Source organism: Salvelinus alpinus, chromosome 30, assembly GCF_045679555.1.
Source record: "Salvelinus alpinus chromosome 30, SLU_Salpinus.1, whole genome shotgun sequence".
Taxonomy (NCBI): domain Eukaryota; kingdom Metazoa; phylum Chordata; class Actinopteri; order Salmoniformes; family Salmonidae; genus Salvelinus; species Salvelinus alpinus.
Window position 1 is genome coordinate 18,369,464 of NC_092115.1, and position 72,089 is coordinate 18,441,552.

Sequence of the window (72,089 nt, forward strand, 5' to 3'; positions counted from 1 at the left end):
TAACATACAGTACCGTCTCCTCTCCCCTCCAATAATAACATACAGCACCGTCTCCTCTCCCCTCCAATAATAACATACAGTACCGTCTCCTCTCATCTCCAATAATAACATACAGTACCGTCTCCTCTCCCCTCCAATAATAACATACAGTACCGTCTCCTCTCCCCGCCAATAATAACATACAGTACTGTCTCCTCTCCCCTCCAATAATAACATACAGTACCGTCTCCTCTCCTCTCCAATAATAACATACAGTACCGTCTCCTCTCCAATAATAACATACAGTACAGTCTCCCCTCCCCTCCAATAATAACATACAGTACCGTCTCCTCTCCAATAATAACATACACTACTGTCTCCTCTCCCCTCCAATAATAACATACAGTACCGTCTCCCCTCCCCTCCAATAATAACATACAGTACCGTCTCCTCTCCCCTCCAATAATAACATACAGTACCGTCTCCTCTCCCCTCCAATAATAACATACAGTACCGTCTCCTCTCCAATAATAACATACAGTACCGTCTCCTCTCCCCTCCAATAATAACATACAGCACCGTCTCCTCTCCAATAATAACATACAGTACGGTCTCCTCTCCAATACTGACAGAGTACCGTCTCCCCTCCCCTCCAATAATAACATACAGTACCGTCTCCTCTCCCCTCCAATAATAACATACAGCACCGTCTCCTCTCACCTCCACTAATAACATACAGTACCGTCTCCTCTCCCCTCCAATAATAACATACAGCACCGTCTCCTCTCCCCTCCAATAATAACATACAGCACCGTCTCCTCTCCCCTCCAATAATAACATACAGTACCGTCTCCTCTCCCCTCCAATAATAACATACAGCACCGTCTCCTCTCACCTCCAATAATAACATACAGTACCGTCTCCTCTCACCTCCAATAATAACATACAGCACCGTCTCCTCTCCCCTCCAATAATAACATACAGCACCGTCTCCTCTCCCCTCCAATAATAACATACAGTACCGTCTCCTCTCCCCTCCAATAATAACATACAGTACCGTCTCCTCTCCCCTCCAATAATAACATACAGCACCGTCTCCTCTCCCCTCCAATAATAACATACAGCACCGTCTCCTCTCCAATAATAACATACAGTACAGTCTCCTCTCCTCTCCAATAATAACATACAGTACCGTCTCCTCTCCCCTCCAATAATAACATACAGCACCGTCTCCTCTCCCCTCCAATAATAACATACAGTACAGTCTCCTCTCCTCTCCAATAATAACATACAGCACCGTCTCCTCTCCCCTCCAATAATAACATACAGCACCGTCTCCTCTCCTCTCCAATAATAACATACAGCACTGTCTCCTCTCCTCTCCAATAATAACATACAGCACCGTCTCCTCTCACCTCCAATAATAACATACAGCACGGTCTCCTCTCCCCTCCAATAATAACATACAGTACCGTCTCCTCTCCAATACTGGCATACAGTACTGTCTCCTCTCCAATACTGGCATACACTACTGTCTCCTCTCACCTCCAATAATAACATACAGTACAGTCTCCCCTCCCCTCCAATAATAACATACAGTACGGTCTCCTCTCCCCTCCAATAATAACATACAGTACCGTCTCCTCTCCCCTCCAATAATAACATACAGTACGGTCTCCTCTCCCCTCCAATAATAACATACAGTACCGTCTCCTCTCCCCTCCAATAATAACATACAGTACCGTCTCCTCTCCCCTCCAATAATAACATACAGTACCGTCTCTTCTCACCTCCAATAATAACATACAGTACTGTCTCCTCTCACCTCCAATAATAACATACACTACTGTCTCCTCTCCCCTCCAATAATAACATACAGTACCGTCTCCTCTCCAATAATAACATACAGTACCGTCTCCTCTCACCTCCAATAATAACATACAGTACTGTCTCCTCTCCCCTCCAATAATAACATACAGTACCGTCTCCTCTCCCCTCCAATAATAACATACAGTACCGTCTCCTCTCCCCTCCAATAATAACATACAGTACCGTCTCCTCTCCCCTCCAATAATAACATACAGTACCGTCTCCTCTCCCCTCCAATAATAACATACAGCACCGTCTCCTCTCCCCTCCAATAATAACATACAGTACCGTCTCCTCTCCCCTCCAATAATAACATACAGTACCGTCTCCTCTCACCTCCAATAATAACATACAGCACCGTCTCCTCTCCCCTCCAATAATAACATACAGTACCGTCTCCTCTCACCTCCAATAATAACATACAGTACTGTCTCCTCTCACCTCCAATAATAACATACACTACCGTCTCCTCTCCCCTCCAATAATAACATACAGTACCGTCTCCTCTCCCCTCCAATAATAACATACAGTACCGTCTCCTCTCCCCTCCAATAATAACATACAGTACCGTCTCCTCTCCCCTCCAATAATAACATACAGTACCGTCTCCTCTCACCTCCAATAATAACATACAGTACCGTCTCCTCTCCCCTCCAATAATAACATACAGTACCGTCTCCTCTCCCCTCCAATAATAACATACAGTACCGTCTCCTCTCCCCTCCAATAATAACATACAGTACCGTCTCCTCTCCCCTCCAATAATAACATACAGTACCGTCTCCTCTCCCCTCCAATAATAACATACAGTACCGTCTCCTCTCACCTCCAATAATAACATACAGTACGGTCTCCTCTCACCTCCAATAATAACATACAGTACCGTCTCCTCTCCCCTCCAATAATAACATACAGTACCGTCTCCTCTCCCCTCCAATAATAACATACAGTACTGTCTCCTCTCACCTCCAATAATAACATACAGTACCGTCTCCTCTCCCCTCCAATAATAACATACAGTACCGTCTCCTCTCCCCTCCAATAATAACATACAGTACCGTCTCCTCTCCCCTCCAATAATAACATACAGTACCGTCTCCTCTCCCCTCCAATAATAACATACAGTACCGTCTCCTCTCCCCTCCAATAATAACATACAGTACCGTCTCCTCTCACCTCCAATACTGACAGCTACTCTCTCTCCTGCTACTCTGTGTACCACAACACCTGTTACAGAAATGTGAAATTCCAAACACATCCACAGTATGCAAACGCATGTAGAATCAGGCATGAATGCAGGAGCATAGATCAGGCACGCACATACCATCCCTGAACACACTCCCACCCCCATCCATGTAAACTCAATGGCAGGAAGGGGGGCAGTGGACTCCTGGTGTGTCTGGCAGGTGGCTCCAGCAGCCCAGGACAGCCTGCCCCCCTGGGGTGCCTCGTTCCTGGGTATCCTCCACGCTCCGCCAGCCTTCTCTGATCCACCCCTGGGGGAATCCCCTCCCCGGCTAGCTCCCATATTCCCACTGCCTCCTCCTTTTGACTTTGTGATGACTGTGATGGTTAACTCCAGAGAAGGCATGTCCAACTGTAGCCTGACATTTTCCTCTTAAATACATTTCTCCTCCCTTTGACTTTCCTCACTCGCTGTCTCCCCTGTCACTCTGCAGAATAATACCACTGTAATCCAAAAGTTCCTCATTTCCTCATTGGTTAAGTTACAACTTGCCCATCACATTGAAATAAGTAATTTACTCAAATAACTATGAGACATCAGACAGAAAAGAAACGTAACGTAACACCAAGCACAAGATTCAGTCAGGACGCAGCCATCACAGAAGGGTGTATAGTCAACAGCTTGTGCTGTAACCATATCCATAGAACAGTGTTATTGTGACCAGCTGCTTAGTAACCGATGACAGTGTCTGTAGGTGAGAGACCTGAGGGGCTGACGGTTGTCTGTGTGTTACTGTTAACACATTGTGGCATCCCATCCAGAGTCCTGTCCTCTTGTATGAATCTACATTTCACTCGATTAATCCCTCTCACTGTCAATTAGCTTCTCCACAAGCCAAGCAAACACGCATGGTTACTAATGACTGAACAGGCATACACACACACATACACGCACAGTTACTAATAACTGTACTCGCACACTAACAAAAGTTACCTCCCTTACAATCCAAATGTCACTCAACAAAACCAAGACATGCAAACGCCAGCATCAGTCCAACATGTACTGTAGGCCTACCCTCTCTACCTAACAGACAATCAAACTGTTAGTATGGATATGGCCTACCCTCTCTACCTAACACAGACAACCAAACTGTTAGTATGGATATGGCCTACCCTCTCTACCTAACACAGACAACCAAACTGTTAGTATGGATATGGCCTACCCTCTCTACCTAACACAGACAACCAAACTGTTAGTATGGATATGGCCTACCCTCTCTACCTAACACAGACAACCAAACTGTTAGTATGGATATGGCCTACCCTCTCTACCTAACACAGACAACCAAACTGTTAGTATGGATATGGCCTACCCTCTCTACCTAACACAGACAACCAAACTGTTAGTATGGATATGGCCTACCCTCTCTACCTAACACAGACAACCAAACTGTTAGTATGGATATGGCCTACCCTCTCTACCTAACACAGACAACCAAACTGTTAGTATGGATATGGCCTACCCTCTCTACCTAACACAGACAACCAAACTGTTAGTATGGATATGGCCTACCCTCTCTACCCAACAAAGACAACCAAACTGTTAGGTAGAAAGGGTAGGCCATATCCATACTAACACAGACAACCAAACTTAGTATGGATATGGCCTACCCTCTCTACCTAACTCAGACAACCAAACTGTTAGTATGGATATGGCCTACCCTCTCTACCTAACACAAACAAGCAGTCCTCCAAACCACACCAAAAAAGCCCCAGCATACAGAACAGGGGTCGGCAACAAAACCGTCCCGCGAGTGGCCCCCCAAAAAAACTTTGCTATCTTAAAATGACCATGAAATCAGCTAAAAATGAGTTTAATTTAGGAAATCTGTTAAATAATAAAAAATTAAAAAAGAGAACGGTATGTGATCATGTCTCAATGTAATCAAGGTAAGAATTTAGTGTTATTTTCAAATACAATCTCTTTTTGGTTGTGGTCAATTTGCAGTGTACAAATTATTATAATTAGGTTCCGGCCCACGACCATGCGATCTGACAAATCAGCCAGCGGCTGAATCTAGTTTCCTGCCCCCGCCATAGACAAACAAACCCATCTAAGAACCCATTACAGTTCATTCTAATCTACACCGCTCAATAAAACCTTATGAAAGGGAGATCCTCTTCTTTCTGGGTTTACCTACACACAGACCTTCAATCCACCTCGCTAAATTTCTCCAGAATCCCTGTGAAATCCAGCAAACAAGACGGCTAATAGCGCGTAAAGAGTGTTAATGAAGTCAACACTGAGCTTGACACTCCCACTTAGTAGCTGAATGTCAGTGGGAGTTGTCACTTCAAAGACCCAGAATCTGGAGTCCAGATTGATTAACCGATTTAGAATGTCTTAGATTCTACGGATTTATAATTTCTTAAATTCTACTGATTTAGAATGTCTTAAAGTAGACAAAGACAAAGCTAAGTTAAGCTGGCCTGTCTGGGAGAGAGAATATGTTGAAGAACATGCATGATGGGTTTCGGGGGCTTATACAGTGGCGCATTTATTTTTGCCTGTGGATGTGCGAGTCCGTGGGAATAACCTTCATTTTCTCAACAAATTAACTAATTTCACTTCCATAGATAGAGATTTGAGCGAACATGCATGTGCATACAGAATGCACAACACGGATGATAGTCTACACAAACACAGCATCTCTCACACAATTAACTTGTGTTTACCTTACAGTAAGATAAAGTACCTACTAGTCACTCTCCAAAGGGAAGTTAATCAAACAGACTGTTGTTTACTCTGAGTCAAGCCTACAGGGAGTCTTCCAGCATGTACACTTGCTGAAGGAACAATCACAGCAGTCCAGAACAACAAAAGCATCCAACTACAAAACAAACAACCCAGCAATAGATTTAAGACTGTTGTTGAGAATCATAAGAGAGAAGTGTTGAACTATGGGTAAGTTCAGTCATACACACTGCTCATTTATGTATTAAATGCCACCCCATACAGAACGCTACTTCCCCCCCCCCCCCCAAAAAAAAGAGGAATAGTCATTTGAGGACACTACTATTTTCAATGTATTTACTTATGTAATTTCACATGGACCATGCGTATTAACATAACATTTCCAGTTACACGTCAGTGTAAAAGTTCTGAAGATATCGTAGTTATTCAGTTCATGCATATTCCCTGTGAGGATGAACTGTCAGTCATCTGTAACTCCCTGATACTGGTCCCTTGTTATGCATGTCAATGAGCAAAGAGGGGACAGAGGCACTAGGAGACAAACAGACAACAGAAAACATCCTCAGTGAGGTCCTTCCAAACACGCCTCTCAGAGAAACAAGTCAAGTGTACAGTGTAATGGGAAAAATCTCAATTATGCAAATTGCTCTAGCAATAGCTCACATCCATTTTTCTGAATAGTGGTAATGTATACTGAACAAAAATAAAAAATGTAAAGTGTTGGTCCCATGTTTTATGAGCTGAAATAAAAGATCCTAGAAATGTTCCATATGCACAACCAGCTTATTTCTCTCACATTGTGAGCACAAACTTGATTACATCCCTGTAAACTTAAACGTAAAACGTTAGTGAGCATTTCTCCTTTGCCAAGATAATCCATCCACCTGACAGGTGTGGCATGTTGAGAAGCTGATTAAACAGCGTGATCATTACACAGATGCACCTTGTGCTGGGGACAATAAAAGGCCACTCTAAAATGTGCAGTTGTGTCACACAATGCCACAGATGTTTCAAGTTGAGGGAGTGTGCAGTTGGCATGCTGACTGCAAGAATGTTCACCAGAGCTGTTGCCAGAGAATTAATATTAAATTATCTCCCATGTCGTTTTAGAGAATTTGGAAGTCTGTCCAAACGGTCTCACAACCACGCGCAACCACGCCAGCCCCGGGGCTTCATATCCAGCTTCTTCACCTGCATGTCACACCCTGATCTGTTTCACCTGTCTTGTGTTCGTCTCCACCCATCACCAGGTGTCACCCATTATCTCCTATGTATTTATACCTGTGTTTTCTGTTTGTCTGTTGCCAGTTCGTCTTGTCCTGGCAAGTCCTACAAGCGTGTTCCTTGTGCTCTTCTTAGTCTTCCCAATTCTGACCTTTCCCGACCACCGGCCTGTACCTGCCTGACTCTGACTACGACCCTTTGCCTGCCTTGACTACTCTTTTGCCTGCCCCTTGTACTATAATAAACAGACTCGTACTATCCGCCTCCTGTGTCTGAATCTGGGTCTTGGCTTGAGTCCTGATACTGTGGGATGGTCTGAGATGAGCCACCCAGACAGCTGATGAAACTGTGGCTTTGCACAGCCGAATAATTTATGTACAAACTGTCAGAAACTGTCTCAGGGAAGCTCATCTGCATGCTTGTCATCCTCACCAGAGTCTTTACCTGACTGCAGGTAACCGACTTCAGTGGGCAAATGCTCACCTTCGAGGGCTACTGTCACGCTGGAGAAGCGTGCTCTTCACGGATGAATCCCGGTTTCAACTGTACCGGGCAGATGGCAGGCAGTGTGTATGGCATCGTGTGGGCGAGCGGTTTGCTGATGTCAACGTTGTGAACAGAGTGCCCCATGGTGGGGTTAGTTATTGGGCAGGCATAAGCTACTGACAATGAACACAATTGCATTTTATCGATGACAATTTGAATGCACAGACATACCGTGAAGAGATCCTGAGGCCCATTGTCGTGCTGTTCATCCGCCGTCATCACATGTTTCAGCATGGAAATGCACAGCCCCAATTCCTTAAAACTGAAAATGTCCCAGTTCTTCCATGGCCTGCATACTCAGACATGTCACCCATTGAGCATGTTTGGGATGCTTTGGATCGACATGTATGACAGCGTGTTCCAGTTCCTGCCAATATCCAGCAACTGGCTGCGTTTCAAACTCAAAGTAGACAGCCCTCGGCCCTAAATCCTCAGCCCTTTGGGGAATCCCCGCAGTCATGTCGTCGGTCCAAATTATTAGCCAAGCAAGGGAAGTTTGCAACGTAAGCCCCTCAGCCCTTGTTTTTAATGGAGTTTGCGAGTGTAAAATTATGTTCACTTTGGGCCTGAAACGCCCCATCATTTAATTTGCGATGACTGTACATCCGCTAAGAAAAGTCAGGCAAAACCTCAACGTCAATATGGAGTCAACATACCAGTGTAAGTAAAAAACTAATGTAAATAAGTTAGAAATTGTGCTACTAATGCACAAACACGTCTCAAAAGTAATGATGTTTTTGTTTGGTTAGCTTTTGGAAATTGTAGAAATAAAACAAATGTTCCTTCTTTAGAAGTAGCTAGGCAGGCTAACGTTAGTTAGCTAATGAATTTGCTAGCTATCATACAGTAGGCGTATATTATTAATGATATAGTTAATATAAGTAGACATGCAATCATAATTAACTGTAGCGCATATAAAGCACCCACAAGCTACTGGTGGCTGAACACACAATCATCGCTGGATGAACGAGTTATGAATTTCCAGGCAAGGGCAGTCCATTTAAAAATCATTCCTTCCTCCCTTGCCCTGCAAGTGTATACTCGTCAGACGTCATCAGAAGTGTCCACTTAATTTGAGGGCTGAGGGGATAGGATGTGTCTTTTAAGTGTTTGGAACGCAGCCATTGAAGATGAGTGGGACAACATTCCACAGGCTACAAATAAACAGCCTGATCAACTCAATTGCGAAGGAGACGTGTCATGCCGCATGAAGCAAATGGTGGTCACACCAGATACTGACAGGTGTTCTGATACACGCCCTACCTTTTTTTTAATGTATCTGTGACCAACAGATGCATATCTGCATTCCCAGTCATGTGAAATCCATAGATTAGGGCCTAATTTATTTATTTCAAATTACTGATTTCCTTATATGAACTGTAATTCAGTAAAATCGTTGATTGTTGCATGTTCCATTTATATTTTTGTTCAGTGTACAGTAAATAGGGGCCAGAATATATGCCTGTTTTCACAGACTACATGTCGGTGGAAGTGTTTGAGGGCTATTGGTGTGGTGTTGTCAATGATGTGTGTGTGTTGATGTGTATTTGCTGGCAAGGCCTTATCTGTCCTCAGACAGTGATTTGTCTGAGGACAGAGATAATCCCGGCCTGTCACCCAGAGATAATCCTGCCTGTCCTGCTCCCTCCGTCTGAACACACATCACCTGGGAGAAGGTGTCTTACACATACATGCATCATGTTCTCACTCTTTCTCTCAGAAACCATCCCTCCCCAACTCATCTTGTCTTAAAAACGATGTTCCAAAGACAATCCCTCACATCGACACATATCCTACACCAGGGATGGGCAACTGGTGGCGCCTCCCATTCGTAGGCCAGCAGATCAGTTTCCAAAAACACTCTTGCCAGAGTTGGTAAAGCTGTCAAGGCAAAGGGTGGCTACTTTGAAGAATCTCAAATATATTTTGGTTACTACTTAATTCCATGTGTTATTTCATAGTTTTGATATCTTCACTATTATTCTACAATGTAGAAAAGAATACAAATAAAGAAAAACCCTTTAAATGAGTAGGTGTGTTTTGGGAGCCTTCCCCAGAGCTGTGTCTCAACACAATCCTGTCTCGACGCTCTACAAACAATTCCTTTGACCTCATGGCTTGGTTTTTGCTCTGACATCCACTGTCAACCGTGGGACCTTATATAGACAGGTGTGTGCCTTTCCAAATCATGTCCAAATAATTGAATTTACCACAGGTGGACTACAATCAAGTTGTAGAAACATCAAGGATGATCAACGGAAACAGGATTCACCTGAGCTCAATTTCGAGTCCCATAGCAAAGGATCTGAATACTTATTTACATAAGGTATGTTTATTTTTAATAAATTTGCTAACATTTCTAAAAACCTGTTTTCGCTTTGTCATTATGGGGCATTGTTTGTAGATTGATGAGTAAAAAAAAATTGGATCAATTTTAGAATAAGGTTGTAACGTAACAAATGTGGAAAAAGCTATCTGAATATTTTCCGAAAGCACTGTATGTCTTATGTTGTACACTTCTTTTCATAATTTTTTTATTTAATGAGAGATGTATTTTATAATTTGTTTGGCTATAACACTTGTTCTTTTTGGGGGTTGTGTGAATGTCAGGATAATTTAATGGCACGTTTCATGCTGGACATGCCATTGCCAGTCAGGATTTCTAGTCTCCACCGAGTGTTGTAAACACCCCATGGTTCCTCTTCTCCAACAGTCGGTGGAGAAACAAGTTTGAGTGTTCAGAGATAAAACAAATTCATCCGACTGGCATGGAAGTGCCTAGAGTCTTCAGAGGTGTAAGGATAATTAGGAGTCTGAAACTAGGGAATTTGGTGCAGTGATACTGCTTTTGTTTCTAGCAAGAAAAGGAATGGCCTCCCACTGTGATAAGTAGCTATCACCAGTCTGTGATTAGTAGCTATCGGCAGTGAGAATCTCAGTGTGTTTCATGCTTTAGTTTTTATCTGGGGGCTCTGTAAATCCTTTAAGTTTAGGGAGTGAGGATGAAAGGTAAAGATTTTCTCTATTTTTACAGAGAAAAAACAGCTTGCAGCTCATTATTAATCTGATGATAACAATTGTTATCACAACCAATTACTGTATACCATACATGTCATACTGATCTGCCGTCATAGAATCATTACCGTACAGTCAATAACATACCAAAGAAACAGAACTCTGAAGTATTGTCTACTATAATCATGTAGGATCAGTGCCATTCAGCATCCTTGGAACATCTCTACCTAACCAGAACCCTTACCTGACCCTAGCCATTACCATTTTAAATGTCAACTTTAATGGGGTAGGGATGTCTCAAGGATCTTTCCAGACTGACAACTCACAAGGTAAAGACATAAATAAATGTGTAACCACAAATGAAAACTGTAATTTGACAGTTGCAAGAAAAGAGAGCACTAATAGACAATGCAAACAAACCAACCTGTTGTACAGTTATATTCACAAGGACAAGCGATTCATGTCCTGTCTTTGTTCCATAAACCATTTTCCATTTGTGTGTGTTGCCTGACTTCTCACGATGACTTCCACCCATTTGAGGGTAACCAGGTGTAAAATACAGTAGAGATAGATCATCCTTTACTACACAGACATTTAAAAAAATCTATTATTGATGTCACCTCATAAAAATTTCAATTCCTAAAACACTGAATAATTCAAGACTTTTATTCTCTAGCCTCACCTAAAATATGTTCATTCACATCTGTGATTTTACCATTTGGTGAGAAGTTTACAAGCATAATGAGGAGATGTTACTGACTGCCACACATGAATAACCAAGAGTAGGGTTGCAAAATTATTTCCCAAAATTCACAGGTTTTCCAGAATAAAAAATATTTCAAAGTGGTAGGCATGTTGTGTAAGTCAAATGATACAAACCCCCCCAATTTTTTTATTTTTTATTTTAGGTTGTAAGGCAACAAAATGCCAAGGGGGGGGTGAATTATTTCGCAAGCCACTGTTAGGAGTTGGGAAGACAGCACAAACAGATCTGTGAACATGGCTAGTTGAAGCACACAGAATTTGGCCAGCTTGTCCTGGGTCAATAGCCTCACAGCCTTTTGGATTTAATGTTTGCGGTTCTCTAAAAAAAAACATCTGGAATGATGCAAAGCCAGAACAAACTGCAGGCAATGGACTAAATCCCTGTGGCTATTACAGTAACAACTATACTACAACACAGGACTCAAGCAGTTGATATGGTCTGCAAAAGTGTGTATTTGGTTGGTCTGTATTGGTTGGTTTCTAATGTCTTAAGCATATTATCTCTTGCAATATGCAGTGTCCTCTCACTGGAATTGAGCCTTTATTCTCAAACAAATGTTTCTGGTCATTCATTTCCTCACGGATCATCATTATCTTCATTTCAATGTGGACACACACACACACACACACACACACACACACACACACACACACACACACACACACACACACACACACACACACACACACACACACACACACACACACACACACACACACACACACACACACACACACACACACACAAAGCAAGCTTTAAACAGTGAGAAGACAGAAATGAAAAACAGGAATAGAGACAGGGAAGCAGCAGCATGCAGAGAAAATATGTTCTTCAGAAGAAAGAAATCTTTCAGAAGAGATAGGAGCCTTTGAAAATCATGAGGAACCACACAGCTACCGTATACAGCAACCATTAGGAGGACTGTCAGCGGTTTCCCTCCCGCACACACCGTTGCCAGGGAAGAAACGAACAGATTAAAACCACATCTCTGGATCAGAACGACGCAGCAGAGACACCACGGGGGAGCTGCTTCATTATTCATAAGCCTTTGTAAACAGGGGAGAGAAACTTCTCCAAGTACAAAGACACACTGGCCTACTCTCTTCCTCGCTACACTGCACCACATCCAGCCTTACACTGTAGTCACCTAGGAAATGACACCCAAGCCAGTGATGTCGGTTCTTTGGAGTTTTTAGTGTCACCAACCGGATACTGAACCCTGGTCATCAGTGCGAATCGAGACTGTGTTAGTCCATTGAACTAAAGCCTTGAAACTGGGATGCTTCAGGTCTCAGGCTAAATCTGTCACGGTTCATGAATCCACTGCCTCACTCTCTCTTTTCTCTCTCTCTTTCTATCTCTCTCTCTCTCTCTCTCTCTCTCTCTCTCCCGTGTTTGTGTGGGTGTGGTTCCCAATCTTGGCCTGATTGTCTGCTCCAGCTGGAATTAATTATCTTCCCCTTTATATGTTCTGTAACCTGTGTTTCTTGTTGTCAGATCGTTGTTTCTTCCCTGAGGTTGTGTCGTGTGTCAGTGCTCATTCTCTCGCCGCCCTTGTGTGGATTATCTGCTGTGCTCCTTCCTACCCAGCCGGACACACTCCCTTGGATTTCTCAGCACGCTATCATCAGAGGATGCGCCCTAGTCCCTGGGTTGGATTCCGTCTGAGTATATTCTGTCTGTCCTGTTGATGCTGTAAACTGTTTCATTAAACCATCGTTGCTTGCATCTTGCATCCGCCTCTGTATTGTGACAAAATCTGCATGGGCAAGAGGAAGTGCCAGGCTTTGGAAATGGAACCCTGATGAAATCACTGTCAGCAAACAGCTTGACTTTGACTCAAGGACCACAGAAAGAGTACCAGTGCTTTACACTCCATGTAAATGTGTGAAACTGATCTGAGGCCCGTAACACACCCCAGAATAGAGCTGGGACGATAAACCGCAAATTATCGATACCGACCAAACCGACCATTTATCAAGGACATTTTACTGATAACATTCCTCTAGTAAAGGCTACTTATCGTTAAGTTAGAAATAGAATAAGTCTGCTAATATGGACTAACGGGACAATGATAGTCACAACATTGAAAGTAGTAGTAGTAGTTTTAGGGGTAATATTTAAAAAATAACTGGTGCACATTAATGTTACACTTATCTTTGAATTTACCGTTATCGTGATAATTCAGCCAATATATAGTGATATAGATTTGTGTCTATATTGCCCAGCTCTACCCCAGAACACATTCACACACCTCACCGTCACATCTGCACTGCTTCAATGCCTTCAACAATGGATTGTTCAAGTGAGAGAAAACCATTTCCCCACTCTGCTAAGGAATGAGGCATTCGGGCCAGTGAACATAATACTGGTTTATACTGGTCTGGTGCACAGCCAACTCTGTCACAAATGGCAGACTATACACATGCACACCAGAGGCTGGTGGGAGGAGCTATAGGAGGACACTCTCATTGTAATGGCTGGAATGGAATGGTATTAAACATATCAAACATACCAAAACCACATATTTGATTCCGTTGCATTCATTCATTCCATTCCAGCCATTACAATAAGACCATCCTCCTACAGCACCTCCCACCAGTCTCCTCTGATGCACACCTGACAATAGTTCAGATTATTTTGACTGAGCAGAATGATACTGCATTCCAAAAACAGTGCAGGTTGCTGTACCCAGCGGGCACTCCAATACCAATCGACTGTGTCACAGAGAGCCTGGTATTCAGTAGAGCAGAGGGAAATATCCTGTAATTATGAACAACACAGCAACAATAGCCAGTAGACTACAGTGTTTCGTGGTGGCTTAATGTCCTTGAAAACCAGAAGTAGACTAGGAATGTTTTTTGTGAAACGCATCAGAAAATAGAGAAGGTAATTTTAATGTTGACAATAATAGAAAATCTTTCTTGCATCATCTTCAAATTCTCTGCGCACTTAAATGGGTATAGACTGCCTGTGTGTTTTGTGCTCAAGGTTTAGTGCGCAAAGGGCAACACTAAAATAATTTGGATCGTCTAGTTATTAACTCAAATACAGTCATTGGCCTATAAAAGTAGCCCAAAAAATTATGAATAGTGTTAAATGCAGAGGGTTCCGTTACAGTTCACTGTCAGATGAGGTTGCAGTACAGTTGCCATCCTGCATATATACGGCGCCGAGATTTGCCCTGTGCGCGAGCGGCACACGACGTTTTAGCAACAAAGTTGCATCCCCGGCAATATGCAGGCGAGCGGCTCGTGCCATTGGTTAACCTCCACGGCTTCGATTCGGACAGCGGACCAAAATAGCAAAGCTAAGTTAATGCGGAGTTGAAGATTTCACGCAGGGTTGTTATGTCATAGCTAGCATTCATCATGTCCCATAGACCAACATTTCCTAATCAATGTATTTGGATGGCTTGTGGAATGCTCAAGGAGTCTCGAGAACGCGCTAGAATTAGTGGTCAAATTAACACCAAAATACCCTGATACAAAAATAGACTTAAAATCCCTTTTCCCTGTTGCTTTGACAATATTTTAAAAACTATTTCCCCTTATGCCATAGAAATATCATGTGCCAGCCCGGTAGGATATCTGAGTGTACAATTTCTTACCTATGCTATTGCTACTACATTCGCTGTTAATGTGCCATATTTATTTAATAACAGACCCCATCAATGTGACACACTTTACTTCAATGAGCCTAGGTTAGGCTACTCACCGTAATAAAGGGAAGAGACGTCCGTTTTTCTTGCCATTTCACTGTGGACGGTAGAATTGTCTGGTGTGTAGTGGTGCGATGGCATGGATGTTGGGAGTCAATGAACACTCCCGTATTTTGGCTCCAAGTTTATAGGAAAGGTCCTCTCACCTGTGTGAAGCTAGCCACAATAAGGATTAGCCACAATTGTGGAATTTGTGGTTCGCCTTCAAAATAAAGGTCCCTCATTGAAAGCGATTCAAACGGGTACCATATGCCATATTTTGACAATATAATGAATGCTAAACAAGGTCGGAATGTTATATAATTTCCACAAAATAAAATAATTGGGTCATTCCTTCCAAATGATGCCTTTTCTGTCGCCAGGAAATATCACTACTTATTTAGTGTAAAATAGTGTAAATTGTGGATTCCAAAAGGATTTCAATATAAGGTAAGGTGTCCTTTTACCTTAAAACCACTAAATATGAATATCGAAATGGAATTTTATGCATTTTGAACAAGTATTTTATTTCAGTTGATGTAGGAGTTTTTGCCATGTCCCCAGATGTTATTTGTCAAGTTCCACAAGAAATAGAAGCCATAAAATATTTAAAATACAGCCTTACCTATGGATCTTGGGTCCATGAAACGGGGTATCAGCCTACTCAGTTACTCCAACAGATTATAATTCTGAAGCTCTTATACAAATAACGTCGTAGCTCTTTGTGGGACTTTGTGGGACTGTGAAACCACATATCGTGATCTTTTGTGTCTCATTTCACAGTGGTTTCAGAGTCCTACAATAAGAGCTAGGATGCTAACATTTGTGAAAGCTCTTCACAGCTGTGTTCTGTTGGTGTCACTGAGTAGGCTGATGCCCCATTTCATGGACCCAAGATCCATAGGTAAGGCATGCAATATTAATGTTCAATACGTACAATATGCTCGAATAACCTGCACATTTGACTCGGTACCGGTACCCCCTGTATATAGCCTCGTTATTAACATTTGTTAATTTAGTAAATTTTTTCTTAACACTGCACTGTAAGTAAGCATTTCACGGTAAGGTCTACTACACCTGTTGTATTCGGCGCAGGTGACAAATACAATTTGATTTGAATACTGAGGTGATTTCCCACAGTTAAAGTTCGCTAATATGAGCTACAACGCTAATATTTGTGTAAACACTTCACGGTTGTGTTCTGTCAGTGTCACTGAGTAGGCTCATGCCCCGTTTCATGGACCCAAGATCCATAGGTAAGGCATTACAGTGCATACAGTATGCCCCCAATGCAATACTAAAGTATAATACATCCACAGTGTGATTTCAACAGATTTTTGCTTTTTTGTGTTTTGTTGAATTGATACACTCACCAGCCAGTGTATCACCCAAGTCACATACATTTTTCTCTGCTACCGCATGGCAAGCGGTACCGGAGTGCCAAGTCTAGGACCAAAAGGCTCCTTAACAGCTTCTCTCCCCAAGCCATAACTGCTGAACAATTAATCAAATGGCCACCAGACTATTTACATTGACCCCCCCCACTCCATTTGTTTTGTACACTGCTGCTACTCGCTGTTTACTATCTGTGCAGTCACTTCACCCCTACCTACATGTACATGGTCAACCAACCTGTACCCCCGTACATTGATTCGGTACCGGTACCCCCTGTATATAGCCTCGTTATTGTTATTTTATTGTGTTACTTTTGATTATTTTTTACTTTAATTTATTTGGTAAATATTTTCTTAACTCTTCTTGAACTGCACTGTTGGTTAAGGGCTTGTAAGTAAGCATTTCACTGTAAGGTCTACACTTGTTGTATTCCGCGCATGTGACAAAAAGTTTGATTTGATTAGGTACACCACCCCGTTCACGAAAATGGATTGCTCCCTACAAGACAGTGAGTCACGTGGCCGTGGCTTGCTATATAACACAGGCAGACAGGCATCAAGGCATTCAGTTACTGTTCGATTGAACATTTGAATGAGTAAAACAAGTGACCTAAGTGACTTTGAGCGTGGTATGATCAATGGTGACAGGTGTGCCGGATCCAGTATCTCAGAAATGCCCACCCTCTTGGGCTTTTCACGCACATTGTCTAAGGTTTACAGAGAATAGTGTGATAAATGAAAAACATCCAGTCAGCGGCAGTCCTGTGGGCAAAAACAGCTTGTTGATGAGAGAGGTCAAAGGAGAATGGCAAGAATCGTGCAAGCAAACAGGAGGGCCACAGACAGACAAATAACGGCGCAGTACAACAGTAGTGTGCAGAACGGCATCTCGGAACTCACAACTTGAGCCTTGTCAAGGATGGGCTATTGCAGCAGACGACCACACCGGGTTGCACTCCTATCAACTAAAAACAAGAAGAAGCGGCTCCAGGGGGCACGCGATCACCATCACTGGACAATTGAGGAGTGGAAAAACTTTGCCTGGAACATGACAGCGAGTTCAGTTTACTAGAGTGGCCTGGTCAGTCCCCAGACCTCAACCCAATTGAGCAGCTTTGGATGAGATGGAATGGGTTGTTCGCAGCATGAATGTACCACCTTCCAATCTGCAGCAACTGCGTGATGCCATCGCATCAGCATGAACCAACATCCCTTTTGGACATCCCTCCCCCTGCTACTAATTTCCCTATTTAGCCCATATCCCAATGCCCCAGGGCAGTGATTGGGGACATTGCCCTGTGTAGGGTGCCGTCTTTTGGATGGGACGTTAAACGAGTGTCCTGACTCTCTGGTGTCACTAAAGATCCCATGGCACTTATCGTAAGAGTAGGGGTGTTAACCCCGGTGTCCTGGCTAAATTCCAATCTGGCACTCATACTATCAGTCACCTAATCATCCTCAGCTTACAATTGGCTCATTCATCCCCCCTCTCCCCTGTAACTATTCCCCAGGTCGTTGCTGTAAATGAGAATGTGTTCCCAATCAACTTACCTGGTAAAATAAGGATTAAATAAAGAATATGAATCTCTGAATCTGGAACATTTCCAACACCTGTAGAATGCCCTGAAAAATGCAGGCTTTTCTGGAGGCAGGTCTGGCCCGATACTAGATGGGTTTACCTAACAACATTAAGACATTGTTCAGCATTATGTTGTCTCAAATGTGGCATTATTCCACTATTTGTATCCATTTGAATCACTTTCAATGGGGGACCTCTATTTTGAAGGCTAACTGCAAATTCCACTATTGTGGCTAATCCTTAATGTGGTTATTTTCACACAGGTCCTCCTCACCTCTCCCTCCTTTCTCCCTAAGGATGCATGCACATACATAGCTCAGAGAGCCAATTTATGCCTTGCACCTCTCAAATTTTGTAACAATGCGGAGAGCTCAGTATAGCTCTGCATTGACATAATTGGTTGATGGTAGGTGAGGGCGGGAGGTCCTGTATAAAACACAAACTCACTTCCTTGACAACAGCTCTGCGCTGCTCAGCGAAGGTTAAGAAGTATGAATGCCCTGACCTCAGAGGCCACATCACCATAAAGGCGCTGCACGGTCAATCTGTGTCGGCCGTGCAGCATTTATGGTGATATGGCCTCTGCAGAAGTCAGGGCATTCATACTTCTTGCACTTCACTAAGCAGTGCAAAACTGTTGTGAGGGAAGTTCTCAAGGAAGTGACTCTGTTCATACAGGACCTCCCACCCTCACCTTGTCAATCAATCATGTCAATGTGGAGCTATACTGAGCCCGCCACATTGTTACAAAATTTGAGAGGTGCACCACGATGCGGTATGGAGCTATTCCCTCCGCAAGGCAATCAAACAAGCTAAGCGTCAGTATAGAGACAAAGTAGAGTCGCAATTCACCGGCTCAGACACGAGAGGTATGTGGGCAGGGTCTACAGTCAATCACGGACTACAAAAGAAAAAGCCCCGTCGCGGACCACGATGTCTTGCTCCCAGACAGACTAAACAACTTCTTTGCTCGCTTTGAGGACAATACAGTGCCACTGACACGGCCCGCTACCAAAACCTGCGGGCTCTCCTTCACTGCAGCCAACGTGAGTAAAACATTTAAACGTGTTAACCCTCGCAAGGCTGCAGGCCCAGACGGCATCCCCAGCCGCGTCCTCAGAGCATGCGCAGACAGCTGGCTGGTGTGTTTACGGACATATTCAATCAATCCTTATCCCAGTCTGCTGTTCCCACATGCTTCAAGAGGGCCACCATTGTTCCTGTTCCCAAGAAAGCGAAGGTAACTGAGCTAAATGACTATCGCCCCGTAGCACTCCCTTCCGTCATCATGGAGTGCTTTGAGAGACTAGTCAAGGACCATATCACCTCCACCCTACCTGACACCCTAGACCCACTCCAATTTGCTTACCGCCCCAATAGGTCCACAGACGACGCAATCGCAATCACACTGCCCTAACCCATCTGGACAAGAGGAATACCTATGTAAGAATGCTGTTCATCGACTACAGCTCAGCATTTAACACCATAGTACCCTCCAAACTCATCATTAAGACCCTGGGTCTCGACCCCGCCCTGAGCAACTGGGTCCTGGACTACCTGACGGGCCACCCCCAGGTGGTGAGGGTAGGTAAAAATATCTCCACTCCGCTGATCCTCAACACTGGGGCCCCACAAGGGTGCGTTCTCAGCCCTCTCCTCTACTCCCTGTTCATCCACGACTGCGTGGCCATGCACGCCTCCAACTCAATCATCAAGTTTGCAGACGACGCTACAGTGGTAGGCTTGATTACCAACAACGACGAGACAGCCTACAGGGAGGAGGTGAGGGCCCTCGGAGTGTGGTGTCAGGAAAATAACCTCACACTCAATGTCAACAAAACAAAGGAGATGATCGTGGACTTCAGGAAACAGCAGAGGGAGCAGCCCCGTATCCACATCAACAACTGCTTTGCCCAAGGCTCTCCAGAGGGTAGTGAGGTCTGCACAACGCATCACCGGGGGCAAAGCTTCTATCTCAAGGCCATCAGACTGTTAAACAGCCATCACTAACATTGAGTGGCTGCTGCCAACATACTGACTCATCTCTAGCCACTTCAATAATGAAAAATGTATGTAATAAATGTATCACTAGCCACTTTAAACAATGCCACTTTATATAAATGTTTACATATCCTACATTACTCATCTCATATGTTTATACTGTACTCTATACCATCTACTGCATCTTGCCTATGCCGTTCGGCCATCACTCATTCATATATTTCTATGTACATATTCTTATTAATTTCTTTACACTTGTGTGTATAAGGTAGTTGTTGTGAAATTGTTAGGTTAGATTTCTTGTTAGATATTACTGCATGGTCAGAACTTGAAGCACAAGCATTTCGCTACACTCGCATTAACATCTGCTAACCATGTGTATGTGACAAATAACATTTGAGCTCATTTTGGCCTCGGCATCCCTCTGGAGGCTCCGCAATTGCGTCACACCATCCATACGGCGCCTCTGACCACATACGCAGATCAAGCATAAATTGGCTTTAAATGCTGCACGGCCAACGCAGACGTTGGATTGACCATGCACTGCCTTTCAGCATGCACTGTTTAGAGCATGTAACGTCATCAAGAGAGCCAAGGAAGGGATGTATGGTTATTGCGCACTTTAAGAGAATAACCTTAATCACTTATGATTTGCATTGTGAAATGTCTGTTCTGGAATACAGTATTCCCACATAAATGAATGCTTTAAACTATCAATGTCTATGCAATAGAATTTTGTGCAAGAGAAAAAAAAATTGGTACCAGACTAGAATTTTTGTTGCACTGTATTTCAGGCTGCTAGGCTTCTGAAGGTTCCAAGAACGGTCTATCCCCTCTGTATGACACCAGTGACCTCTAGTGAACAAAATGTAGTATTGCAATGTCCCAAATAATCTCACCTACACTACATACAAGACTATGCAAACCTACACCAAGGTCAGCATCAGTTGAACATTATTTCACATCAGTTATGATTAAACAAGATCAGTAAGTCAACTGTACTTCACATCTAGATAACAATATTGCAATTCTCTCCAGACAGGACTAGAAAGGGTTTTAAGTTCTCCACAAGATGGCGCTATGATCACACAATCACCAAGTAACCACATTTAGTACCTTGTCAGGGACCATTCCAGAACCGCCTGAGCAAAAAAAAGAAAAAAAGAAAGCCAGACAGAAGACTTTGATTTCAAACTTTTTACTATTAATAAATGTCTCATGACATTTGGCTTTCAACACAAACATGTAAAAATGGATAATGTTCAGATACCAACAGTTACACACATAACATAATGCTAAAAGAGCGATAATTAATATGTAACATGACACATGGTTGAAATAAAATGATTAGCTCATATTGTCATCTCTTCAGTGTCAAAGGAAAACATCTTCCTTTAACCAATAAACAGCTCAGTTGTTCAAATATAAAGGGTAGGTTCAGAGGACAAATACTGTATATGCAAACTATTTGATACATTTCCAACTAAACAGAATTGCATTTATCCTAACCTTCCGATCCTATGCCTAGCACTTCTGTACAGAGCCATTGAATGCATGTGCATTATTACTTCATTGATGATCCTATTGACAGTAGAGTAAACCGTCATCTGGCTGCTGTAGACTTAGCCAACTTCACAAAACTAGTTCAGTACACACAGGTAATGATGCTTTACATGACAGTTTCCTGAGCTTCTCTACTAGGCCATTTCTAATGTGTATTGTGCATGTGTGCGCATGAGGTAATCTAAAACTCTGATGACAACATTGCAGTATACTGTACCTCCATACTACTCTACTGTGAAGTTGACTTCAATTCAACATCTGTGGTTCTGGTTACCACTGTGGGTGAAACTGGTTTGACCTCAAAACAATGGACCTTATAAAACAAATGAACATTTAAAAAAATTAAAAAGTGCGTCAACAATAATAAAAACCTTCCAATTTTCCTTTAGGCCAAAAAGAGGACGTATTCCACTGAACGTTACAAGAGTGAAATAGCTACCAAATTTAGCAATACTTACGTGTCAGTGTAGTGAGCTAACACCATATGTTTATGCTACAAAAATACCATGTTACATATCATCTTTTTTTTTTAAGGTAATACATTAATTATTTGATTACCAATACAGCCTACACATATCATTTGTCTGCAGAGTTAAACTAGTACATAGGCTTTTCTTCAATAACTAAAATGAATTATAAACAAGAATAAAACATGTAAAAAGAGAAACAAATACAGAAACATGACAGGCACTATTAATCTCCTTTGAGGCACTAATATTACAGAGTATGTTGTCTCTTTTTTTCTCTCTCTTCTCTACTCCACCTTCTTGACGCGTCCTTTGAAAGCATCCATAAAGTTGAACGCTCCCAGATACATCCCCAGCAGAATCCCAAGCTTGACGGGCATAATACTGTGGTGATAAAAACAGTCAATTAGGCTACATATTATCAATGATCACTGCAATGCGCAATTTATAGCTTATTAGAACAACAAACATCGTCTAGAAGAGAAAATGAGTCCAAATTACTTCATTGGAACTTCATTAGAACCAACTACATTAAGTGATCTATTCTGATAGTTAGGCTAGTAATATATTCTGTTAGTTAGGCTAACTGGTAATCACAGTGGGACTAAATTAAACCCCTTAATTAAAGAAGAAAACACTGATGAAAATCCAATAAATTATTCAGGGTATAATCGATGCTGTTTGAATGTCTTCCGGTCCAGTAACAAATCTTATTTCAGAGGGCATAATAACCTCATAATTGCACTACTTAAGATGTTAATAAGAGAAGCCATTTCACGCTTTAATCATTTCGTCTAATTGGTGGCGAGTGATTACGTCTACTGTATTCGTCATGGCTGTATTGTGTTGTATTCGACATGAAGCTAACGACTCACTCTTTCATTCAGACTCATTCTCAAAGGCCTCAAGGAACTAAAGTAGCCATGGAAATCATTCCAAATCAAGACTTCCCCACCAGACATACTCAGCCTGTTCAAATTTCTAAAAACCCTCTTTCTCAAGGACATTTCCATAACACAAAAAGCCCTGTGTAGATTTAAAATGTTGAGGTTGCAGATCATTTGTAAACTGCAGTCCTAATCAGGTGTAGGTCTGAATAAATCTGTGTTGTATCCAGCTAAATGTAGTCTTGCAGTCCACTCAACCAGGTGCTTCTATAACAGCAACTGCTCATTGGCATCCGTATTTGACATAAATGCATAAGTAAGTGCTTAGCAACAGCCCAAAGGCTGGCAGATGGCGATATCGAGTCATTTCCATCTTACCGTTCAAACGCATTGTATGCAGCCGGTAATAAACTTGTATCCTCCTGGACTGGCTCGTAACTAAAACATTATCCATTCAGGCTGCAAAGGCATCGACTTCCTCCTTAACTAGATTTAATGGCAGGAAGGGCGGAATATATGCATACTTTCTTTATGAAAACACCCTTTTCCACCACCAAGCTAAAGTGGCAAATGCCTAGGAATGCTAGTCTCGGGTGTTACGTATCACGTTCAGCCAATCAGGTTGCAGCAGCGTGGTTTACCCCTGACTGAACTCAGGGTGCAACAGGAAGTAGCATTAGCCACTAGCTTGGTGGTGGAAAATGAGTACGTTCTTTGAAACACCATATCTTCTCAGTTTGTTTCCTCCTTCTCGCCATTAAAATGTAGGAAATCGACACCTTTGCAGCCGGAATAGAACATGTTTTAGGTATGAACCGGTCCACGGTAATACGAGTGTATTGCCAGCTGCATACAATGCGTTTGGATGGTAAGCTGGAACCATCAATTCCAGATCAATAGCGCCATCTGCCGGCCTTTGGGATAGCTTGGTAAGCATTTACGGGTACCTGCCAGCCTTATGGAGATACAAAGGCAGCCTAATTCTCATCTTTTTCTCCACCAATTGGTCATTTGGACAACACCTCAAAACTTTTCAAATAAGATATTTTTCAGAGCTGATCGGATTTGGCTAAAGACCAATTTGTTTAAAAAAAGATCAGAATTCAGCTTACTGTGCAGCCAAATACAAGGTGTTGTGATGTCACGTTGGCAGAGGGAGGACATTGATGACCTTTTGATAGCCTTCAAAAATAAATTGAAAAAGTGATTTTTTTAATGATATGATCGATGCAACATGCCCTGGGGTGTACCCAAGCGTCCCTGACATTACATTACAACAGAAACTGTTTCCCCATTTCTAGGGGCATGTTCAGGAGGGTACAACATAACAAAAAGTTCTGATATTAATGTATGGTGTAGATAAGAAAATATATGATTGTCATACAATGAGAATCATACCAGCTGTGTATCAGGTTGTTTCCCCTCATTAAATACACCCCTGTAACAACTGTGTTAGCCCTGACTAAGTTTGCACTGGGTATGAGTGAGGGCTTGCTGAATGATTGTAGAGTCTAGACTAACAGATGACTTCATCCCGTCTTACAAAAACACGTTTTTTATTATAATACTTGAAGTAGTCACATATCCCGATGGGATTTACAATTATGGCCATATAAAAAGTTGAAGATACACCCAACCACAAAAGTGCATTTCTACATACTGTAACAGGTATTTAATTAATGCACAATGCCTCTTTAACAATGGCATTAGGCCCAAGTGAAACATTCAAACAGCTTTGACAGATCTTCGTAATGCACTAGTCAAAAACAAACAAACTCCCTCATTCTCACTAGTTCCCTAAAATATGTATCTGTATGCAAATTAATCAATGCACATGTACAATCCTTCTACAGGGCTTTGGGTGATGTCTTTGTTTCACAAATAAAGTGACAGAATGTACCTTCAATACTAGTGATAATGCAGTAACACTATGCAGATTGAATTCCCTGATACCTCTGAAAATGTAATGCTGACAATTTACCTCAAGCTGTTGGATAATGTAAATGTTATGCTAACAGAAATCACCTCGGTGCTCTCTCTTAACAGTGTGAAATGTAGACATAACCGTTAAATCTACATTTTGCTATCGGTAGCCAGTGATGCTGATGCACGAATGGCTTCGTATGTTACAGAAAACACAATTCACACCCTGAGGGTGTGTGAGTTTGTTGACCATCGGCATGGTTTAAACGAGGGTCAGAGTGCAAGGGGCTCAAGTGAAGATCAGTGCAGCTTAAGGCTTGTTGTCTCACAGTGCTCTGGGTTCTCGAAGGCACCCAGATACTTCCCCAGGAGAGCTGCCTGCTTCCACCTCAAGGAGCTATAAGGACACGGTGAAGGGAGGTCAGCAACTTTATAAACACTCACATCACCCTTTGTGCATTAACCATCTAAGATTAATAACCATCCATTGTGGATCTGAAGTGACATTTTCAACCAGAACCTGTGATAAATAACCACATTGTGTCACAATGTCTTAAGATACCACATGTACTTGAATGTATGTTAGTGAAAAAAATATAACAAGTTTCTTTGAACTATATCAGAACTGACAGCCTGCCTGATGTAGTGAAGTAACAAGCTTCATAAGTGCTCACAGTTTAGCCTGGCAATGCATTTGTCCATAGACAAAATACTAAAGCTGTTGCTTGGCAACCGAGCTCAAATGCTTGGGTCCACATATACCAACAGTATAAAAACGCTTTGACTTAAAGCTCGGGGTGGTTTGGTTTCTCTACAACTGCTAGTCACTAACCAGATATTTGTCTGTCCATCCTTCCTCGTCAATTACTACAGTATTTACTACAGTAAATAATTCACCATCCTGTCCGAGACTTGAAGACTCACTAACAGGCTAGTTTGGGTCAGGAACAGTAAAAACAAGCTGTAGAAAGTGACATCTAGGGAAGATGTGGACTATGCTAATTGAAAGACTTGAAAGTTAACTTGTCAGGGAGGGAGGCTAGAAAACTAGACCGGGGGCACCCTACCTGGGCATATAATAGTGAAGGAAACCGTTTGTGACCAGGGGTATGACAATACTGTGCATTTTGAGCATGTAACCATTTCTGAGTATTGGAATGGAGTGACTGACAGTGTCATTGTGCGTGTTTGTGCAGCAGATCTCTGTGATTGAGGCAGTGCGACAAATAGCTAAACCCAGCATGCTATCCCATCATGAAGTGTAGAGTGGAAGAACATGAAGGAACTCACTTCTTCAGGCATATGACAAGATACATGGTCTTTGGGAGCAGAAGGTAGGCCTGGTCAGTTAAAATGGCTTCAATGATCTTGTTTGCTACGTAGTCTGGATCCAGGATGGGCAACAAGAGAGGCCACCTGTGGGGGAAACAATTTAGTTTACCTACTAGCACAACTGTAGCCAGTCCATAGTATGTAATGCTTCTTGTGTACATTACACACTTCTATGTTTGTTGTTGGTAGTGATAAATTATACAACGTGTGGGTATAATCCTGGATGCTGATTGGTTAAAACCGCATTGCAGTCGGTATGGCATCTATTCCACAAGTTAAATCTATGACGTTCAAATGCCTATTTACTATGTTCCATCTCACTTCGCAATCCACTGTTTTATCAGCCCAGCCAGGCAATTTATAAACTTGATCTCCACTATAAAAAGCCTCTATACACGATCTACCATTTATTTTATACTAGCATTGATTTTTGAACAACGGAGATTTGTATAAACCTTGCTGTCAGTCTCTACGACATTTGCAACATTGTTTCAATATTGAAATTCGATCTTCAGCTGTCCCATAATAATGAACGTGTCGGGAGGAGACAGACATGCATCTTTTCTCAGCCAGTGTAAATCATGAATCAGCTGGCATAATTTTTATGTATGTATACACAATGAAATGTCAATAGAAACAGCTAAAACAAAATCCAGCGAGTTTGCCGTCTTTCCAGCTTCAATTTAAAGTGATCGTGTTAGCTGTGTTGTTGGCTAGCTCCTCTGAACAAGTGTCCTGACGAGAGAGCAGATTTCCTATGCCAGGTGAAATTGCGCATCATTAGCTCATTGTTATGGATGTATCCAAATAAATGTCACTAGAAAACAGATTAAAACAAACGCAGCTACTTTGCTGTTATTCTGGCTGCACTGTTTGACGTTACTGTAAGTTAGCCGTAATTGGCTAGCTAGCGAGCAAGCAAGGGATAAAAACGTTGCCAGACCGTTCTAAATTTTCCATTGCCATACTAACGACTGGGTCGCGTCCTTAGATACAGAACAAAGACTGAACTGGGTCGCGTCTCCGGCAACCGAACCGATAGAACGAACGACCAGCCGGCTGGGGTAGGAACCCTAGATTTGTGTCAGGACTATATCTTGTGGAAGGATGAAATAGTATGAATAAATTAATCAAAATTACGTTAATGAAAATATGTCAATCATTATTTGAATATGTTGGTAACTCGTAGTATAAAAGTGATAATGCCTTTGAAGCCAGTGTTTGGAAGATATATTGGAACGATTTGCCTAACACCCCTGCCAATATATCCTCCAAACGCCGGCTTCTCTGGCATTATCACTTAATTGTACCATAGGGTTAGCAATTTTGACTAGCAACGTTGAGTATCAGTCCACATACTTGACCTATGTGCGTGACCTTTTATACATAGTGTTGGGACAATAGGCATTAGTAACTCACAAGCACACAGCTCAGAGAGGAAGTGTCCTAGAACTTTTGTAAGTCCTGCCACAACACAATCTATTTTTCCCTGTCAATGCTGAGACAAGGTCATTCAAAAGAACCAAACACAATTTCAAAGGTCTCTCGTAGAGTGTCAAAGAAACAGAACTGGCCCTGGCATTTAAAGGGATTGCATATTAAAGTAGTTTTCTACATGGATGCATACCCTTTTAGCAGGATTCAATCTCAAACTTTTAATGAGAAACTTTATTAAAATATATGCAAAGAGGATAACCCTTTATAAAAGCATTAAATATAATATGACAACTTTAAAGTCAAATTAAATCCTGTATAACACCTTATGGCAGATAACTTACTTAGTATTGCAGCCATCGAACATGCCAGTATTGATGAAGAATGGACACACTATGGTAGTCTTGACTCCATCCTTCCCAGTAGCCAGCAGCTCCAGAGCCACAGACTCAGCAAAGCCAATAGCAGCAAACTTACTGGCACAGTAATCTATCAGGAGAGAGAAACATGTATTTGCAAACAGTTTTAGAGCAGGTTAAACAAAGGTCTCTACAGCAAGATAATGTTTGTCTATACTAAATTGTGAAATTGCATTGGCAATGTCAATGTTAATTAAATGTTGAAATAAATGGTTCAAGGACAGTCTTTCAGTCCATCTACCCCAGTCTGTCTTTGGAACCGTCAACTACAGTACAGTAGTATAATAAGTTACACATTAAACCTCTACCCCATTCAAGGTCGACTGATAACATCTGTATCGATCAGCTCCACGATAGGAATCTGATTGCATAATGTACTGGCCAGAGTTTACAGCATAGACAAAGGTAATGTTCTGCACAATGGCTTCAGGGTGTGTAGCACTGTTGGGAAAAGGACCTGTAAGCATTTCACTGTTAGTCTACACCCGTTCTTTACGAAGCATGTGACAAATAAATGTCCTTAGATTTTCTGTGCAGGCTTTTGTTCTTGCATTGCACCAACACCTAACACCTGATTAAGCCAGTCATCAAACATTGATTAGCCATCAGGTCTTGGTGCTGGACCGGAACAAAAGCCTGCACCTCCTGTCGCTCTCCAGGTCCTGTATTGAGGAATATTGGAGTAAGTCATGCATAGTGGGTGATTTACCTGCTAGCCCATTGACACCAATCAGACCAGCTGAACTGGCAATGCTGACCAGATGACCGTGGTTGTTGGCAGTCATCGCTGGGAGAAAGGCTTTATATGTCTAGAGAGAAATTAGCGGTAGAACTTATACAATGAAATATGAATCAGTACACAGATCTGTGTTCATTTGATGGGTGTGGGTGGAATTGACACTACAAGGGACATAGGCCTACAATGAGGTTAAAGCCATCAAATTTTTATAAACATATTGGCGGATTTAGGATAATGCTTTCACATTTAAAAATGCCCGCGCTGACCGACAAAGACAGCAAGTGAGAGAAACCAGACAGGACAGTGTAGCAGATATGCACTAGTCATTTCATTTGCTCACCCAAAAGTGTGCCATGGTGTTAACTTCAAAGGTTTTCTCAATGAGGGAGTCTGGTGCATCCATGAACTTCCTGCCCGTGACGATGCCTGCGTTGTTTATGAGAATGCTTACATCCCCCACCTCTCTCTTGACCTAAACATAGACATGTGTTAACTTTTACCACACTACTTCAAAAACACACACAACATATTATTGTTTCCTACATCCTGGCGACTCACTTAAGGTAAGGATTATATAACATTGTTGCTGTGTAATTATGGACATGGGTAACAGGTTGGACCTGGGGGGGTATTTTAAGAGGGACTGAACTGGTCGATTTCCCATGTGTTTTTCTGTTGCTCAGATTTCAGTCTTGGGGTTGTGGTTCGATGTGTGTGTTATCGTACCCTGGCAGTTAGTGTTGTTTGTCGCTCTTGAGACACCATCGCAACAACATAGCCAATAGCATACCACTTCCTCAAAATATTCAGAATGAATCAAGAAATCTGTCATTCATTGACATTTTTGCCAAGGACGTTTTAGTCACAATTGGGGTTTGGTGCAGTATTTCTCAAGTTCAAAAATGTGCATGAAAGCTAGTAGTGCACTGTAGACTATCAAGTCTGCTGCTGCACAGGACAGCAAGCTAGCAAACTATCGCAAATAAAGCACAAGCTACACGCCGTTTATCAGTGCCAAAAAACAATGAAGCTAGCTAGTAGTAGCTTGCAGGCACATTGAGCAGGGAAGCCACGTTAATGAAAATCGGCTTATCAAGTCACTGGCGAGTGCGCTAAGGTACTGTTATGTTTTTACAACTTTCTCACTATCTATTATCTGTCTGGCACAATTTCAAAACAGTGGCAGACTCAGTGCTCGACTTGGGCAGGAGGGCATAGAACTCTGTACCGGCACCTCATATTTTCTACTGATTGAGTTCCTGCACCTCTTATAGAATATTAGCTAAAAAGTATAGTGGAGTTCCTGCGACTTAATATAAAACGGTACCGTCACCCATAATGAGTAGCCTACTGACTCCTATTTCCATCCAAGTCAAGCACTGGGCAGACTCAAGTGAACACTATCAAACAGGTGAACAAGTGGCCACTCCACAAAGGGCTTAGGGGACAAGTGATATTTCAACATTACATAAGTTAACAAGTCCGAGGCGCTGTGTATTGTGTCTCACCATCTGTGTTCTGCCGTTCGATTGGATAGTGCGCAATCAGCACATAGATGACAATTCTCCCTGCGCGTTACCATCCCGTGTTAGTGGGCATGATTGAACTCAAAACCCAACCGCATCAGTCCTGACGAACTCCATTACACAAATCTCAGTTTTGGAATATACTGACTTCAACCAAAATGACCAAACTTCCATCCTACTGGACAAAGAGACAAAAATGGTATCCACGAGTTCATCTGACTATGGGGAAGAAGAAGGGCCTCATCGCCAAAATCCCAACGTATCCATTTAAAAAGGTTGTCAGTGTTTCTGATAAGGTTGACAATTACCTTCTAAATGTATTTGTGTGGCTACAATACCATCTTTAGCTCACAACATTTTCTGGTTTGCAGAGAAATGCATTGAAAGAGACAAATGACACTTCTACCGAGGTCTAATAGATCTAACTTCTGATGCATGGATTTGATTGATGTATTCAATGTACTCTCGCTGTTCTCAAATTAACTAATGGCAAGAGCATGCAGCCACTCAAATCAAACTTTATTTGACACATGCGCCAAATACCACAGACTTTACCGTGAAATGCTTACTATACAAGCTCTTAACCAACAGTGCAGTTCAAGAAGAGTTAAGAAAATATTTACCAAGTAGACTAAAACAAAATGTAATAATAAAAAGTAACTCAATGTAAAATTGTCCGGTGGCGATTTTATTAATTGTTCAGCCCACTTTCTTCAGTGTGCGTGTTCACTACACGATCAATTACATTGATCTCTTGCACTAAATGATGGCAGGTTAAACTAAGGATTCTGTGACTTTTCCGCTGGGAGAGGACTGTCGATTGTTTATTATGCATGTATGAGCTATACATTGACACGAGTCCAAAATGGAAGGCTTTAAAAAAATTAAGCCGTTTTCAACCCTCCGGAATCTCTATTTAATATCACTGCCATCCAATCACAGGAGACCATAAGGCTTGCTGAGAATTACCCAACAAAGCAGCAACACTAATTCCGCAAAGTATAGTCTTGATGGAAGACTAGTTGATAAGAATCAGGTGGATTACCTTGTCAGCCACTCTGTAGACGTCGGCCTTGTCACTGCAGTCACACAAGTAGTAGTGGACCTTAGTCGCCCCCTTCTCCTTCACTAGCCTTGACGTCTCCTTGATGCCCTCCTGGTTGATGTCCCACAAGACCAGAGAAACGCCCAGGGGGGCAAACTTCTCAGCCATGAGCCGGCCAATGCCGCTGCCCGCCCCAGTGATGAGGACGATTTCACCGGTGACATTTTTGTTCTTGGGAGGGATGAACAGTCGGACAAACGCCTCCATGTTGTAATAGATCGACATTACAATCACTTGAAGGGTTTCCAGGAGGAAATTCATTTTGCTGATCCCTGGAAAGACAGTTGTCACAATTAAAAGTTAATTTGTTTGCCAACTTCTGTTTGATTTAATTGTTTTATGCAGGCTTATTTGTTTGTCTATTGAATAGATTGCAGACGAGTGTTTTATAGCCCAAACTGCAGTTTAGTGTTCTGCTTTTGTAGTTGTCAAATACATTTCTGTAGCCTATAGGATCAGCATTGTTTGATCTGAAAAGGATAACTTTCAAGTGATAATATAATGCAAGAAATGCAACTAGGCTATTCATGAAATCACACGACAAACTCAAAACACACAAGTTTGATTGTGATGTAAACAAAATGCATGTGCACTGAATTAGGGCTGGGCAATGGACAAAATATATCACGATATTGAAAAAAAAAATTGATGACGGTACTTAATGTTTTTGAAGAATAAAAAGTTATACATTTGCTTTATGAGTAACGCGCGACCCTAGGTTGCTAAGCGATTTCAAAATCAGTCTTCTCCATTCTCATAATTTTATACGGTTCTATTCAACCCAAAATCATTTATACATTTCCTGCACTCATTTGAGATCATTTCCACGTAGGGCTGCACAATATTGTCAAACCATCTAGGCCTCATTTTGAACCAAATGTTGCAATTGCAATTTGACTTGCAATTTAGAGCAAAACACTTGGAGGATAGAATGATAATTCAAATTCTATAGTTGGAATATAATAATGGGCACTTTGAATACAGTGTTTGACATGGCAACGAATGAAAATGCCACGGGGAGGAGTTATTGTGACAGGGCAGACACCAAAAAGTGTTGACAAGTGTTTCCTAGGGGACCCTATAATCTTTGGCTACATTTTGAATGTTCTGAGAACATTCAATATAGCAAAAGATTATAGGGTCTACTTCATGTAGCACAGTTGCACAAACATGCTGATCCAGGTCTACACCAACACTGGTATTATCAGGCTGTATAGCTAATTTGCTCTGATTCAGTACATTTATTAGCTAGCTAGCGATTAGCGGCTTTACAGGATTTAGGCCAAACTTGCTAAGAAAAGACAAACTAGCTGTTGGCAGATGTAAGACAAACTAAGTGTAATTATAGAACGCTAGTGGATTTATATTAAAACGCTAAGTGAAACCAGCATTGTCGTCATCAACATTGTTGCATGCGCTGCATTGACCATGAAGACTGAAAGCAAGAGCCTCGTGGTCCAGGAACAACAAATGTGCTCCTTGAGTGAAACTAAAGAAATGGACATTACACATTTAACAAACCAAATATTAAAATACCGTTATAGAAGGTAAAGTAAAAACCCAAACCGGTCCGTGCATCAATACCGGTATATTATAAAATACGGTATACCGCCCAGCCCTACATGACAGGCCAGAGTGAATACAAAAGTATCAAAATATAAATGTCAGCATTTCAAAATGTATCCAAATTTTACCGACGCAAAAGGTAGGCCTGAGGTTTCCATCAAATTGGCGACAGATTTTAATGCGAATATTCTAAAATCCTCATTAAAAAAAAAATATGCCAGAGGGGTGTCTCCATTAAACTGTGCGTGATGACGTAGTGCACATAATTACTTTTGCGGTTAAAAGTTACATTTTCAACTCTGAACTCTGACAAGGCTTTTGACCATTACATGAAGTTGATGCAAAGAGTCAATACTTGCAGTGTTGACCCTTCTTTTTCAAGACCTCTGCAATCTGCCCTGGAATGCCGTCAGTTAACTTCTGGGCCACATCCTGACTGATGGTAGCCCATTCTTGCATAATCAATGCTTGGAATTTGTGGGTTTTGTTTGTCCGCCCGCCTCTTGAGGATTGACCACAAGTTCTCAATGGGATTAAGGTCTGGGGAGTTTCCTGGCCATGGACCCAAAATATCGATGTTTTGTTCCCCGAGCCACTTAGTTATCACTTTTGCCTTATGCTCCATCATGATGGAAAAGGCATTGTTCGTCACCAAACTGTTCCTGGATGGTTGGGAGAAGTTGCTCTCGGAGGATGTGTTGGTACCATTATTTATTTGTGGCTGTGTTCTAAGGCAAAATTGTGAGTGAACCCACTCCCTTGGCTGAGAAGCAACCCCACAATTGGTCTCAGGATGCTTTACTGTTAGCATGACACAGGACTGATGGTACCGCTCACCTTGTCTTCTCCGAACAAGCTTTTTTCCAGATGCCCCAAACAATCGGAAAGGGGATTCAGAGAAAATGACTTTACCCCAGTCCTCAGTAGTCCAATCCCTGTACCCTTTGCAGAATATCAGTCTGTCCCTGATGTTTTTCCTGGAGAGAAGTGGCTTCTTTGCTGCCCTTCTTGACACCAAGCCATCCTCCAAAAGTCTTTGCCTCACTGTGCATGCAGATGCACTCACACCTGCCTGCTGCCATTCCTGAGCAAGCTCTGTACTGGTGGTGCCCCGATCCCGCAGCTGAATCAACTTTAGGAGACGGTCCTGGCGCTTTTTGGATTTTCTTGGGCGCCCTGAAGCCTTCTTCACAACAATTTAACCGCTCTCCTTGAAGTTCTTGATGATCCGATAAATGTTTGATTTACGTGCAATCTTACTGGCAGCAATATCCTTGCCTGTGAAGCCCTTTTTGTGCAAAGCAATGATGACAGCACGTGTTTCCTTGCAGGTAACCATGGTTGACAGAGGAAGAACAATGATTCCAAGCACCACCCTCCTTTTGAAGCTTCCAGTCTGTTATTCGAACTCAATCAGCATGACAGAGTGATCTCCAGCCTTGTCCTCGTCAACACTCACACCTGTGTTAACGAGAGAATCACTGACATTATGTCAGCTGGTCCTTTTGTGGCAGGGCTGAAATGCAGTGGAAATGTTTTTGGGGGATTCAATTCAATGAATTGCAATTCATCTGATCACTCTTCATAACATTCTGGAGTATATGCAAATTGCCATCATACAAACTGAGGCAGCAGACTGTGAAAATGAATATTTGTGTCATTCTCAAAACTTTTGGCCACGACTGTACAATGCGGGTATAGCCTACATCAGGGATGGGCAACAGGTGGCCTGTGGCCTCCCTTTTTTTAGGCATGCGGATCAAAAAAATATTAAAGAAAATCAGTCGGGCCTCAACCAGGGCTGTGGCGGTCACGAAATTGCATCAGCTGGTGATTGTCAAGCAAATAACTGTCGATCTCACAGTAAATTGGCATTACACATTTAGCATCTCCTGGCTTCCTAAAACCCACTGATGCAAACCTTTAGAGTATCTACATTTTAAAAAGTATAATAAATCCATATAGCCAAATCATAAAGCCTACGCCTTCACAATAAATCCATTATTTATTTTAGACAGATCTGAAGAAACATGATATGAAGAAAATGTAGTCTATTTCAGAAGAACAGAATGGCATACTCTGAGTTGTCCTTATGTTACGTCCTGATCTGGCTATGGCAAATGGCTGTGGGCTACACTAGTTCATTTAGCTGACAAGATTTGCTTAGAATTCCGTGGCATTATTTTATATTATGAAGAATACAATTGAACAAAGCAGAATAAAATAAAGGATATTTTCTCCAAACGATTTGAGGGAGTGCGCACATGCGGCTATTCTGTGTTGAGCAATTAACAAAGAAAGGTATTCCTACACACTTCATAAGTATCTAATTCACAATTTGATAATGCCTAGAATTTCATGGCGGCATTCTCTGTGTGGCCATAATGCACCCTATAAAAAAAACAATTCCTATGGTGGCCAGTGGCCGTTGTGCCCTTGGCCCAGAATGGTGCGTGCTCCGAAGCACCTCTCACTAACATGGCTCTCCATCAAGTGGTCGGGTCTTTCTCACAGGCTACAAGTGAAGACAGACATCGGGGAAGCAACTGCGCGCGTCCGTATCCAATTTTTTAAATTGCACCTTTATTTAACCAGGTAGGCTAGTTGAGAACAAGTTCTCATTTACAACTGCGACCTGGCCAAGATAAAGCAAAGCAGTTTGACACATACAACACAGTTACACATGGAATAAACAAACAGTTAATAATACAGTAGGAAAAAAAGTATACATATACACAGTGTCTGCAAATGAGGTAAGGCAATAAAATAGGCCATAGTGGCGAGGAAATTACGATATAGCAATTAAACACTGGAGTGATAGATGTGCAGAAGATGAATGTGCAAGTTGAGATACTGGTGTGCAAAATAAATAAATACAGTATGGGGATGAGGTAGTTGGATGGGCTATTTACAGATGGGCTATGTACAGGTGCAATGATGTGTGAGCTGCTCTGACAGCTGGTGCTTGAAGTTAATGAGGGCGATATGAGTCCCCAGCTTCAGCGATTTTTGCAGTTCGTTCCAGTCATTGGCAGCAGAGAACTGGAAGGAAAGGCGGCCAAAAGAGGAATTTGCTTTGGGGGTGACCATGAAATATACCTGCTGGAGCGTGTGCTGCTATGGTGACCAGTGAACTGACATAAGGTGGGGCTTTACCTAGCAAAGACTTGTAGATGACCTGGAGCCAGCGGGTTTGGCAACGAGTATGAAGCGAGGGCCAGCCAACGAGAGTGTACAGGTCGCAGTGGTGGGTAGTATATGGGGTTTTGGTGACAAAACGGCTGGCGCTGTGATAGACCGCATCATATTTGTTGAGTAGAGTGTTAGAGGATATTTTGTAAATGGCATCGCCGAAGTCGAGGATCAGTAGGATAGTCAGTTTTACTAGGATAAGTTTGGCAGCATGAGTGAAGAATGCTTTGAGGTGCATATTGAAGATATTGGAAAAACTGTCCACATTTACTTTGTCAGCCAACAAGATAAGTAGGCCTAACAAACAGCAAAAGCACTAGCCTATGCCAATCTACTATGCCCCATAGTACAAAAGTCAACCTATTCTATGCGAGAAATAAATATTCCAAACATAGATCCCAAATTAATACAACTGTCCCAGACTATTTCATCCCACAACCACTAGCATAAAAAAAAGGTTTATTTATAAGTTTGTAGTCTTAACATCTGGCACAATTGCCAGAAAATAGCCTAACATATTTTTTTGAAGTTCTTCCAAGTGTTTCTTGCGCAGAGATTGAGATCCTCTTTTCAACACTCAACCTCTATTGTCGGATTTGTCTATAGTTAATCGACATCCATTGATGGAAAATTATCTGGAGAGTTTAATAAGGGCAATTAATATTTGAACTTGCGACATATTCTTCACCTCACAATTATTTTGATTGAAAACTGAATTTGCTGGTTTTTAGGGGTTTTCACTCTTAATTTTAGCTGGACCTGGCAACCCTGATCATTGTTAACGGTTGGAAAAATGATAGAGAAAGGCAAGGGACAGCAGGAAAGTCCTGTATGGCAAAACTTCGAGAGGTTAAATGAGAAGGAAATACAAACTTTGCGAGGTGGAATTGAGATACAGTAATGCTACTACAGGTGCAATGCTTAACTATCTGAAATTGACGCACCGTGAGACCCAAACTGTTGCAGCAGCATTGTAAATTCACGTGGAATGTTGTTTTTTTTTACACATTTTACCGCATTTATCTTGTTAGTCACTACCTCAGATATCACATTCAAAACTGCAAAATGTATCTCCACCCGAAGGCAAAATTGGTAGAGTAGCAGGAAATGTGTTATGAAATTGCTAAATCTTTTAACAGCCCCATGGCAAAATTGCAAATGCTAGGGCTGGCACTGACTTCATTTTTATTTGTAAAAACAGCAGCCAAGACTCAATCATCATGTCACCAGAATAAGACCCTCTATTTATTGGAAAGGAGCATCAAGATCATTACTGTGCACTTTCACCACCCTGTGAAGTTCATAACTTAATTTATCTGTAGCCTAATAAACTGCATGCTTTCCCGAGTCGTAGTGGGAGGATCACACACATGCATCGTGTGACTCCAAATTCACTTCGATATGATGGTTTAATATATCAAAGATGGTCTATAATATATCAAAGATGGTCTATTATATTGATAAGATAGTCAAGTGACCGCTCTAACAATGGAAATACATGTCCTCAAAGGAAAGCAGGCAAGAACAGGTGGGACCATTCTAGACAATGAGAGGGCAGATACGCGTGTGAAGAGGCCATATAGATAGATGGCTCATCTTTGTAGCCCTCAATGGCAATGTCCATACTAATGAGTCCATCTCTCTATAACAGGCACAACTGATTAAAAGTTGTATTTCCACAGTTGCCGAAATGCCACGTGCGTCCACTTATAGCAGGGAATACCAACCTAACCATTGCGAAACTTCTATTCGATGAAATAAGTCTCACGTAGCAAATGATCAGTTACATTTTTTTTTTAAACCAAATGCGACACTCTGACCTCCATACAAACATTCCTCACTTCGTGGACATATTTTAGTTTGAGTAAAGCCTCTTCCACTCTGAACATCAAAATCTGTGCATAAAGGCGTTTCCGCCGTAATTTCCCAGATAATACATTTAGCGTATTTTGTCGACATTTGTCAAGTTTACCGACAAATTCAATGTTTCCATCAGGCCCGTCGTGACACTAACAGACACGTCCTTGACTCACATTAAAAATTCTGGATGTAAACCTGGTTTCTTAATCAGCTTCAACCTTACATATTTTTGTAACAACTATCGCTTCATTACAACACTGTAAATTCGGGTCTGTTAACGACCTGTGCACTCGCGAATCAAAGCAAAAAAAGACATGAACTGAAACAGGATTTTGTCTCCTTATGTTGAGATATGTCTTCGGTGACGTTACCTGCACCTTCAGCGTGGTTTATTCGTTGCTTTTCCCGTCGTCAAATGCCTGAACAGCGCAACCGACTTTCCTTGAATTGAGCTGGAGCCTGGTTATGTAATGTCACATGACACCCAATCAAAGGCACTGATCAAAGCCAGAAAGGAAGTGAGGCCCAACGGGGGGAAATCTGTCTCCCTCCAGCAGGTGGCGTTTTTTCGTTGTTTTGCCCACCAAGCAAGGAGTATGGAGGTCAATAAAAGTGTTGAATATTATTTATTTAACTAGGCAAGTCAGTTTAATAAGAACAAATTCGTATTTACAATGACGGCCTACCAACAGGCGAAATGCCTCCTGCGGGAACAGGGGCTGGGATTAAAAATATAGGACAAAACACCGATCACGACAAGAGAGACACCACAACACTACATAAAGTGAGACCTAAGACAACAACATAGCATAGTAGCAAAAGTACGCTGATATAAGTAGGGTACGTGACATCACGGCAATTTGAGAGAAAAAAACTTTATATCGGATGAAGCTAGTAGCATCGTATCTCTCCATTGAATACAGGCGGCTGACGTCAACAACCCTCATCGAATATTCAAAAATGATTGGGAGCTAGACAGCTCGCCCATGTTGCTTTGTGGACAAAGACTCCCATTGTTAGGGCACAGAGACTTGTATCTTGTCAGTATATCCATGTTCTTTGTCAAAACTCGAGCTCTGGAACTACACATGGAATTATGGGATTTATTGATGTTTGTCATTCACAAGTGCCTGCAGACTATATTTTACAACATTATTTAGATAGTTTCTCTTGTAGAATGTCAAAACAAAAAATTTCACACAGAAAAAAAATGACCGACTACATAATCACATGGTACATAACAATTCAAATTTTCTGAAGCATAGGCCTAATGTGAGATTAATGAGGGTTGACAAGACATTCAATGAATAACAATTGATTCATTAATTAAATTCATATAATATTTGTATATAATATTGTATTTTCCCTCTATTCTTTAAAAAAATGTACATTCCAAATATAAACTTATACATGCAAACAACAACTTACATACACACACAAACAATGACTACATCTCATCTTCCCAGACCCCCATGCTCACACCACCATCCCTATTGCCTGCATTATTGTTTGCCACTTGGCCTTAAATTATACCAATTTGTTTTTCTCAGTCGCTCATAATATTTCAGTAATGAATTATTTGATTTTTCCATTGTGTCAATGAAGGCTGATTGATTGACATTCAAGTTTTTAGTATATGTTTCTTCAAGATGAGGGATATATTTTGACAATACGTTATGGACCACCGCTCTTTCAATTACATAGATAGACTGACCAGGTGAAAGCTATGATCCATTATAGATGTCACATGTTTTTTTATTTTTTCATTATTATAAAAAAAAAATTACCTTTATTTAACTAGACAAGTCAGTTAAGAACAAATTCTTATTTACAATGATGGCCTATCCCAGCCAAACCCAGATGATGCTGGGCCAATTGTGCGCCACCTTATGGGACTCCCAATCACGGCAGGATGTGATACAGCCTTTATTTTGTTAAAGCCACATCAGCGTAGATTAAGAGGAGGAGACAGGTTAAAGAAGGCTTTTTAAGCCTTGAGACATGGATTGTGTATGTGTGCCATTCAGAGGGTGAATGGGCAATACAAAATATTTAAGTGCCTTTGAACTGGGTATGGTAGTAGGTGCCAGGTGCACCGGTTTGTGTCAAGAACTGCAACGCTGCTCTTTTTTAAGTTCAACAGTTTCCTGTATGTATCAAGAATGGTCCACCACCCAAAGGATATCCAGCTAACTTGATACAACTGTGGGAAGCATTGAAGTCAACATGGTCCAGCATCCCTGTGGAATGCTTTTGACACCCTTTAGAGTCCATGCCCCGACAAATTGAGGCTGTCCTGAGGGAAAAGGGAGTGGAGAGTGCGCAACTCAATGACAGAGTTAATTAAGAAATGAACTTCCTATCATGCTTAGGTTCATGTATTATTTTGGCTACCTTGGTTAGATCTCAGTGACTTTCAAAGAGCAGTCTCAAAGGAGCATAGGCGGTTTTCTCTGTGTGTGTGTGTGTGTGTGTGTGTGTGTGTGTGTGTGTGTGTGTGTGTGTGTGTGTGTGTGTGTGTGTGTGTGTGTGTGTGTGTGTGTTCATATCTCAACCCAATTGAACACTTATGGGGGTTTCTGGAGCGCCACATGAGAAAGTGTTTTTCACCACCATCAACAAAACACCAAATTATGGAATTTATCATGGAAGAATGGTTTCAGACACTTGAAGAATATATGCCAAGGCGCATTGAAGCTGTTCTGGCGGATCGTGGTGGCCCAACACCCTATTAAGACACTTTATTTAGGCAGTTACCTGTATATATACAACAGCGTTGTTGAATACTAGTTTCTGATTGGCTAGAAGGGGATTATAGAATGGACATTAAGTAAGGGATAATCAACGAGGGGCTATGCGTTGTATGGAAAGTGTGTTCCACGACGTGCTAGTGGAGTGGAACTGACCTTCCACGGAGTTGCATTATATTCCAGAGAACCCATAGAGCCTCGAGTTGATGATCCCTTTTATACCACGACTGCATGTAGAAATGTGTTCATTTGCAGGTAGAAATGTGTTCAACATCCACTGAAGTAGCTAGCAAGTTTACTAGTTAGCTAGAGTAGTTGCCGTGGTAACTAAACAAACAGACTTGCTAGTTTAGCTAACCAAACCATCAGTCCTAGCTTGCTATTATGAAAATCGAATTCAACAATACCAATATTCTATTCAATTCGACTTTTGCTTTTAAAGGCAGCTTAAACAAAACATGCACAAATTAGCTAGCCATTGAATTCTACCGTGCAAATATACCATGTGTTATAGGGAAATAATGCATTCTCTAGAATGCCCTTCAAGCCAATTAGAAAGGACTATTCAACAACACTCTGGTATATTCTGGTTGCTAGCTGGCTAGCTAACATGCAAGGGATAAGAACATTGCCAGCGAGCATGGCAAAGGAACATAAAGAACGAACGACTGGGTCGAGTCCATAAATATTGAACTATCAGGAATCAAGGTAAGGCCCAGGTGCAGACTGTGTCGAAGTAACAATGTTTATTACAGCAACAGGGGCAAAGGTACAGGACGGCAGGCATGCTCAAGCTCAGGTCAGGCAGAGGTCGGTAATCCAGAGGTGGGGCAAAGGTACAACCTAGCGGTCAAACAGGGAAATGGTTCCAATCGTTTTTAAACCATTCATTTTTCCTATAGGGAATTTTAGAAACACTTAAAATAAGGGCTGTGTTTCGTGTAGGCTTACCCTAGCGTGACGTTTTGATAACATGTAAATCTCTCTCGGACAAGGTGACTTATCAATATATTCAGCTCTATTTACTCTCAGATTCGAAAATGCTAATTAGCATCAAAGTAGGCCTCCTGCAAAACTACAAATCCCTGCAAGCTCCTGCACGTCATCTCTAGCTGACACCTTTGCTAACAGGTATTGTGTCAATTTAAAACTTGCATGAGACAGTTCACAGAATTGTCAATTTAAAGAAATGTAGCCAAATTATGAATTACTACATTTAGCTAACATCAGAGATTCTTACCTTTGCCTCGATTCGGCAGTCTCATCCAGATCATCATGGCATTTGTAATTCTTTATGATTAGTAGCTAATTAGCATTTCATTTTTGGGGGGTAAATACAGGCGAATGTACTGATAAAAGTCACCTTGTCCTAGTGAGATTTTCAAAACGTCATGCCTGGGTAAACAAACACAAAACACTGCTTTTATTTTAAGTTTTTCTAAAATCCCCTTTGGGAAAAATGAATGGTGGAAAAACGATTGGAATCATTTCCCTGTTTGACCGCTAGGTTTCATGGTTATTTATGCGTATTACTGTGGTACTCTATTACCTTGGAAAAATTAACTACACAAAGGAACTCGGCTCCGCCTCATCCCCGCTGCGTCGTCCATTATTTCCCAAGGTAATGTACAAAACATCAGCGTTTATTCCTTACATTATGTAGGTATCTGCCAACATTTTGGAAGTTAATGGCTGTGGATATAGATATGGTGGTGCCTTTGGAAACAACTACCATTGAGAAGTGAAGTTAGAGAAATTAAAGATGTAAATTAATGTGTCAGACAGGAGAGGGGGCTATTTATCCTGTTTTGTAGATCTAACTTGTGAGTCATTTAAAATACTGCCTTATTGTTCTGAAGAGCATTCTTCATATGAACCTCTGGGGGGAAATTAAGTTAAGCAAAATATCAATCAGTAAAGTTTTGGTAGTCTGAGACGTTAGGGAGCTAAGAAACTAAAAACTGTTAATATGTTGCGCTCACTTGAGCAATCTGTACAAAGAAAGATAGACATAGGGCTGAGTGAAGCTGAGTGACTGCGTCAAATAAATACAATCCTCACCATTAACACCAGAGTTATTATCTCAGGTGGGCTTGGCAGAGGCAGGAACATTGGCTCCACTTCCCAAGCAGAAAAACACATCAAACAGTCAGTGGAGTCCACTTATTTCTGCAGGACACATGGGTTTATTATGTTTCGTACAACTAATTGGTCTGAAATGCTGCTCTGTTCTCAATAGAAAGAAGAAAAAATGAGGGCATTTATCGACTGAAAGCAACATGTTTCAACATCAGCATACTGGGATAAGTGTGAGCACGGTGGAAAGAGCAACATGGTTATTATAATAACAAAAGCGACCGACACACTGCCATTAGATGGATAACTACAACACACTGGTATAGCAGTACTTAGAGTAGGGTACCTCCATGTTCCAACAACAAAGCAGATAACATTGATGGGCCCTTCAGTTCCAAAGACCAAACCACCAATGGGAAGGCCACAATAGCCTACTCCCCCATGGTTACAGCCTTTTGTGATACTTTGTGGTGGAAATGGAAGCTTCAGAAAATGTTCTATGGCCACTTAAAGGGATAATTAACTTTTTTGAAGCTGTAGCTTATTGTAATTTTACCTCGCCAGGAGAGTCTGGCCATTACTAAATAACCAACTAACAAACTTAAAAATAGTTTGGATGACAGTTTTTAAGTGGAAACTCGACTAACATTTAAAAAAAGTGAACTATCCCTTTAAAAACCAGTGGCAAGACAAAGGGAAAGAAAACAAACAGGTCATGCCACGATTGGTTTTCCACACATGCCCCAGCCTCGTACACCACAACGAACACAGGTTATTTTATAAATAACCAAAACCATAAAACATACAGTACTCTTTTTTTGTCACATTAAACCCAATCAAACAAAAAGCATGACAGTGAAGCTCTACAACGGAACAAGAATGGATAATCTAATCAACATTGAGAGTCCAGACTCAGGAGAGGTTGGAGGAGGGGCTGACCCCTAGTCCATGAATCCTCCATATCTCTTCTGTATTTCAGCCAGGGGGGAGTCACCCCGCTCCCCCTCCCAGGAGCGTTTCAGGAGACCCCCCTGGTTCTTCTGATCCTCCAGCCACTCAGGCCTTCCCACCCTCCTCATGAAGCCCCCGTAGCGCTTCTTCAACGGCCTGCCCACCCCCTCCAGGCCCCCCAAGTCCCCCCCTCTTCTCATGAACCCCCCATAGCGCTTGGCCACTTCCCCATCCCTCTGGCCCTCAGCCTCTGCATTCAGAATCTTCAGGATCTCCAGACGGATGTCCTCTTCCTCAGCCACCGGGTTGTTCTCTCCTCCCTGCACTCGCCCCTCCTCTACGGGTGAGCGCCTCCTGATCATGAACCCTCCGTAGCGCTTCATGAAGCCACCATACTTCTTGGCCAGTTGGTGCTGCTGGCCCTGCACCTCTTCCTGTTTGACGTCATCTACTACGACGCGCTCCTCCTCCAATAGGACGTCTTGGCAGAGGCGGAGCTTCGTGGTGTCCAGGCTGCCCTCACATTCTATTGAGCATGTCTGTAAAGACAGGAAGGGAAGAGGAACCTCAAAACACAGAGGTGGATCAGCGGCTCACAAACCCATACCATACTGGAAATCTAGTTTCGTTGGAGACTTGTCTTTATCAAGGGGCTCATGGTACACAGCCGTGAAGCAGCAATGGAAAGAAAAAGTATGTGAACCCTTTGGAATTACCTGGATTTCTGCATAAATTGGTCATAACATTTTAAGTCACAACAATAGACAAACACTTTGTGCTTAAACAAATAACACACAAATTATTGTATTTTTCTTGTCTATATTGAATACATAATTTAAACATTCACAGTGTAGGTTGAAAAAAGTATGTGAACCCCTAGGCTAATGAATTCTCCAAAAGCTAATTGCTAATTGCTCCAGCTAACCTGGAGTCCAATCAATGAGACGAGATTGGAGATGTTGGTTAGAGCTGCACTGCCCTATTCAAAAAAACACTCACAACATTTGATTTCCTATTCACAAGAAGCATTGCCTGATGTGAACCATGCCTCAAACAAAAGAGATCTCAGAAGACCTAAGATGAAGAATTGTTGACTTGCATAAAGGTGGAAAGGGTTACAAAAGTATCTCTAAAAGCCTTGATGTTCATCTGTCCACCGTAAGACAAATTGTCTATAAATGGAGAAAGTTCCTCACTGTTGCTACTCTCCCAAGGAGTGGCCGTCCTGCAAATATGACTGCAAGAGCACAGAGAATGCTCAGTGATCCTAGAGTGTTAGCGAAAGACTTACAGAAATCTCTGGAACATGCTAACATCTCTTTTGACGAGTCTACGATACATAAAACACTAAACAAGAATGGTGTTCATGGGAGGACACCATGGAAGAAGCCACTGCTGTCCAAAAAAACCCATTGCTGCACGTCTGAAGTTCGCAAAAGAGCACCTGGATGTTCCACTGTGCTACTGGCAAAATATATTCTGTGGACAAATGAAGCTAAAGTTGAGTTGTTCGGAAGGAACACACAACACTATGTGTGGAGAAAAAAAGCCACAGCACACCAACATCAAAATCTCATCCTAACTGTAAAATATGGTGCAGGGAGCATCATGGTTTGGGGCTGCTTTGCTGCCTCAGGGCCTGGACAGCTTGCTATCATTGACGGAAAAATGAATTCCCAAGTTTATCAAGACATTTTGCAGGAGAATATAAGGCTATCTGTCCGCCAATTGAAGCTCAACAGAAGTTGGGTGATGCAACAGGACAACGACCCAAAACACAGAAGTAAATCAACAACAGAATGGCTTCAACAGAAGAAAAGACGCCTTCTGGAGTGGCCCAGTCAGAGTCCTGACCTCAACCCAATTGAGATGCTGTGGCATGACCTCAAGAGAGTGGTTCATACCAGACATCCCAAGAATATTGCTGAACTGAAACAGTTTTGTAAAGAGGGAATGGTCCAAAATTCCTCTTGACCGTTGTGCAGGTCTGATCCGCAACTACAGGAAACGTTTGGTTGAGGTTATTGCTGCCAAAAGATGGTCAACCAGTTTCACATACTTCACATAGGTTCACATACTTTTCCCACCCTGCACTGTGAATGTTTACATGGTGTGTTCAATAAAGACATGAAAGCATATAATTGTTTGTGTGTTATTAGTTTAAGCAGACTGTGTTTGCTAATTGTTGACTTAGATGAAGATCAGATCAAATGTTATGACCAATTTATGCTTAAATCCAGGTAATTCCAAAGGGTTCACATATTTTTTCTTGCCACTGTATTGACTGGAGTGACATTGTTTTGCAATAAAAAAGGCATATTTTACATATAAAGTAGTGTTTAATTAAACAATATTTAACAGGGGATACAACAAGTCAAATTCTGGTGCATGAATACTCTGGGTGTGGCTGCTACTCTCGCCAATGTCGGAGAGACACGGTTGGATGTATGAACAAATTCATTCTATTTGCCTATTCCAATGTGATGTTTATGCTCTACTCGTTTTAAGAGTCATTATATTGAAACAGATGGAAAGACACTTATCTGGTGCATTTTACCACTTTTTAGAATCACAGTTAATGAGACATGATGTTCCTCAAAGCCTGATGTTCCTCAAAGCCTACATCTTTAATGCCTCATAAACATGGATTTTTATGTCTGAGCTGTCAAAGCAGAAAATAGTGCTTTTGTATAGCCTACATATAATTCTAAATACATTATCTGATAGAAAATAACTTCTCATATGAATGTTTATTTTATTGGGGGTATTTGAATGATATGAAAATATGCTATCTACCAACATTTTTATTGAGGCTATATTGAACCACCAACATGCTGCCCCCTGATGGAGCTAAAACATACTAAGGGCCACAAATAAAGACAGGTTTGATGGAGATACTGAATTTATGCCATTGTGGTAAGATTTTAGACTTTTTGTTCGATGTTGAGCATTTGGGATAGGCCAGTACTATTGAATGGATAATCAGACATTGATTCAGTCACTCCTCAATTGCCTTTAATAGCCTACATTTCAAGAATCGAAGTGACAAGGCTCCCGTGAAATTGATGATGCGCAACAGTCTTGGTTTTACTACAGGCTATATGTAATAAATGAAACCAAATCCTCATCTAATTTCAAAACTTCATGAAGCATGGCAAAAATAAATGCCTCGTGGTCTCATGTTGTCGCCAGTTAGACCAACAACACAAGTACCTAGATTCAAATCCAACCGACATTAATCATTAATGTCATATTGATGCATATGGGTTGCCTAATTTAATTGTTATTACATTGTCTACGTGGATCAAAATAAATGAAAAAGAGTTTAATAATGTCGTGTTCCAAGTATACACGCACCTCATGGAACATTACCTATCCATTGCGTCTTTTGGTGACCAAAAAACACAGGTGCGTAGCCTACTGCGTAATCTTTCCCTACGAACAATTTAGACGCGGGAAAAAGTATCACCCCGTTACTTTACTTTAAATATATGCTTTAAAACATGTCCAAATGTACTTGACCTACCAGAGTGGTAATCGCCGTCTGATGCCCACGTAGACGGTTGAGGCAGAGCGCACAGTCCTTCTCGCAGTCCGCTCCGACCGTCAGCGCAAAATACGCACCGAGAAGCAGTATCCGTAGTGAGTTCCCCGGCACAGCCATAGACTAGAGAAAATATTTTGGGCAGAGAAGCCAACACATATCATCGATTAGAATACGTTTCTGATTAAGAGTTTTACTTACTGTTAATTTCTCACGAAGTGATACAACATGGACAATACGAAAAAAGCCATGTATGTGCCCAAGTGGACACTAAACTCAGTGATCTTCTTTCCAAAGTAACAAAGTTGCCAAGAAGAAACAAGCCAATACTTGCCTCTGTTTTTCTGTTTAGTCCAAGTCCTGTTGTGTTGCTGTAGGAACTGTTGATTGTGAGGCTTTGTAACAAATATATTACCCTCTTGCCGTTAGAAAAAAAGCACTTGCGATTGAGCCAATCAGCTTTCTCTGAAGTCGCACAGCTGGACAAGCTTGTGGGTCACGAAGCCAAATACTCAGGAGGATGCTCAAAATGTATGCTGTCTGAGTTAAGTTCATAACGCAATTTTTGTGTCTTGATAGGTATAAGTACTTCTCCAAAAACGTCATCATAATGTATCCAGTCGTCAGAAGAGAATTTCACGCATAAATGGACGCAATTCCTTAGATTTATTTTACCTTAGATAATAGGATATTTGTGAAATTGTACTTTGACATGTATTATAATATGCTTTGTGTTTGCATTTAATAATGGAGTAAATATGTTAATTTACACAATGAAAATGTTCACTAGATAACAGAGATCAATAAAATGACTTCTCAGTCATAAAACATGAGATGATGATCCTGATGCTATCACACTAGGTTCTGTCATAAGGTAGGGTGCTAGACATTACAGCTGAGACATTCACAGACACACTCATCTTGCTCTAAGAGATTATATCACATAGAGCCAAGAGTTAGCACCTGTATAAGATACTGAATATGCACCTACATAAAACATAAAAGTCAAGATGAATCATGAAGTTAATATTTGATTGTGTATTAGCAATCTCTTCAGTCAATATATGTTTCACATAGGGATTTGTTACAAAAGCGTCCATTGAAATATGTCTAATTGAGTCATTAGAAAAAGTTTCCTTTTTCTAGAATTTTCTTCTAGGAACCATATCTGTAGAACAGTCCTAGTCAGTCAAGGACTGATCGTTTTGTATTGGGCTGAATGTAGGCCATCATCTCTCTTTTAATTAAAACTGTCTTGATACTGGTAACAGCCTTGTTAACTGTGAAAGTGTTTGTTGGGAAAGAAGAGGTACAGGCAGATAAAGTTGAAAGCGGTCAGTTGCCATAATGATGGTCTACAGCTGTCTTGTCCTTATCACAGTTTGCCCAGTGAGTAAACAGTCAAAAGGTAGAGGACAGGTTGGGAAGGAATTAAGCAATTACTTTCACCTCTGATGATTGCTGATGTTGCCTCTGTCTAGGGTATTAATGGACCTGAATACTATAGTTCATAGAGACCAGAAACCCTCGACCCACTCCAATTTGCATACCACCCCAACAGATCCACAGATGATGCAATCTCTATTGCACTCCACACTGGCCTTTCCCACCTGGACAAAAGGAAAACCTATGTGAGAATGCCATTCATTGACTACAGCTCAGCATTCAACACCATAGTACCCTCAAAGCTCATCAATAAGCTAAGAACCCTGGGACTAAACACCTCCGTCTGCAACTGGATCCTGGACTTCCTGACGGGCCGCCCCCAGGTGGTAAGGGTAGGTAACAACACATCTACCACGCTGATCCTCAACACAGGGGCCCCTTAGGGGTGCTTGCTCAGCCCCCTCCTGTACTCCCTGTTCACTCATGACTGCACGGCCAGTCATGAGTGAACCTCTTCTTTCCCAACAAACACTGGTTGCATCACTGCCTGGTATGGCAACTGCTCGGCCTCCGACCGCAAGGCACTACAGAGGGTAGTGCGAACGACCCAGTAAATCACTTGTGCCAAGCTTCCTGCCATCAAGGACCTCTATACCAGGCGGCGTCAGAGGAAGGCCCTAAAAATTGTCAAAGACTCCAGCCACCCTAGTAATAGACTGTTCTCTCTGCTACCGCACGGCAAGCGGTACCAGAGCGCCAAGTCTAGGTCCAAGAGGCTTCTAAACAGCTTCTACCCCCAAGCCATAAGACTCCTGAACACCTAATCAAATGGCTAACCAGACTATTTGCATTTCACTGTTGTATTTGGCGCATGTGACTAATAAAATTTGATTTGATTTGATAACTGTGTTTAAAAAGTGATATGAATGTGCATGCTGTTGTGTGAGGCAATGCCAATGATTATGCAGATAATGATATTGATGACAATGACGATAATGACGAAGGTGAGAATGATGGTGACAATGATGAAGACTAGTCCTGGTTGAGTCACAGTTTATGTAAACGCATGGTGCTATTACACCCACATTACAGCACTCAGCTCTCCTGATGAGATCGGCATGTCAGATGGCACCCGTAATAGCTGTTGTTTCATATAAATGTGTTATTTTTCCTGGAGCAAGGGAAGCCAGTGGGCCAACAGGCTGGGTAGATGACATACCACTGTGCAACAATATGGCTTCCCATGTCCTCTGACTCCTGATATAATTATATTCTAGAACCCTAATGGAAGTCTCAGTGGTTGGATGGAATTAATGGTATGAACCAAGAAAAAATTATTTCAGTCTAGCTATTACCTTGTAGCCTACACAATTTTCTTTACCTTTTTTTTCTTCGTTCAAAACTATGAACTACAAGCTTAATCTATAACCTCAATTGAAATGGTTATTCCCTTATTTTTGCAATTTGTGTGTAATTTTTCCGTGTATGAAAGTCCACTCCAATCCAGTGATATCTGATTTATAAACTAAATACAGTGTAGCTCAACCGTGCGTGATGTGTGTGCGCCTAAACATTAATAGTGTAGGAAATCCTTGTTAAGCCTTTCACAAAAATGTCCACTGTACAAACAAAACATCCCTGATGATGACTACTAATATTCAAACACATCCCTGTTTACAATACAACATGTGTTCACAGCATCACAGGAAATGATTATCCTGGCAACACAGCTTCTAGGAACCTACTCAATATGAGGAGTCTATTAGTTATGGGAAGTAAATACTCTGTATGCGTTCCACATGGCACCCTATTCCCTATGTAGTGCACTACCTTTGACCAGGGCCCTCTGGTCAAAAATAGTGAACTATATAGGGAATAGGGTGCCATGTTGGAGGCATCCAGAATGACACCATGCTAAACAAGATCAGATATCAGTTTTGACTACATATCCTGGATGCTGAGCCATATGATAATGAGGTTTTGCGGTTGTGAAACCATTAGGATTTACCCAATCCTGTGTCATGTTGCATTTGATCATTGTGATCCCCTTTAAAGGTGATCTGTAGTATTAGCTGTAACAACAATTCCCCCTTCTTATATAAGCTACTGTCCATCTTTGAGTTGTGGGCTTTTACGTCAAAGAGACCCTAGTACTGGTCTCTGCTCTATGCTGCCGCTGTCATATGATTTACATATGCAAAATTATCAAATTACTCATCTGATTTAAAAACAAAACCCTTGGTTTTCCACTCTGATGGGAATGATAGGTTGTGTTATATGCCCACACATTGTAAATGTCAACCTTTGTTTTCTCATCATCATTTTCATTATTTTCATCATGTTCATCTCTTTCTCTCTTTCCAAATTGCTGTCTGCTATTGTAGAATGCTACATTGTTATCAAAACAATGAAAAGATGCATCATCCTGTTTCTGAGAAAGAGCCTATTACGTACACTATGCAGGATGGGCATGAATGTGAATAAAGGATCTTTGTTGGAGTTTAGTACATCAATTCCAGAATCCAGATTAGACCCTTTCTTTCTTTCTGTCCATAAATCCCTGTCACCCCCTTCTCTCATTACCTCAGTAACTTTGATTTTAATGTAGGCCATTATTCAGTATTCACACTTTATGATTAAATAAGCTAAAAGAACAATAAACACAGCATCTCATCTCGCAATTAAAATGTCAGACAATAGTCAGGCTCTAGTAAAGTGCAGTGATGGCCTGAGCAAGCAAACCTTTAATAATCTCCCATATTCAATTTCCTGCGGTGTGAGAGAAGCAGGGGGGTTCAACCTGGTAATGACTGTGTAGGTAAGACTGGAGCATGGAGAGATGACAGGACAGTTAATGACTGTGTGGGTAAGACTGGAGCATGGAGAGATGACAGGACAGTTAATGACTGTGTAGGTAAGACTGGAGCATGGAGAGATGACAGGACAGTTAATTTACTCTGTAGGTAAGACTGGAGCATGGAGAGATGACAGGACAGTTAATTTACTCTGTAGGTAAGACTGGAGCATGGAGAGATGACAGGACAGTTAATTTACTCTGTAGGTAAGACTGGAGCATGGAGAGATGACAGGACAGTTAATTTACTCTGTAGGTAAGACTGGAGCATGGAGAGATGACAGGACAGTTAATGACTGTGTAGGTAAGACTGGAGCATGGAGAGATGACAGGACAGTTAATGACTGTGTAGGTAAGACTGGAGCATGGAGAGATGACAGGACAGTTAATGACTGTGTAGGTAAGACTGGAGCATGGAGAGATGACAGGACAGTTAATGACTGTGTAGGTAAGACTGGAGCATGGAGAGATGACAGGTCAGTTAATTTACTCTGTAGGTAAGACTGGAGCATGGAGAGATGACAGGACAGTTAATGACTGTGTAGGTAAGACTGGAGCATGGAGAGATGACAGGACAGTTAATGACTGTGTAGGTAAGACTGGAGCATGGAGAGATGACAGGACAGTTAATGACTGTGTAGGTAAGACTGGAGCATGGAGAGATGACAGGACAGTTAATGACTGTGTAGGTAAGACTGGAGCATGGAGAGATGACAGGACAGTTAATGACTGTGTAGGTAAGACTGGAGCATGGAGAGATGACAGGTCAGTTAATGACTGTGTAGGTAAGACTGGAGTATGGAGAGATGACAGGACAGTTAATGACTGTGTAGGTAAGACTGGAGCATGGAGAGATGACAGGACAGTTAATGACTGTGTAGGTAAGACTGGAGCATGGAGAGATGACAGGTCAGTTAATGACTGTGTAGGTAAGACTGGAGTATGGAGAGATGACAGGACAGTTAATGACTGTGTAGGTAAGACTGGAGCATGGAGAGATGACAGGACAGTTAATGACTGTGTAGGTAAGACTGGAGCATGGAGAGATGACAGGTCAGTTAATGACTGTGTAGGTAAGACTGGAGTATGGAGAGATGACAGGACAGTTAATTTACTCTGTAGGTAAGACTGGAGCATGGAGAGATGACAGGAGATTTAATGACTGTGTAGGTAAGACTGGAGCATGGAGAGATGACAGGTCAGTTAATGACTGTGTAGGTAAGACTGGAGCATGGAGAGATGACAGGACAGTTAATTTACTGTGTAGGTAAGACTAAAGCATGGAGAGATGACAGGAGAGTTAATTTACAGTGTAGGTAAGACTAGAGCATGGAGAGATGACAGGAGAGTTATTGACTGTAGAACCCTGGCTCTCTCTCTCACATGCACACACGCATGCACAGGAGCATGCACATCAGTGGAGGTTGCTGAGGGGAGTACGGCTCATAAAATGTCTGGAACTGAGCTAATCGAAACCATGTGTTTGATGTATTTGATACAATTCCATTTATTCCCCTCCAGCCTTGACCACAAGCTCGTCCGACCCAATTAAGATGCCACCAACCTTCTGTGGTGCACACACACACACACACACTGAAGAGACTGCAGGGTGCACGTAGGGAACCAGGTGCACTCTAACATGTACGTAGGTCTGCTGAACTGTATGGAGTCCCAATGCCAGAATATTGGTTCATTTGAGTCCTTTATTGTCATTACACTAGTACCTACACATGGATGTTCTAGAGTTGTATGAGTTGCACTCTCTGACTCCCTCTGACTAAAGACAAACGAGACAGATGAACTCTACCCTTCCACCCCAATATAGCACAGTACAGAGGAGACATATTGTCATCCCAGTTTGGTTTGCATGTTAAATAGGGCACATTGTTGAAGTATTCACCATTTTCATCAGCAAAGTGCTTCGCTCAAGAGCAACTGTTTTTCCTGAAGAGAGTTTTTACTACAGATGCGTCATATGATTAGTCATCAAACAGCCTGTTCTATCTAATCAACCACTCTGCACTGTTCCCCTGCCCAGTGTTTAATAGAATATGATCATCTCTGATTACTATAATGGTAACTTAAAGCTGCAATCAGCAGTAGAAACAATAACAATGCTTTTTCCCCTGCCCATATTTCGTTAAAAAGCTGAGGGATGGGGCTGGAGAAATTGAACCACTCAAATTCATAGACAGAGTTATGGATGCAAGCACTGACCATCCATGATATCAAAATTAGAGTTTGAATCATGTTTTGAGGCTATATGGTGTTTGTTTACATTTACTTTGTTTACAAACATTGGAGTAAAACATGCTTATATTTTGAGTTCTGATGGGGTACAACAGTTGAACTAAGCTCATGAGGCATTTATTTATACGTTATATTCTTCAAGACTCAATGGGTACATATCATGAATTTATAAATCCAAAAAGGAATGTAGCAACTGCTGATTGTCCCTTTAAATATCCTGAAAACGATCCATTTCTATCTAAGGCGTATGATTTGTATAATTGCAGTAACCTCAATTGCAGTCTTAATAGGAACCTTATTTAGTTATACCTTAATGTACTAATTCAAAGTTCAACATTTACATAACAGACTGGACAATAACATATCTGCATGCGTACAGGACACAACTGTGTAGGCTTTACGTTTGGGTCACCGCAGAAGATTGTCTGCGAAAGGGAATGTGAAACACTTCATTAACAGAAAGAACATGGTTAAGGGGGATGCTTAAACAGAGTCAGCACGACGTCCTGTATGTTTTTCATCTAACTGCCTGTTGAAATTCAGATGTTGATTTAGAGTCTAGACTCCAGAGCTTTGTCCTAGTTTGAAGATATGTATTCAGCAATAACCCACTCAGTAATGAAGGAATGTCAACGTGACTTACGTGACACTGACTGATTCAAGTCCCCCACTCAAACAGAATGGGAAACCAAGATGCCATTTGAGTGAGAAGCGATGGATTCGATTTTGAAGTTTGTTTTTTAAATCCTGAAAATCTATTTGGGGTTAGCCACACTTCGAGAAAGCCTGTGGCTTTGCTGAAGGTTTTTCAGACACACATCTCACGCATGTATTATTCAATGTTGGGACATTCAATCATTTTTTCAAGTTCAGGAGAGTCATGGACACCGAAATACATAGGTATGGATGGCTAACATACATTTCTTTTACAATAACACACAATTTAGAAGACTCAAAATGCACTACCACTCAAGCTTTTTAAGGACAAACCATCAAAGAAACAAATCTGTTTCAATGAATAAACATTCTACAAATCAATAAAAGCACAGAAGCATGTTGTTTGTTGGGATCCATCAGTGATATCCCATCTACTTTCATCAGGCACAATTGTGCTTTGATATGAAATGGTTTTGTTGGGTCATTTGATGTCAAACTGTAATAGATGTTACCCATTGTCACGACTACCGCCGTAAGTCGGTCCCTCTCCTGGTTCGGGCGGTGTCCGACGGTCGACGTCACCGACCTTCTAGCCATCACTGATCCATTTTTCATTTTCCATTGGTTTTGTCTTGTCTTTCATCACACCTGGTTCCAATCCCATCAATTACATGTTGTGTATTTAACCCTCTGTTTCCCCTCATGTTCTTGTCGATGATTGTTTGTTGTATGTATTGTTGCTATTATTTTCTGGTGTGCGACGGGGTTTGTACAAACTTTCATTATTTTAGTATATGTTGGTTTTCGGAGTTTGTGAGTACTTATTAAACGACTCCGTTTATACCAATTTCGTTCTCCTGCGCCTGACTTCCCTGCCACCAGCACGCACCCATTACACCCATTGTGTCATCTCTCTTGTTTCAGCTGGACCTTATGTGCTATACATATAGGCTATCTAACTGATGATTGTCAGTGTAGCATTACACTCTACCCATATTTTATGCTAAATGCATTGCCATGGTCATTGGTTTAGGGAGAAACTACTGTGCAATCGGAAAGTATTCAGATCCCTTAACTTTTTCCACATTATGTTACATTACAGCCTTCTGATTAAATAAAAAAAAAATACTCATAAATCTACACACAATACCCCATAATGACAAAGCAACATTTTTTGGGGGAAATGTATTAAAAATAAAAAACAGAAAAAACATATTTACATAAGTATTCAGACCCTTTGCTATGAGACTCGAAATTGAGCCCAGGTGCATCCTGTTTCCATTGATGATACTTGAGATGTTTCTTGATTGGAGTCCACCTGCGGTAAATTCAATTGATTGGACATGATTCGGAAAGGCATATAAAGTTCCACAGTTGACAGTGCATGTCAGAGCAAAAACCAAGCCATGAGGTCGAAGGAATTGTCTGTAGAACTCCGAGACAGGATTATGTCAATGCACAGATCTGGGGAAGGGTACCAAAAAATGTCTTCAGCATTGAAGGTCCCCAAGAACACAGTGGCCTCCATCATTCTTAAATGGAAGAAGTTTGGAACCACCAAGACTCTTCCTAGAGCTGGCCACCCAGGCAAAATGAGCAATCGGGGGAGAAGGGCCTTGGTCAGGGAGGTGACCAAGAACCCAATTGTCACTCTGACATAGCTCCAGAGTTCCTCTGTGGAGATGGGAGAACCTTCCAGAAGGACAACCATCTCTGCAACACTCCACCAATCAGGCCTTTATGGTAGAGTGGACAGATGGAATCCACTCCTCAGTACGGCGGGTACAGTGATGCATGGTGGTGGCAGCATCATGCTGTTGGGATGTTTTTCAGCGGCAGGGACTAGGAGACTAGTCAAGATCGAGGCAAAGATTAACGGAGCAAAGTACAGAGAGATCTTTATGAAAACCTGCTCCAGAGTGCTCAGGACCTCAAATTGGGGCAAAGGTTCACCTTCCAACAGGACAACGTCCTTAAGCACACAGCCAAGACAATGCAGGAGTGGCTTCGGAACAAGTATATGAATGTCCTTGAGTGGCCCAGCCAGAGCCCGGACTTGAACCCAATCGAACACCTCTGGAGAGACCTGATAATAGCTGTGCAGCGATGCTCCCCATCCAACCTGACAGAGCTTGAGAGGATCTGCAGAGAAAAGTGGGAGAAAGTCCCCAAATACAGGTGTGCCAAGCTTGTAGCTTCATACCCAAGAAGACTCAAGGCTGTAATCGCTGCTAAAGGTGCTTCAACAAAGTACTGAGTAAGGGTCTGAATACTTATGTAAATGTGATATTTCAGTTCTTTATTTTTGAACACATTTGCAAAAGAAAATACTGTTTTTGGTTTGTCATTATGGAGTATTGTGTGTAGATTGATGTGGATTTTAAAAATCCATTTCAGAATAAGGCTGTAACTTAACAAAATGTGGAAAAAGTCAAGGAGTCTGAATACTTTCCGAATGCACTGCATCCCAATGAGATTTTCAGATTTTCACACCTCAAAAGCAGTGTGTATAGAGTAGATAAGGGGTCCCAGAGCCCACAATATCTGCTGCTTTCAGCTCTTGCCTCTTTTTTCAGCCCTTGCCTCTTTGTTGAAATCAGATGTGTGAGCTCTTTGCCATGTCTTAAAAACAGAATTGCCCAAAATGCATCAAAGACGCAGGGGTCCGTACACGTCTGAGTGGATAAAACATTAAAACATGGATTTGAACCACTAACATGTCTTTAAATCTATATTTACATGCAACACCAAATTAGCAGAAGGTTCCAGGTTTTTCTGGAAACAAAAGTAAACTTCTGTCAAGGCAAATCCAAATAGGGTGACCTTTATGAGATGAATTGGAATAGCGAGGGGCTACAACCTTTGGTTAAATGGGAACCCTCCTATATTAACCACTTTGACATTTGGTAAGGTTAAGTGTCAGTCTGAGCCAGAGACTGTACCCTGAGCTATGGCTGCCGGATAATTACCACACTGCATAATGAGCAATTACACTAAATGAAATTAACAAAAGCACCGGTCAGTCATCATATGGATGTAATTATCGTCATGCCAAGCCGTACAGCCTAATTGTTTGCATAACTGTTAAGTGTAAAATAAATATTTGTTTAGATACTTTTCGTAAACACATTGAGCGCTAATTGTAAGTATTCATTAGGTCTGAGTGTAAAAAATATATATAATTGTTCCTGAAATATGTGAACCAACTCAGAAATCTAACCTTGCTTGATATAACCTTTAAAATACCAACCGTGTCTATAATCATTAGGGATCCAATAATAAAATTGTTTTTCAAAGATGAATAACGACAAACAACATTGTTGCCTAAGTGTTTTTGTTTTAGAGCAATTTACCTGAAAGGTACAGATCAATGTTGTTCTCAACTGACCCAGGGAAACCGGTATAGATGTGGGATCTTAATTTGAGCCAGTGTGCTACAGCAGGAAAATAATCCTGCAGCAACAGGAAATGTGATTTATTTTTGTGGGTTATAATTCATGGACCTTTTTGTAGGGGTTGATAGATTTTACGTCAGGGCAAATCAAGTCTGAAATGTCAAACTTTGGAAGCTTTTTAAAACTCAAATATACAGCAAGTTTGCAAAATTCTCAGATACAAAAGATTGATCAAATGAATATCCTACATCTGTGAATGTGTAAATGATCTATGAGTAATGACAGTCATCCTCATCTCGGAATGAGACCTGTCAAACGGAACTATGGATTTGAATAAATCTTCTATCAAGAGTGATTGGGCTAAAAAACTTCACAGAACATTTCTCTATTCATTTATACACATGTAATTGCTGGGTTTGCTTTCTGCAGACTCAGATGACTACGTTTCTCGATCTCCATCTTTTCACCCACTGTTTGAATATATATGAAGAGGACAATCTGTCACTGCTTTCTGTCTCTCAAATAGGTACAATTACTGAAACCCCAAGACAAGACTTGATGGCTTAAGCACAGCCACCATCCATTTATTTCCCAATTTACACATCGACAAAGACAACTTACATATGTACCAAGACTGAAGGGTTCTTGATAACGCATTCCACTGTCAATTTAACACACACAAAAAATAATTGTGTTTGAATAACAGTGATTATGGCTAGAGTCTGATTTCTTATTTTAAATGGAACATAGGGCAGAGAACATCATTCTGCGTATTGTAAACATCTTTGACCGGACACAACAAATTCAAGAGGTGGAGGGTGAACTCTTCAAAAAAAGATTATATCTAGAACCTTTCCACAGAAGGTTCTAAATGGAACCAAAAATGTTCTTCCTGGAACCCAAAAGCATTCTTTAAAGGGTTCCCCCACGGGGAAAGCCGAAGAACCCTTTTAGAACCCTTTTTCCAGAGTGTAGATAATGGTAGAAAACACTTCTAAGCCCATCTACAAGGCAGAGTGCAAAGTGCATTCTGGTGAGGGTCTTTGGTTTGGCCAGTAGGTCAAAAGGACCTGACCTGATCTGTGATGCACTGAGGAGCCATACTAATCCTCTCCAGAGAAAACACATGCATTTTCAGACAATGATTAATGACATGAGTCAAATATAACGTGCAGTGCCTTGCGAAAGTATTCACCCCTTTGGCATTTTGTTGCCTTACAACCTGGAATTAAAATTGATTTTTGTGGGGTTTGTATATTTTGATTTACACATGCCTACCACTTTGAAGATGCAAAATATGTTTTATTGTGAAACAAACAAGAAATAAGACAAAAAATAATAATAATAATAGAGCGTGCATAACTATTCAACCCCCCCCCCCCCCCCCCAAAGTCAATACTTTGTAGAGCCATCTTTTGCAGCAATTACAGCTGCAAGTCTCTTGGGGTGTCTCTATAAGCTTGGCACATCTAGCCACTGGGATTTTGCCCATTCTTCAAGGCAAAATTGCTCCAGCTCCTCCAAGTTGGATGGGTTCCACTGGTGTACAGCAATCTTTAAGTCATACCACAGAATTTAAATTTGATTGAGGTCTGGGCTTTGACTAGGCCATTCCAAGACATTTAAATGTTTCCCCTTAAACCACTCAAGTGTTGCTTTAGCAGTATGCTTAGGGTCATTGTCCTGCTGGAAGGTGAACCTCCCTCCCAGTCTCAAATCTCTGGAAGACTGAAACATCAGTTCTTAAATTCTGACCAGTTTCCCGGTCCCTGCGAATGGAAAACCTCCCCACAGCATGATGCTGCCTCCACCATGCTTCACTGTGGTGATCTCGGGGTGATGGGAGGTGCTGGGTTTGCACCAGACATAGCGTTTTCCTTGATGGTCAAAAAGCTCAATTTTAGTCTCATCTGACCAGAGTACCTTCTTCCATATGTTTGGGGAGTCTCCCACATGCCTTTTGGCGAACACCAAACGTGTTTGCTTATTTTTTCCTTTAAGCAATGGATTTCTTTCTGGCCACTCTTCCGTAAAGCCCAGCTCTATGGAGTGTACAGCTTAAAGCGATCCTATGGACAGATACTCCAATCTCCGCTGTGGAAATTTGCAGCTCCTTCAGGGTTATCTTTGGTCTCTTTGTTGCCTCTCTGATTAATGCCCTCCTTGCCTGGTCCATGAGTTTTGGTGGGCGGCCCTCTCTTGGCAGGTTTGTTGTGGTGACATATTCTTTCAATTTTTAAATAATGGATTTAATGGTCCTCCGTGGGATGTTCAAAGTTTCGGATATTTTTTTATAACCCAACTCTGATCTGTACTTCTCCACAACTTTGTCCCTGACCTGTTTTGAGAGCTCCTTGGTCTTCATGGTGCCGCTTGCTTGGTGGTGCCTCTTGCTTAGTGGTGTTGAGACTCTGGGGCCTTTCAGAACAGGTGTATATATACTGAGATCATGTGACACTTAGATTGCACACAGGTGGACTTTATTTAACTAATTATGTGACTTCTGAAGGTAATTGGTTGCACCAGATCTTGTTTAGGGGCTTTTTAGGGGCTTCATAGCAAAGGGGGTGAATACACTCACCACTTTTCCGTTAAAGTTATTTAAAAAAAAATTGAAGCAAGTTCTTTTTTCCATTTCACTTCACCAATTTGGACTATTTTGTGTATGAAATCCAAATAAAAATCCATTTAAATTACAGGTTGTAATGAAACAACATAGGAAAAACTCCAAAGGGGGTGAATACTTTAGCAAGGCACTGTATATTGTCAATGAAAAGCAACATTCCGCTACCTTTCATTGACAATATACATTATTACTCATACTTAAACAACCACCTCACCAGGGATAACTAGGCTATAGTCATAAAGGCCCTGTTATAGTGTGCATTACACCGTAGCTCTTAACCCTCTAGTGCATTCTTATTGGTTAGAAAACAGGTGAGATCTTAAGAAGACACCAAGGTATCTAACCAATCTTAACACCATTATATGGTCACAAGGGAAATTAGAGGAGAGGAATTTGCAGGTAAAATGATTGGGTATAGATCTAGTCCACTGGTTTAACATGGCCAGCCAGCTCCACTTACTTTATTTACTTTGAAAAACTAACACTTGTATATTACTTCAGTGTATTTTTCTGACTGACAGACCTGTACCATGATAACCCCCCCCCAACTCGCTCCCACTAACTCAAGACAAACCTATTGTTATGATCACTTCACCAGAATTCACTTGATACCTACCTCAATCCAGTGGAGGCTGCTGAGGGGAGGACGGCTCATAATACTGGCATGAACGGAGCGAATTGAATGGCATCAAACACATAGAAACTATGTTTGATGTATTTGATGCCATTCCACCAATTCCGCTCCAGACATTCCCACGAGCTCATCCTCCCCAATTAAGGTGTGACCAACCTCCTGTGCCCCAGTCACTCCAGTACAGTGTTTCTTGCTTTTATTTCCTTCTTTTTTTTGCGTTGTTGGAAAACAGCTCGCAACTTCGCAAGTTAACCATTTCACTGTATTGTTTTACACCTGCTGTATCCTGTGCATATGACAATAAAACTTTGAACATGACCTTTGAACTTTGATACCCACTGTGCTGAGAGGGGTTGAGGGGGGGGGGGTGGTGGGTGGTGACACTCGAGGCGGTGGCATGTTGAGAGAGGCTGTAATGTAATGTCTGCCACGCCACCTTTGAAGTCCCATTCTTCAGAGTAATGGGACTAGGCCTAACGCTCTTCTAACACTCTTCAGCTCCTTCTTCCTCCTTCCCTCCCTAGAGTCTTTGTCCTGTGTTATTCACTGTACCCCCTCTCTTCACTCACTCTAAACCATAGAGATATTCCTTCAAGATTAAGAGACCTCAGGGCTTCCAGAGCACCTAATACACTGAACCTTCTGATGTGCTTTATTGATGCGTAAACTGACTAGGCATAAAGTTTCTCAACAGAGCTGAGATTGACAGATTTAGATTAATAGTATATCGGCAAAGTGCATATAGTGAATTCCATTCTTGTACTTTTAGATGTGTGTGTATTCGTTTTGTTAGATACTACTGAACTGTTGGAGCTAGGAACACAAGCATTTTGCTACACCCGCAATAACATCTGCTAAATATGTGTATGTGACCAATAACATCTGCTAAATATTGTATGTGACCAATAACATCTGCTAAATATGTGTATGTGACCAATAACATCTGCTAAATATGTGTATGCGACCCAACACATTGGATTTGATTTAGGCTAAACTAAATGTTTAAATATAGATTTTTTCTGATATTAGTAGTGGAACATAGTCTCCCTTGGCAGAGAGGTTGCCTCCCACAATGTTCCCAATGTTCCCATGGTCTGTGATTTCTGTGATTAAGTTGGACATAACAGGTCTTCACTACACAGTTAAAAGTATTTGTTTCAAATTATTGAAATACACATGCAATGGGACTATGGGGAGACAATTTGCTACAGGAAACTCTGGGGTTCCACTGAGAAGAGGAAGGTAATTAAGCAGAGTGGTAATCTGGCTCAGACAACACTGACCCAACTAACAGTAGTTTGTACAAAACACCCACCCTGGATACTTCCACACACAGACCACAGATTAACAAAGGAAAGTAGGCTTATCACTGTCCGTTTGTGGTCTTAGTGAGATGGTGGAATGTTCTAGACTAGTGATAATGATTGGCATTGCCAACGACAAACACTTCCCAACAAAGAACACCCAAATGTAAGTAAAAATATTGAAACATAATATAACAAAAATATCACTGGTCATAGGTCCAACTTACATTGAGACATTTGCAACAACATTACACATCATATACACTACATGACCAAAATTATGTGGACACCTGCTCGTCAAACATCTCATTCCAAAGTCATGGGCATTAATATGGATTTGGTCCCCCTTTGCTGCTTTAATAACCTCCACTCTTCTGGGAAGGCTTTCCCTAGATGTTGGAACATTGCTGCGGGACTTGCTTCCATTCAGCCACAAGAGCATTGGTGAGGTCGGGCACTGATGTTGGGTGATTAGGCCAGGCTCACAGCTGGCGTTCCAATTCATCCCAAAGGTGTTCGATGTGGTTGAGGTCAGGGCTCTGTGCAGGCCAGTCAAGTTCTTCCACACCGATCTTGACAACCATTTCTGTATGGACCTCGCTTTGTGCACAGGGGCATTGTCATGCTGAAAAAGGAAAGGGCCTTCCCCAAACTGTTGCCACAAGTTGGAAGCACAGAATAATCTAGAATGTCATTGTTTACTGTAGAATTAAGATTTCCCTTCACTGGAACTAAGGGGCCTAGCCCGAACCATGAAAAACAGCCCCCGACCATTATTCCTCCTCCACAAAATGTTACAAATTTTACTACCTGCCCGAATGCATAGTTTACACTATGCATTCGGGCAGGTAGTGTTCTCCTGGCATCCGCCAAACCCAGATTCGTCCGCCGGACTGCCAGATGGTGAAACGTGACTCATCACTCCAGAGGACGCATTTCCACTGCTCCAGAGTCCAATGGCGGCCAGTTTTACACCACTCCGTACGACGCTTGGCATTGCGCATGGTGATGTAAGGCTTGTGTGTGGCTGCTCGGCCATGGAAACCCATTTCATGAAGCTCCCGACAAACAGTTATTGTGCTGACGTTGCTTCCAGAGGCAATTTGGAACTCGGTAGTGAGTGTTGCAACCGAGGACAGACAATTTTTACGTGCTACGTGCTTCAGCACTCGGCAGTCCCGTTCTGTGAATTTGTGTGGCCTACCACTTCAGGGCTGAGCTGTTGTTGCTCCTAGACGTTTCCACTTCATAATAACAGCACATACAGGAAAGCTCTAGCAGGGCAGATAATCTCAGATTAAGAGCCTGTCAATCATCTCAGATTAAGAGCCTATCAATCATCTCAGATTAAGTAGATACATATTTTTGCAGCATGTAGCCATTTCATTGCACTGTGTGCAATCTGTGACATTGAGGGCAATAATAATAAAATGGACAGCAATCACAATAAAAACTCACAGAATCGAACATAATTTGTGTTCATGGATAATTTCAGCAGCCATTAATGAAAGTACAAAACCTGTGTGCTGAAATCAATGACAACAACAACACGTCAATGATAGACAGGGCATGTTCAATGACTGAAACATCTATATGAAGCCTTCTCTAGACAAAGGGTGCGCTAGTAAATTCGCTCTAGCTATCTACTCCGATTTCAGAGCACTCTCGTCTGAGTGTACCAGAGCGCAGAATAACTGATGAATTTACAAACCCTCAACACTAGTTGAATATGGCCAGTGTCAGTAAACATTTGCAAAAAAGCGTAATAAAATTGTTGCCAGCAGCACAGTTACAGTCACCAACGCTCTAGATAACATGAAAACAGCCTCACCAGCTCTGCTAGGGAGTAAAATGGTCAGAGTGAGGTGCTCTCTTATTTGTGTCTGGAAGTAGCTAGCCAACGTTAGCCAGTTAGCTTGGGTGCTTGACTGCCGTTGTGAGGTCAGAACACTCGGATCAACCCTACTCCTCCTGAATTTACGAAGGAAAATCTGACAATGGTCTGAATTTACGAATGCCCTGTGCGCACTCTGAGCACACTCTGGCACTCCAGATTGAATTTACGAGCACACCCTAAATTGGATAGATTTAAGCATTGCGCGACACAGTGACCAGTGGTGGAAAAAGTACTCAAGTGTCATACTTGAGTAAAAGTAATGATTAGAAAATTACTCAAGTAAAAGTGAAAGTCACGCAGTAAAATACTACCTGAGTAAAAGTCTAAAAGTATTTGATTTTAAATATTCTTAAGTATCAAAATTAAATGGAATTGCTAAAACGTACTTAAGTATTAAAAATAAAAGTTTAAACCATTTAAAATTCCTTATATAAAGCAAACCAGAAGGCACATTTATTTTAATATTTTTTTATTGACGAATAGCCAGGGGCACACTCCAACACTCAGACATAATTCACAAATGAAGCATTTGTCTTTAGTGAGTCCGCCAGATCAGAGGCAGTAGGGATGACCAGGGATGTTCTCTTGATAAGTGTGTGAATTTGACCATTTTCCTGTCAAAATGTAACGAGTACTTTTGGGTGTCAGGGAAAATGTATGGGGGAAAAAGTACATCATTTTCTTTAGGAATGTACTGAAGAAAAAAGTAAAAATATAAATAGTAAAGTACAGATACCCCCCAAAACTGCTTAAGTAGTACTTTAAAGTATTTTTACTTAAGTACTTTACACCACTGACGGTGACCTGGGTTTTGTTGCCAGGCAACAGACATAAACTCTGACATATGTAAACCGGTCGATTGTCCCGCCAGACCTGACCATTGTTCACTGGTTTCTCGCTATTAGTGTTATAAAAAGGTATTCAGTGTTGAAACACTGAACCTCTGAATTAAAGAGCATGGGGTACAACATATAGCTGTATAGAGAGAGCGAGAACAGGAGCGAGAGAGTCAGAGAGAGCGAGAGTCAGAGAGATATAGACAGAGAGACATAGACAGAGAGCAGAGATAGAGACATAGACACGAGAGACAGAGACAGATAGAGCTGGACAGAGAGAGAGAGACAGATAGAGCTGGACAGAGAAAGAGAGAGAGACAGAGACCGACCAAGCTAGAAAGCCTTTTACCTCTACAGGAATCAAATAGAAAGAAGCCTTTTACCTCTACAGGAAAGTTTTTTTGATTAAATTTGAATGAAAATTGCACTTTTTATCCCCGAAAAAACTTAGCATCACTGTGTGACCAAAATCACAGTAGGTAAACCACTCTTTCAGCCCAAAAAAGGTATGAAAAACCACGCAAATTTAATTCAAGGAATTTATATAAAAAGACATTAATCTTGCTCAATTACAGACATGGCAGGAAGAAAAACAGAGTGCTTCTGACATTCACAGTCAATCCATTGCATGCAAATCCACTCTATTCATACTTTTGGGCACATTTTAAGAAGACAACCTGTCATCACAGCAGTTTCTAATTCACGTGTTCCATTCGAGGGCTATTTTGGATGCAGAGAACGAAAGCAATTAAAAGTGAGCCAGGATTCAGAGGGCATGCGTGGGTTGGAGTTTGGTGTGTAAATTGAAATGAGAGAATACAGTATTGAAAAATGGTAGTATGTGCCTCATAAGCCAGAGATAGGTGCTGGAAGGTAGGACTTTGTAAGTGAATAGCTGTTGTTAGGGTCATTCATGAGTTTAGTTTTACCATGGCACATGTGATTGTGTGCCTATACAGGGCTTTGGTAAATCTGCTATTTAAATAGAGTTCAACCTTGAAAAACAATAGGGTCGTAAAATAGATGGACTCCAATCCACTCGGAGAACTCAGCTAAAAACAATTTTGTTTGATAAACAGAATGGCCTTGCAAATGTCTCCATCTTCTGGTAAAATGTTATTTGTCACATGCGCCAACTACAACAGGTATAGACCTTACAGTGAAATGCTTACTTACAAGCTTTAACCAACAATACAGTATAAAAAATAAATCTATATAATAATGTTCACAAAGTATTTTGTTTTCATACCTGCAACAGAATGGTTTCTTATTTGCAAATGTAGCAACTAAACTAGCTACATGTGGATGTAACACTGTATAGCCTTGCCCCAGAGGTGGAGTCAGGAAAGCTGCAGTACCTAGTGAATTCACACAGATGCTATTCATAAAAAATAAGTGGAAATTGCACTTTCACATACATACACACACAGTAGTACACTAAAACTAATGTGTATATTTAGGAAGTACCATGCTTTTAAAAACATCCCTCAAATTCAATTCACATTGTAGCAGCCCAAATCCCACCCCTGCATCATGTGTTAAGCTATCGTTAAACAAATGATCCCCTCATAGTTACCCTGTCTAGCATAATGTAAATGTTCTGTAGGAATGAGCAACTAAAAGAAGAAACCTCACAGGATCAAGGTTATTGTGCTACAATGAAAATTACTTATATGAAGAAAACCCTCCTGATTCATCCCTGTACCTTCACCAGCAATCATATCCCACAGGTGTCAAGAAGAACGACAACTACAGAGTGTTCCAACACATTTGTTCCTTTCCACACCAGGCATCGACTAAGTTTCCATGCCAATCAAAGGCACCCATATCTTAGCAACAAAGTGAAGCTGGGCACATGGCTTTTCCTTGTCCAACTTATTAGCACTTTCTATGATAGAAAATGCAAGGACTGACTTATCTTTTTACAAATACTATTTATTTTTAAATGTTGAAAGGAGTTTGAAGGAGAAACTGGTGGGCTTTGTAATATTGTCTTGTCCCAGATTGTGCGGTCCTCTCATCTGTGTTTGTTTGGTCTTCAAGGCTTGTGGTCATCTTGTGTGTTTGTCCTTGATCATCTGTGTATGAACATAATGTAGTGAGTGTAAATATCTGTGTGTGTTTTTCAGCAGAGTCCCATGCCGGCAGTTTTGCCACCAGGGCTTGGTGGTCCACCTTGACGCTGGCTAGCAGACCACCATTGTTGCCCGCCACTCCCGAATAGTCTACACCCTTCAGTGTGGTCATGTGACCTCCCAGGGCTGTGAGCAGGGCATTGCCGGCACAGATGTCCCACTTCTTGATGAAGGTCACGTGGATGTACATGTCTGCCTTCTCAATGTCCTCATCACTGGGGTCCAGCAGAGCAAGCACCTTATAGCCTATGGAGAGTAGAAAATACAAGATCAACATCCACAAAACAGTGAAATAAATTGTGTAAATACCTGACAGGGTGTTATTCCAATCATTTAACACCTATTAAAAAACTGAAGCCCACAGAAATTGGTATACTTATAAAAATGGCAAATGAAAGCCTAATCGTATGACGCATTCACAGCTCGCCCAAGACTACTTCCATGGCCAGATAATGATTAAGAAATTATACATTTGGGTGAACTAACTTCACACAAACAAAAGTGCAGTACCTGCGCCCCCTGCTGGGAGGATGACTTGTGTTCCCGAAGGCCTCCTCGATGAAACCCTTCACCTTCCCAGCGTGCGACCTGGACACAATGACCTTGGGGGAGTTCATGTTGTAGCTGGTACGAGGCTTCAAGTTAGACCCGTCACCAACTAAGGCCCAGGCTGTGGACAGGAACATATGTATTGTGTACTGTAGAGCAAGGGTATTCAAATCTTCCCCTATGAGGCCTAGAGTACTGCTGGTTCTATTCTACCTGATAATTATTTGCACACACCTGGGCTGCATTTACACATGCAGTCCAATTCTGATTTTCGAATTGGTCTTTTGCGCAATCAGATCAGCTCTGAAAAAGATCTGATGTCATTAGTTAAGACCAATTACTGAAAAAAATAATAAGACTGCCTGTGTAAGTACTCCAGGTCTAAATCAGTCCCTGATTAGAGGTTATGAAATAATTAGCTTTGGGTCTGGACTGGACACCCGAATAGCAGAACTGTGCTCTACGGCCTGTCTATGCCTCCTGTACCATCGGGACTCAATGCAGCCATTCACCAACAAAGCCACCTTATAGTTAGCTCCCCTCCTGGGTGATTTCTCAAAGGAGTGACTTAGCGTCTGATGTCACTAGTGGTGAACAACAAGGATTTTGAGTCGACTCAGACTCTTGCTATCGGAGTCGACACTCTCTCGACGCAAGACTCAAATTTGACAAAACAGACCAAAATTAGCTCAAATTAGCTACGGCTGCCATGTCAGAGCGGGCACTCACACTAATTAACTAGGTGATTGATTAGCGATGCATATGGAGCAGTCTGACAATCTCTACTAAGCAAAATATTCAAGGCTAATCAGTAACCTACGTCAGCCTAGCTGCCAAGGCAACAAACAAAATAAATGACCATTCCGACTCTTGGTGGACAAGGAGTTAGAGGAATCTACTCTTTTGGAGTAGACTCTCCACCACTAGCTGTCAACCGCCCACTCACTTATTTCATACAGTAGAACAGTGTTGCTTTGTCCTGAGCCCCAATTATGTCTCTCCCCCTTCTCTCCAAAACTTGCACTTGTTCACCCCCCACAGATGTAAAAGCATTAGACTGGTGTAGAAAATACTGTGGACATTTAGTCTACTCAACAATCCAATGCTTTAAACCATTGAGGGGGAGTGAGACACACTAAGTACAGCTTAGACACACTAAGCTGCCCTGAGAACAGACCTCTGAACCAGTCCATCCATATCAGCATGTACTCCTGTAAAAATGCAAGCCTTGGGAGTGGATTTCTGCACAATACCATACCTGTGTATCCTGTGAAAGGTTTGTGGATCACACCTATTACAGGTTTCCCATCGACAGCCACACACACCATGGTCGTGACATACTTGAGCAGGTTCTCTGTCAAAGGGATACAGAGAAAACAATGGGATCAAGAAGCGAGACAGGTTAGTAAACAAGACACAGCTTAGGAAACTGCTTAGGAAACAGGACACTGCTAAGATGGCTACACTGTACCAGAGTCTAGGTAACCACCCCACCGTCTCATTTCAAACACCCACACAAAGAGCAGTGGAGCTCACTCATAGCCTCTCTAAATTGTCATCCCCCCCATTGTCCTTATCTACATTGAACACTGGAATAACATGACTGGTGAAAGTTAGTCCATCTGTTGGCCTCCATATTGTTTTGAAACATTTACTGTCGGGCCCCATTTTGACATCACATTTAACATTCACATTGGAGCCCTGAAAGGTTCTGCATTTGGCCAAAACATTGAATGGTCAAAAGCTGCCCTGAGAACAGACCTCTGAACCAGTCCATCCATATCAGCATGTACTCCTGTAAAAATGCAAGCCTTGGGAGTGGATTTCTGCACAATACCATACCTGTGTACTCCTGAGTGGCGTCCAGGGGGTCTATCCAGACTGTGATGCTGTCAGCAGGCACCTCGCTGCCGCCCTCCACGATCTGCAGGATGTCAGCAGGGATGTCTCTGTTCCACACACCCAGCTCATTAGCCTCTCATCATGCTCTTCAGAGTTCACCTGCAAGGGGACAGAACACATCAGCTTGTAAAACGCATTGTTATGAATACTATGAAGACTAAGACTGATTGACAACCTAAAAGAGAGACCAATGCCTATTATGTGATTGATGCTGTAAAATAAAGGGTCAAATATTGCCATATTACCTCAACTCCACGATAATGAAAATTCTTAATCCCTTACTTTTTATTACAAAGTATGGATTTCAGCAAACAAAGGAAGGCATGCAACTACAGAGGGCAAACATGGGTACATGGTAAGGGTTTAAATGCTTGAAATATTGACTGAATAGAGACTCGAAGGAGTCGGAGGTTAATTTCAAAAACTCTAGTCCGCACTCAACTCCGTGGATAAAATCATCGTAGAGATATTTCGCAAGGGCAAATAAGGGTGTGGCTTTGATTACATTACAAACTCTCTGGGGCATAGGCTAGCGGTGTCCCATAATCTTACGTTGTTTATTTACTTGTAGTCAATGGAACTACTATCAGTCGTATGAATCAGTAAGTAAAGAATCACTAAGTATAGTACACTGGTACACAGCTAAGTGAAAGCATCAACAAGCTAACGTTACTCATGTCTATATTGATTAACATAAATAGTATATATTTGGGGTCAAATAACCTCCTTACCTGTACATATGGATAACTGTTAGGTGTTCTTGATAAGGTAGTATATATTTATGTGAGAGTTCAAGTCCCCCAGAGTGAGCTTTTCGCTTGCCCCTTCCTTGGTTTCCCCCTTGGTCTTCTCTTCTCGCCTGCCCTGAACTGCAGCCTCTACTGAAAGCGCGAGCAGGTCCCGGAGGTCCACGGTTTTCTTGGAAGTGAAAGCAGCTATCCGGCTGGATATCACTCCAGCATAGAGGTGGTAGATCACGCTGAGACCCAATAAGCATAACACGGCCACTAAGTGGCGATAGACGGATTCCCATCGGAGCCATGGGTTTAGTTCATCAGCTAGCTAACGTAGGGTTTTTGACCAGAGGCGGCGCCTCCTCTTGACAATGCTTTGTTCCGCTTGAAATTTGCAGAGTAGAGCTAAACGTTTTCTACAGTCCGCTAGCAGGGTTCTCGACGCTCACCCGCCAACAATCTCCCAGACATTTTCTCCGCGTGCCCATGTTAAAAATCAATGGCCCGTACGAACTTCTGTCGATTTCGTTGATGGTGAAAACCCACTGTAACGAACACTTGGCTGACGTTAGCTGACTAAATGTCACACACAACCGTCGGTCAGTGTTCGTAAATGCAAGACACATATCAATGACGATGCTTGCTAGCTAGTTATCATTTCAAGTAATTTACATGTCTTACTAATGTGCAGTTGTAAAATGTACCTAAGAGTTGATGGGTTACCGCGTTGGCTGGCTAGCTAGCTAACTGAAGATCTATCGTCAGGAGTCAAGTGAAATGTCAACAACAAAAATGGCCTTTATCATACAGTTAAAAACGACTACAGTAATGTCAGCGGTGGAAAAAGAGCAGCAAACCTTTCAATTCAGTTTTGCTCCACGTCATAGTGTTGTCAACTATTTTTCAGTGAGATCTGCTAGATTACATTTGAACGTTACAGCATTATGCACAGCTGCTGTCCGCGTTTTCGCCTCCCCAAATGTGCAACTTGTGCTGCGTCCACGTTCTAGTTGGAATTAGATAACTCGTGCATTTCCGATTTAACTGGTTGTATATCCGCGTTTACCATTTAGCAAATCGGATTTAGCAAATTTTCGACTTTTCTAGTTCCGACTAGCACGGCAACGGTATATTAATCACTTACTGTCGGCAGGGTCAGAGTTCAAAGATAAATTATTGTTTATTTTTCGGGTCATGCATATCACATAGCCTTTCGAAAAAAAAAAAATTCAGCAAATAAAAGTTTGCATTTTACATTTTGGTAATTTAGCTGACGGTCTTATCCAGAAGGTCAGTGCATTCAACTAAGGTAGGTAAGACAACAACACAATCATTGCTAGTAAAAACTTTCCTGCTAGTACTAGTAAGACTAGTGTTAGTGCAAAGCCTTTTTTAAACAATCACTCCGTATTTTAACGTACATAACACATTAACACACTTGACATATTTATGCAGTGAATTCGTAATTATTAGCTATACAAATTATATAATTTTATTTAACCGTGCTTCCAACCACTAGATGTCAGCAAATACTACAAGGTCTATCACCAGTGTCTACTTATTTTATATGATTTGTAAAGCAG

At 41.6% G+C, this 72,089-nt stretch overlaps 3 protein-coding genes and 1 pseudogene across 8 annotated transcripts in view; all 4 read right to left on the reverse strand.

The window, feature by feature from the left end:
• Positions 1-15,193, reverse strand: part of LOC139560602 (choline transporter-like protein 5-A) — an 82,735-nt gene extending 67,542 nt beyond the window's left edge. For both annotated transcript variants that reach the window (XM_071377528.1, XM_071377529.1), the window contains exon 1: positions 15,057-15,193. In XM_071377528.1, coding sequence (XP_071233629.1) covers positions 15,057-15,141 — 85 coding nt within the window. In that variant the 5' untranslated portion in view covers positions 15,142-15,193. The remainder of the gene's footprint in view (positions 1-15,056) is intronic.
• Positions 15,194-21,195: 6,002 nt separating this feature from the next.
• Positions 21,196-38,568, reverse strand: LOC139560212 (epidermal retinol dehydrogenase 2-like). 5 transcript variants are annotated; one of them, XM_071376776.1, is made up of 7 exons: positions 38,398-38,524; positions 31,349-31,680; positions 29,118-29,249; positions 28,748-28,847; positions 27,964-28,108; positions 26,144-26,269; positions 21,196-22,427 (listed from the first exon to the last, which is right to left on the reverse strand). In XM_071376776.1, exons 2-7 carry the CDS (start codon positions 31,667-31,669, stop codon positions 22,331-22,333), a joined length of 921 nt encoding a protein of 306 aa, XP_071232877.1. In that variant the 5' UTR covers positions 31,670-31,680; positions 38,398-38,524; the 3' UTR covers positions 21,196-22,330. The 5 variants fall into 5 exon arrangements, with proteins under 5 accessions (XP_071232877.1, XP_071232878.1, XP_071232879.1 ...); XM_071376777.1 differs by having other exon boundaries at positions 38,404-38,513; XM_071376778.1 differs by lacking the exon at positions 21,196-22,427 and adding an exon at positions 22,689-22,773.
• Positions 38,569-42,929: 4,361 nt separating this feature from the next.
• Positions 42,930-47,786, reverse strand: LOC139560213 (proenkephalin-A-like). Its single transcript, XM_071376781.1, has 3 exons — positions 47,682-47,786; positions 47,330-47,470; positions 42,930-44,342 (listed from the first exon to the last, which is right to left on the reverse strand). The coding sequence occupies exons 2-3, from the start codon at positions 47,465-47,467 to the stop codon at positions 43,794-43,796; spliced, it is 687 nt and encodes a 228-aa protein (XP_071232882.1). The 5' UTR covers positions 47,468-47,470; positions 47,682-47,786; the 3' UTR covers positions 42,930-43,793.
• Positions 47,787-67,103: 19,317 nt separating this feature from the next.
• Positions 67,104-70,954, reverse strand: LOC139560214 (inositol monophosphatase 3-like; annotated as a pseudogene).
• Between the last annotated feature and the right edge of the window lie 1,135 nt (positions 70,955-72,089).

What these genes read in the sequence shown, in the direction of transcription:
- LOC139560212 (XM_071376776.1), bottom strand. Translation starts at nt 31,669, where the DNA reads ATGAATTTCCTCCTGGAAACCCTTCAAGTGATTGTAATGTCGATCTAT. An exon ending in TCTACAGAGTGGCTGACAAG is followed by an intron (nt 29,250 to 31,348) that starts GTAATCCACCTG and finishes GTCTATGTTTAG; the next exon opens with GTCAAGAGAGAGGTGGGGGA. An exon ending in TGGTGTCAATGGGCTAGCAG is followed by an intron (nt 28,109 to 28,747) that starts GTAAATCACCCA and finishes CTCTCCTGATAG; the next exon opens with ATTACTGTGCCAGTAAGTTT.
- LOC139560213 (XM_071376781.1), bottom strand. Translation starts at nt 47,467, where the DNA reads ATGGCTGTGCCGGGGAACTCACTACGGATACTGCTTCTCGGTGCGTAT. An exon ending in AGACGGCGATTACCACTCTG is followed by an intron (nt 44,343 to 47,329) that starts GTAGGTCAAGTA and finishes CTGTCTTTACAG; the next exon opens with ACATGCTCAATAGAATGTGA.